Genomic DNA, 54,248 nt, shown 5'->3' with positions numbered 1-54,248 from the left:
TTTTTTTAAATTAGTCTGGCAGCTTTCGGTAGGGTGGATTCATTTGGAGAGAGAGTGCAGTCAGGGAAACCAACATCAGGCCATCATGACAGAGTTTGCAAGTGAAGGAGCCCTGAACTAAAGTAGTTTCCACAGAAATTAAGGAAAAAGAACAAGATCCAAGAGAATTTTTTAGGATGAAATAGTAGTTTTTAGAACTAAATAAAATGAGGTGAATAAGAATACTTTAATAATTCTAGGCATTTTGAGGTCTTATGTACCCTGAGGCTTGTACAATTTTAAGGACTCTCTAAGAAAAAGAATATGGAATGAGGAGTCAAAATTAGGTACAAAAGTGAGGACCTAAGTTAAAGGGGCCAGTGTAAGTGAGGGTGTCAAGTTAAAGTTTCATTAATTTCATGGTAAATCCGTCTCTGGAATTTAACCTATATGGTGATAACCTGACAAGAGTGGCTGGGAAAAGTAGCCTTTTAATAAAGGATAATAAAAAAACTTCAGCTTTAACATTCAACTATAAAATAAGAAGGAGCCTTTGAAAATTGAAAATTCTTAAATACCTAAACCCACAATTCTTTTCTCATGTGTGAGTCTGGGTCTTCTCAATGAAAGCCTAAAGTCCGAGGTGACTCGTGCTGTTACAAATACACACTGTCATGCTTAGTCAGTGTTCCTGTGATGTATCGTTGGCCAATAATCCACTTTTACCCACTAAATAGACTCTTGCCCTTCACCTTAGTGATTCACTTTGCTGCCAAAAAGACATTGATTTTATTCACGGAGGAACACAAATTCCATAAGCGGTAATGAATGTCCGTAGGTTTATTTCTCTGGCTCCAGGCCTGCACGGGCGCTCAGTCTCAAACTGACCTCCACGTGTTTGCGAAGGGGACAAAATGCACGTTGCACGTCCAGATCGCTGCACCAGCACCCCGGAAGTGTTCACTCTCCGCTCACTGTCCCGTCCCAGGGCGGGGGGAGCTGTTCTCCGCAGGTCTGGTTAGGCTTCTCGTTCACTTCAATGTGATTCTCAGCTTTCTGCGGTCCGTTCTCAGTGTCCTCTCTTGAACCCGTGCAAATAATGCATTCCACGGGTTCTGGACTCAGAGGCCACGCGGGCATTACTCAGGAAGCTAGAGGACTCTGTTAACATGAGACAGAGGAAATGTCAGGACAAGCGCCTTTCCGGGGATAAAGAGGACATTTTGTCATAATAAAGGGCCAATTCAACATAAAGACATAACCACCTTAAATGTATTTGGACTGGTTTAGAGCTTCAAAATACGTGAAATGAAAACTGACCCAAAAGGAAAAAGAAGTCCCTGATTATAGTTCGATACAAGTGGACAGAGAATCAGCAAGGACATAAAAGACCAGAAAAACATAATCAGCAAAATAAGATCGGAGACCTAAATGTGAAAACATGAAACCATACAAGCCCCACAAGGAACAGATAAATTCCTTTAGAAATGGGAGAAAGGAAATCTTAACTATTATTACCCGGATTCAGAAGGAAGGATAGTAAAGGCTGATAAGTTTAAGTACTTAGGGATTAAAGAAACATTTGCAGAATGTTATGGTGTGTTTTACTATGCACCGTAAGCGTAGTAAAAGACAGATGGAAGACAAAATAATTGCAGCTTGTGCCACAGACAAAAGGCCGAAATGCATTTAAAAAAAAAAAAAACCTGAAAGCATGACAGGACGGGACAAAACTCACCGACAGCCTGGTTCACAGAGAAAGTCCCTGAATGAAAAGATGGTCTGAGTCCCTCAGAAAGTCAGTTTAAAACAACAGAGATACCATTTCTTGACCGTCATTTCATCTTAACTATCAAATTGTCAGAAATCCAAAAATTTGACCACACACTCAGCATGGCTGTGAACTATCAGACACTCTGCAACATTCCGGATAATAATGCAAAATTGGACAGCTCATGCAGAGGCATCTGGCCTTATCTAACAGGGCTGTATATGCAAATCCACTTTCAGGAAACCACCTGGAAGAGCCTGAAGGAGAAGTTGTGATCCTGCTCAATTCTCACCCAGAGGCGCGTCTTGGGGCTGGTGGCCCTCTCGCAGGTTCCCGTGGCCACTTCTTCCCATGGGGGAGCCAACACGCTATTTTTTTCTCCCCCGGGGTTTCTTGCAGTAATTGTGTTGATGGCGTATTTACGGTGGGACTAGAAGAAGCCTTCAGCTCGTTTGCCATTTTGTCCCCAAACGGTCATTTTTACAAGATGTTTCACTTTTTAAACAATTTTTACTTTATTGAGGTATAATTGATAGAGTCATGAGATATTTAAAACGCACGTCGTGGTGATGCGATCCGTGTCCGCACTGTGAGTGGTCCTCGCACTCAGTTAACAGCTCCACCGCCGCACGTTTGTGTGTGCGTGTGCATGTGTGTGTGTGCACGTGTGCGTGTGGCGAGAACATGTGCCTCCCCCGCACGGTTCAGCGACGTGGCGTTACGGCGTTCTCAGCGGCCGTCACCCGTTTTGCATTAGGCCCCCAGACCGTGTTCACTTTACCGTTGAACTGTGTGCGCCCCACTAGCCCCTCCTGTCCCCCCTCCCCCGCCCCCCGCCAAATGTCCAGTTCTTCTGCCCGTGGTTGAATCAGCTGGTTCGGCTGTTTGCTCGCGTTATATGTCTTCTGGAGATGTTTGGATGTTAACCCCTATCGAATGTGTGATTCGCGAATATTTTCTCCCATTCTATAGGGTCATTTTGTTGTTGGTTTTCTTTCCTGCGCAGATGTGTTTAGTTCGATGGATTTATTTTCACTTTTGTTGCTTTTGCTTTGGTTGACGACAAGTCCAAAAACTCATCATCAGCACTGCTTTGAAAGAGAGCTTGCCCCGTGTGATTTCTTCTGGGGATTTGATGGCTTCAGGTCTTATGCTCAAGTCTTCAGCCCGTTTTGCCTTGATTTTCGTGTATGGTGTAAGGTAGGGGTCCAGTCTCGCTGTTCCGGTCATCCCATGTCCCTAACATCGTTTATCGAGTAGGATATTCTTTCTCCACTGTATATTCTTTGCTCCTTTGTTGAAAAATGCCATTGGAATTTTGATAGGGGTTGCACTGAATTTTAGATTTCTTTGGATAGTGTGCACATTTGAACAAGCCCGATGTCTGAGCTCAGGAGCTGAGCAGGGTCGGGCCTGGTTAGTACTTGGATGGGGTACCACCTAGGAAGACCAGGTCCTGTAGGCATAAATAATAAATAAAATAAGTAAAATAGCCTTTCTTTTTTTTGAAGAAACAAAACTAGATAGTGATGGATCGCCTTTTTTATGTGATGCTGGATTTGGTTTGTTAAAATTGTGTTCAGGATTTTTACATTTTTAGTTCCCGAGAGACCTGTGCCTCTAGTTTTCCGTTCTTGTACTATGTTGTCAGGTTTCGTTGTTAAAGTTACGCTGGTCTCATCAATGATTTTGCAGTTTTTCACCTTTTTTCTTCTCGCTGGTAGAGTTTGTGTAATCTTGATATTAACCTTCCTCTAGCATTTGGTAGAATTCCCTGGCAAAAGGATCCGAGCGTGCGGTTTTATTTGTTGTGTACATCTCATCGGACAGTTTGCAGTTTTGCCGGAGGATTTCCTTCTGCGAGGAGAGTCAGATCTGCTCAGTGCCGGAGACAGAGCCGCCGCGTCCACAGCGGTCAGCCGTGGGCTTCAGGGCTCTGCAGCAGCTCTGCCAGCGCGAGGAGTTGGTTCTGGTTCGGAGCAAACGGCAAAGCAGCCAGAAACTTAACAGGGACATCCTGGAGACTAGAGAGGCAGGACCGACTGGGTTGGGCTCTGCACCTGTCCCCAGCTTCCCGGGACACTGCGCTCCAGTGGAATAAACCCAGGATGCCTGAGAGCCCAGCAGAAAGCAGGAGGCCAGGGACTTGCGAGGAGAGTGGCCGAAACTCCGAGTGTGTCCCCTAGTCCACACAGGTGTCAGTCAGCAGAGGGTGGGGCCCAGGTGGCTCAGCGCCCGAGCACCAGGCCTGGCAAACCCCCTCCGCGGGGCTCTGCAGCCACCGCCGGGCCGACCGCAGCCGACCAGACCGCAGTGGCCGCACAGCGGGGGACAGATTCTGCTGTGTAAATCCAAGCATGTTGTTTAAAAACCCAACAACCATCAAAAATATAAAACAATTTAGAGTTGCTCTACTATATTACCTAAAATGTCCCAAGTTTTTATAAATAGAATTACTGGACATGCAAAAACACAGGAACGCGTGATCTGTGTCGAGGAAGATGCAGTAGCTGCAGGGGCCCAGACTTCAGCTGTGGCAGCCACGCACTTCGAAGCAGCTATTTTATTCAAGTAATTCAGAAATTCTAACAATAACTACAAAAGGAAATCTAAATAGGGAAATACACCACATGGAAATTCTAGAGTTTAAAAGGACAGTAACTCTAATGGAAAACTTACTAGACAGACTCGGCAGCAGACTTGAGACGACAGAAGGAAAACCCAGGGAATCTGAAGATAGACTAATAGAATTATCCCGTCCACAGAACAGAGAAACGATCGAAGAAAAATCAAAAGAGCCTTGAGGACTTCGGGGGTCCGCCATTCCAACTTAAGTGTGACGAGGGTCCGGAGAGGAGAGTAAAGAGTAGAGATAGTTCAACAGAGAAGGGCTGAAACCTTCCCGAATTTAAGAAAAACCCTAACTTGCAGATCCAAAGGCTCAATGAAACTCGAGTAGGATAAACAAAAAAGAAAAATGATTCATCATATATAGCGGAATAACAATAAAATTAATAGTTAACTTCTCATTAGAAACAATGGAGACCAGAAAGCTAGTAGAAGGATACATTCAAAGGGATATTGAAATAAAGATTTCAGCAGAAAAGCAGGAACTCAGAGAACAGTTACTAGCAAACTTCCTTTATTGCTCACAGATCTATTATAGATTGTCAGAGTGTATGAAAACACAAGATCCAACTATATGATGCCCACAAGAGACACACTTCAGATTCATAGACACAAGCAGGTTAAAGTGAAAAAATCGAAAATTATATGTTGTGAATGAAAACATGGCTAGGGCCTCTGGGGGCTACTTGCTCAGTGTCCGAAGGTGACCTCACAGGGTGGTCTGATCACGAATTCCTGACTGGGCAGGTCATGGTGGGCAGTCCCAGGCCCCGGAGCTTCCTTAGTAAAAGGTTTATCTCACATGAGCCCTGTCTATTGTTCATCAAGAATAACTTACTTCTGAAATACCAGAGTAATCTCCATTCCAGACTCCTCCGAGGCATGCCCACCCAAAGCCAGGCTCACTGTTATCTGGCCCCGCCCCGCCCCCCTGCCTCTCACTGTGCTGTAAATAAATGTTGGGTGTCAAGGCTCCAGTGCAGAAAGGAGGCTGCGCCCTCCATTCGCACCGTTATCCAGCCCCAGAGATTCCCTGCTTCGCTTTCTCCCGCCCCCTTCGCCGACCACCCGTGGCCCTCACGTGACCTTATGATCTCGCCCGTGATTCTAAATGCATGACGAGTCCTGCAGAACTGCCGTCTACTGAGCATTTGCCAACCAGCGGAGGTCTTCTGGACGTGTCCTCAAAAATTTGGCTCAAATAAACTCTCAGAAAACTTTTCTGTTGGTTTCGACGCCGGCTGGCCGCGTGGCCGCGCCTTTCTCAGTCTGCACTGTAGTCTGGGATTCTCCCCGCAACCTTCCCCGTCACCCTCCTTCACTCGGGGACAGGCCTGCCCTGCAGCGTGATGGCTCCGTCCCAGGCTTCCCCAGCTCCCTCTCAATCCTCAGCCATTTCACCCGGTAAAATCAACGTGCAAGGCCACCTCGGCGTCTGCTGCCTGGGGCACCCAGGAACGGTACCGAGAACGTGCCCAGGAAGCCGGTGGTTAACCGGGGCTTGGGACTGGCTCCCCCGCTTGAGAGGCGGGTCGTGGCACAGGTGGTGGCTCACCTGGACGATGTCACTGCTGGTGGCCTGGGGAAATATCCCGGTCGAGGGGAAAGCTGGGGCAGGCGCGGTGTTTCGGCACTTCAAAAAAACATGGGGGACGACGCCCGCCAAGCCAGCGGCGTCGGCCGGTGCTGCCGAGCGGTCAGCGGTGACCGCCATGTGCGGCTCAGTGCGAGTCCCAGGGAACCGCTGCGGCGGCTCACGGGGGGCCCGGCCGCGAGCACATCCGCGCAGGCCGGGACCTGGCCGTCCGAGCCCCGGAGCTCCAGGGGCCCTCCTGACAAAGGCCCGGGGTGCCCGGGGGTGGGCGGGGTCCTCCGGGTGGGTGCCTCGAGGGTACTGCCCTGCAGCCGCTGTGCCCTCGTCCCCCTGAGTTTGCAGAGGTGGCCGAGTGCCCCGCCCAGGCAAGGGCCGAGGCCTCAGCCGTGCTCTGCCCTCTGGCGCTGCCCGACCGGCCGGTCCTGGGCGCTGTGTCTGGCGCTGCCCGCACCCGCCACCTCCCGGCCGCCCGACCGGCCGACCCTGGGCGCTGTGTCAGGTGTGAGAAAACTATACTCAGAATTCTACTCGCGTGTGTACGCGCACACGTGTTTTTGTTAGTGCTTCTGGTCTGACTAAAGATATTTCTGAAACACTAGGTTCCATCACGGAAGCCCGGACTACCCTGGCCCCAGGCGCAGCGGTGACTTCCTCGAGGAGTGGATTCTGTCCTACGACCTGGGAGAGGTGGCTCTCAGAGACCAGCATAACTTCAGGCTCCTTCCATTTGAACGCGGAACAAAGACTAATCTGCTAATCTTCTCTGGCCCGGGGACACCTGTTGGCACCTCGGCACATCACCTGAGGAAGAGTGAAGCTGCCACCCGAGGCCACCAGTCTAAATAAAAGCCGCCAGGCTAAACGCGCCTCTTCCTCCGAGTTGATGCCAGCGGCCGTACCGTCCTCCGCACGTCCTCCCGCCAGCCGCAGTCACGGGGCCGGGACTGGGCGAGGCGCCCGCAGGCCCGTGGGGGACGCTCCTTGGGGCCCACGCCACGGCTGCCGTCCAGACTCAGGCTCCTTGCGCTCGCCCGCTGGGCGTCTCCATGCGTCACCTGGTCCCTGTGCTGCGCGCCACCCCCCCTTCCGCATCCTGTCCTCCAGGCCGAGGGAGAGGGAGACGCGGATTATTTACACAGCTGGTGACCGTGGAGCCAGGCGTGGCAGTGAAGGCGGTCATGCGGCGAAGGGGACAGCGAGGGTGGCGGTCTGGTGACAGGAGGAGAACCAGGGATTAGAGAGGGTCCGAGACGGGAGCTGGGACGGGACGAAGCGACCTGGCTCTGCAGGGGCCCGTGAGCACCGTGGGGGCGCGGGGAGCTCGCTGGGCCAGACATCTGACTGTCACAGAGTCACGTGGGAACATCCCAGTCCGCCAAGGGGAGAGGCCCTGGGAAAATCACAGACCGAACGCTCCGCGTTAGCTTCATCGAAGTCTGGGACATGCGGGACTTCCGACGTCAGGCCCTCGCGTGACTGTCACCTTTGGTGGGGAGGGGGTCGTATGTGCAAAAATCGAGGTGTCGAATTAAACGAAATGAACGAAACGAGCGGCTTGCGCCGGAGTCGCGTTTCGCGGGTGGCGGAGCTCCGGCGTTGCCGCTCTGGTCGCAGCGCCTCCCCCGCGCCCGCGTCCGTCCCCAGCCCCCCGAACTCGGCTCCCGCTCGCAGCCTGATGGTCGGGCCTTTTGCGAAAAGCAGTTTTATTGAGATGTGATTCGCATACCATACGATTCCCCGATTCCGATGGTACGACTCGCTGGTTCTCACTGTTCGAAGCTGTGCAACCATCACGACGATCCACTTTAGAAGCTTTCCTGTACCCTCAAAAGAAATCCGGGCCCCTTAGCAGCCACGCCGCACCCCTCCCCAGCTCCCCAGCCGCACGTGACCACTGATCTATTTTCTGTGAATGCGCTCTTCTGGACAGTATCTTTTAACTTTTTCTTTAAAGCGCCTTTGGGGGTTAGGGATTCTTGGTTTTGGAACTCATAACCCCAGAAAGGCGGAGGGGTCTCAGATAGTCTGAGAGCTGGGGAGGAAATAGAAGGGGGAGGGGGAGGGAAACGCTACTTATCCCGTTGCTACTATGTATCAGTTTGTATTTCCTTCACAGCCATCCTACCAGCCGGGGATCTAACTGTTGAAGAAACAGACCTATAGAAATTAACTTGCCAAAGGTTACAAAGTTAGGAACAAGGCAAAGATGTAAACTTTGCTTTCTGCCTGGAGCTGGTGTCCCCCCTCCAGCAGGCCAGTAGTTCTCTAACTCCGGCCCAGGCCCAGAGTCACCCGGAGGGCTCGTCAAACACAGGTGGCCGGGGTCCCCCACTAGTTTTGATTCCCTAGCACTGAGGCGGGGCCGGAGGACCGCAATCCCAGACGCTGCCACCGCTGCCGCCGCTGCCGCTGGTCTCCCGTGGCGCTGTCCTGCCCGTCTGAGAGCACAGGTGATTGCCGTCACAGCGCTAGATGCTGAAATGGCTGTCGTGTCATCTGGTCATCTTCTCAGAGCAGTGCTTAAGATCTGTCAGAGCAAGTGCTGATTGACAAAAGGCAGAAAGCGGGAAGGCCCTACGGAGAACCACGATGCTTCGGAGACAAAGTGTGATAACATTTTTCTTCTGCTGGGAAACACGGTAAGAAGGAATTAGGGGACCAGCCATGGTGCACGAAGCACCTGGGGGCAGGCCTTTTCGGTTGGGGGCAAATGTCGCACTCTTGCCTCGCGGGAACCGCGGCTCCTCACAGAGAGCTGGCAGGCAGGCAGGGGAGTGCCAGCAGCGCCGTCTCCTTTGGCGACAGCTGCAGCTGCACACTCATGCTGACTTCATCTTTAAAAGTGAACTAGGCCAGAACCGAGCAGGCTGAAAGCCGCACGTATAAAAAAGAATCATCGCAGATATCAAGAAAACGGATTTCCCCGGATCTGTTCTAACTCTGGGTCTTATTGAAAAACGCTTCTCGATTTTTTTTTTTTCTTAGTGGGAGGGGAAGGAAGATGGCTTAAAAAATCACTTGATTCAGAATCCGCAGTGTAATTGCTACAGTTGGCTCAGACGCGATTTGAGCATCCTGAGCTATGGGGTTTGGTGACCGGGCTCCCAAGAGAGGATGACACAGCACAGGGAATAGCACAGCCATGCTTTACGGGGAGCAGGGGACAGAGTCCTCGTCGCAGTCGCTCCGGCTGGGATGTCCTCAGTGACTTAAATGGACACAGCACCTTAGGAGCAGGCGAGCCAGCCCTAGGGGCACGAAAGAGCGAAAATGCCGCAAAGTGGAAACAGTTCAGGGTACGGCCGGGAGTCCTCTGCCTCCCCGTTACGGACAGCTTTTGCTTTTCCAAAGCATTTTTTCACTCTCGCAGAGGTCAGACATTATTACTAATTGGGGTGCAGAGAAGTGTAATGAGTTAGCTAAGTTGACAGGTCGGTTCAACTAGTTAACAGACACGCACACACAAGAACTAGATGTAGACAGTTACTTCGAATGCCAGAAAAAAGGAAGCATTCCGACGAAATAAGCGTGCTGACCACGTAAGTACAATCTGGGGAACACCACGTTTCCTTCCAAGATGGTGGAAGTGAAGTTTACTCGTTGGCACTGTCTCATCTCGTCCATGTTTGTTCATTCGTTTGTTTGAGCGATCCGTCCTTGATGCCGCCGTCTCGCGGCGGGCCGTTGCGCCCGGCGGCCTTGGGAAGGCAGGAATGAGACCGGGCATCTCTTCATTCACGTAATAAATATTTACTAAGGCCCTATTATGTGCCAGAAACTGTCCTCGGTGCCGGGGATATAGTAATTAAAAACAAGCAAACAACAAAAGCAAACAACGTTCCGGCCCGTTGAGAGTAAGCCACTTAAAACTAACAAAGCCAAGGGGAGCGGAGAGCGCGCGCCGTGAAGACGTGTGCGGGCCCGGCAGGCGATAGCGTGAAAACGCAAGCGTGGCCGTTACTGTGACATCTTCCCACGTCATACGTGAAATTTTAAAATATTGTGGGGAGGGGGTAGGAAGAAGGAAAGGGGGAAAGGGGGGAGTTCACGGGGGCGGCGTTCATTCAGGCTCCTCTTCTTCTCTTCTGCTTATATCCCACTAGCTACGGGTCCCTCGAGTTTCAAAATCCGGCAGGCCCCGTCTCGGGCTGTGAGGAGCGCTGCAGAAGCTCTCCAGGTCGTCAGGTGTCTTCGGCGGAGGAAGCAGCTGAGGGCAGAGGCCCGCTCAGGGGTCGGCTGGGACCCGGCCGCCCCACTGCCCTTCCGAGGGCCCTCCCGGACGCCTGCCGATCCCGCCCTAGTTTCCTGCCCGAGCTTACGTGGAGTTGGTTTTGGATGGTGGCCTGAAATATTTCAAAAGTGAAAAGAACATTTGTGTTTTCTAATACTCTTAATTTTTTTTAGTAATTTTTTTTTTCAAAATGATTCTGAATTTACGGTACTTTACTGAGTTTTCAAACAGAATGCCACTGACTCAAGCCGCCTTGCAGACAGCGGGGCCAGGTTCACAGGCGCCCGCTGGCCTTGCTGGCCTGGTGTCCCCTGTGCCCCGGAGACTTTTAGGGGCCTTTTCTCTGCGAACACTTCTGCAAGGCGCAGCCGGTGCCAGGCACTCGTGTAAGACCTTGGGAAATAGTAATTCATTTATCACAGCCCCAAGGGGACGTCGTCGCTGTGATTCTCCCTTTAACAGGCCGGGGCCCCGCGGCGCGGTGAGGAGGCGCACTTGGCTCGGGGCTGCCGGAGAGCAGACATCTGGCCCCAGGGCTGGACCGCTCCGAGCCACCAGCCACCGACGCTGCCTGCCCAGCCGCCCCGGCGGGCCACCTCTGCAAAGCGCTCAGCCAAGCCGCGAAAGGGTCCACGCGGCACTAAGTGTGACGCTGATGTCTCCGCGAAGCCTCACTCTGCGGGGACCTCGGCGTTTGCGGTTTCCAGCTGACGCTGGGCGGGAGGGCGCCCCTCACACCGGCCGGCCCTTCGCTAGCGGGTCGCCTGTTGAGGGTGGCGTTTGGGGGTTTCCGAGAGAGGAAACGTTCAAAGCCAGCGGCTGACATGTTATTTTGGCCACCAGCAAAGGAAAATTATCCTCATTTTCAGAAAATGCAGTCTTTAGCCCGGATAACGGGCAAATGACATTAACTCTTTGTTTGGTCGTAATCCCCCGAGCCGGTTCCGATCGTGCTGCTCAGACCCGCGGCACCCCCTCCGCGACCCGGTGCTCCCGCCGCGTGTGGGACGGGCGGCGGCGCGCGGGGTGAGCACGCGGCGCTCCCGCCGCCCCTCCCGGGGCGCGCCCGGGGCCGCGGGCGGGGCGGGCCGGGCTCGCACCTCTCCGGGCGCGGGCGGGCGGCGGGCGGGGCGCGGGCCGGCGCGGCGGCGAATAGCAGCGCGCCGCCGGCCGGATTGGAGCCGCCGCGTCACGCCGCCGGCGCGGGATGTGAGCGGGCCGCGCGGCGCGCAGAGGCAGCGCTGGCTCCTGGGACGCGGCCCGACGCGGGCTGCGGAGGGCCGTCGCCTCGGCTGCCTCCCGGGCTGCGTTCTTCGCGGCGGCGCGGCGCGGGGCGCCGGGGCGGGCGGCGAGCGGGGAGCGCGCGTCCGCGCGCACGGGCCGCGGAGGCGGGGCGGCGCGAGCCATGGCCGGGGACAGCGAGCAGACCCTGCAGGACCAGCAGCAGCCCGGCGGCGGCGAGCCCTTCCTGATCGGCGTCAGCGGGGGCACGGCCAGCGGCAAGGTACGCGGGGCGCGCGGGGCCGGCGGGGCGCGCGGGGCCGTGTCGGCCGCAGCGGCCACCGCGTGGCCCGCGCGCTCGCTGCTGGCTGCGCTCCAGCGCCGAGCGTCCGGCGCGGACTCGGGGCGCCGGGGGTCTGCCGTGCCGGCCACCGACCGCAGGGCCTTCTCCCCGCCCCCGCCCCCCACGCCGGTAACTCGTGGCCGGGATGTGGGGGAGGGGCGGAGGGCGCGGATGCTTATTGTTTCGCAAGTCCGCTGTTGGGGAGAGGGCTGTGAGCGGGGTCCCCAACGAGTCCCCGGCGCTCCCTGTCCCCGCGGCCGCGTGGATGCCGAGAGCGCGGCGAGCCGGGACCCGGGGGGCGCCTGCGAGAGCGCGCGGGGCGCGTCCGGGGCAGGGGAGCCCCGCTCGGGCTGGACGCGCGCGGGCTGGGATCGCAGGGCTTTCCGGGTGAAAGCCCGAGGTGCGGGGGGCCCCGTGAGATGAGTGAGCACAGTCGCGCTTTCCTTGTCGCCGCGGAAACGTGGCAGGCGTCCCTGAGAAAGTTCCCTGGCCCCGTGCTCCAGGGCGCCCGGGCGGAGCGCGCCGGCACGCCGGGAAGGGTCCCCCCGCGGGCGACCGGCGCCCCCGCAGCCCGCTCTCTTTGTTCATCCGCGAGGAGAGACCGGGAGTGCGCCCCGCTCACCCCTGCCTTCCCTGCAGGTGGAGCAGGGCGGAGCCCTCCCAGAGGCTGCTTCCTCCGCTCCCCTAACTCCCCCCGAGGCGCGGCCGCCCTCGCCCCGGCCGTGCAGTCGCCTGCGGCGTGGCCCGGGGCGCCCGCGGGGTGGGCGCTGCGCGCCGGGCGGCGGCCGGGACGGTGCCCGCAGGCAGGACAGGGGCGCGCGGAGGCGGCCGGCGCCATGCGGAGCCGCCACGAGGTCTGCGCCCGGAGCGGGCGCGCGGTGGCCCCTCCTCCACGTCGCCTCCACGGGTTCCCCTCCAGGTGGGGACGGCCGGCGCTGGGGGACTTCCGTTTCGATTAAATTATCCGGTCCCCAGCTCCCAGGGCGAGCAGTCTGCCTACTTTTAGGTCCCAAAAGCTGATGCCGCATTTACCCTGGTCGAATGCATTTTTTTTTCTTTAACATCTTTACGTGTTCTTTACTAGTAGTTCTAAGCAAAACCAGGCGCCCGCTCACCCGGTTAGCTTTACGGGTCTTTTAGAATTATTCTCACCCTCTTCTTCCCGTAGCATATTCATGTCGCATGGGACTTTGGGGGTGGGGGGCGGGGGGGGGGGTGTTCCCACCGCTCCTGGCACCATTGTGTCTGCTGTAAAGTTGGGGCCAGATGTTAAGCCGAGGGCCAGTTCCCCTCTGGAGAAGCAGACTTAAGCCGAAAGGTGTGTGTAGCCTTTAGAAACAAAATGACCTTGGTGATCATCTAAATAATTTAGTCACTATGGAGGCGGAAGCCGACGCCAGGAGGTGAAGGGAGTCCCTTCTCCTGGCCTGTGCTCCTCAGTGGTCAGGGTTCTCAGTCTGTGCTCTGCCTGTGACTTCAGTGACTGACCGAAGCCCGCCAGCCAGAATGGGGCAGGGGACTAACTCTGGTCTGGTCCCCGATTCTCATCAGGGGAGATGGACACTCCCAAGGAACTGCTCCGGGCCGTTGTTAAAGCCCGTTTTACATTTTCAGCATTGAACAGTACTTTGTCATTGTTTGTTTCTTTTATAATTTTTTAATTTAAACAAGTGCAAAGGAGCCTCAGACTTCTGAAATTCCATATTGTCAGTTAGCTGCAATTACATCGCGATTCCGTCGTCAGAGTCCTCAGTACTTTTCCGCTAAGGAATTCAGAGTTTCTCTCTTTTGCTTCTTCCTTTCCCTTTCTGAGGATCCGCAGTGTCACCAAACTGGACCTCAGGCCTGACTAGTGCCGCGCAGGTGTGTCCGGCAGCCGGGCCAGCCAGCCCCGCCCCTGGTGTTTGTTACAGGTGGGCCTGTTAAAGGCATCTCAGAGCAGGCAGGGGACCCAAGAGCATCATCAAAAGTGACAACTTTAGAGGCAGCAGGACCCGCACAGCTTCCGGACTCAAATGCGTAGTCTTACCGCTTGTCCATGAGAAGGAAAATGTGTCCAGAGCCTGTATCTGGTGGCAGAGCCAGTGCCAGACTGGTGCCCCTCACTCCCGGCCCCCGCCGCCTCGCCCCAGGACCGACTCGGGCTTGCGGGGACGAGCTTCAGCTTGGGAAGGGGCTACTTGGAAAGGCCGCAGGCTGGTTTCCGAGGTGTTTGACGGGAGATGGGGGTGTAGGTTGCGTGGTTCCCCCTAGGCCAACGGCACAGACCCTGGCTGTCCCCCCAGCCCCCAGCCCTGCACGCCCCCGCCGCACACACCAGGGGAAAACGGCTCCCTGTTCAGCTTCTCTCGAGAGCTCTAATTTGTCTCAATGTTGTGGCTGCCCTGAGCGCAAGTGTTTTATCTCAGACTAAATTATTTTGGTTGGAGAAGGCAAAAATATTGAGTGCTGCTCCGCAGATCACATTTTTAAGGTTTGTTTTATAAACGAAGATAAATTAGACCTTTTGAGTAAGCTCTGCTAGGCTGACATGGCAAATTGTTGTTAAAAACCTTTTTCAACTTGTGCTGGGTTGAGAATTATTCTGATCTACGTGAAAACACAGATTCTCATCTCTCCTAAGGGCGGGGTGAGAGACAGCGAGAGGCCCCGGGGTGGGGGGACAGCTGGGGTGGGGGGTCAGCGCAGCTCGGGGGCGGCTCGGCCTGCCTGTGTTTCCCTGGCCTCGGCTGCCATTCCTCCCCCGTCTTTGCCGTCGTGGCCTCCATGAATTCCTCGACCAGCGTGGAACAGCTTCCCGCCCGCTCCTCTCTCCACGGCCACCAGAGTGGGCTTCCTTGGCTGTAGCTTGACCGTGCCACTGTCCTGTCTGGAAACCTGGGATGACTCCCCATGGCGCAGACTACAGGTCAAACATTTCCGCCCGAGCAGGTCCCCTGGATTTCCACCCGGGCAGGTCCCCTGGCCCCCCCCCACCCCCGTGTGGCCGCAGAGTTATTTTCCCACACTCGTCCCCGCCCCCAGAGCCACCCGCACGCAGCCTCGCTGTGTGGCTGCTTTCGCTGGCGCCGTCCCCTGCGGCCCTGTCGCTGGAGTGGCCTCCTAACCTGGCAAGCCTCGGCCTGCTCCGGCTTCCTCCGGGGATCGTGGCGCCCCTTTGCGTCTCGAGTGCCGCCTTTCGCCGCGTGCTGGGGGTGGTTTGTCGACGGCCTTCCGTGCTGCGGTAGCAGTCCCAAGCGCCCCGTTTATCCGTGCCTTTGCGCCCACGCGGGGCTTGCCGTCGAGCCGGCGTTTGTCGAGCTGCTTAGGCAGACTGTCGTTTATAGTCACCCTTTTCCTTTTTGATGCATGAGGCTCTTTGAATCAGGATTGGAAGCCGCAGACGAAACCATGTGTAACTGTGACTCGCGTGACAGTGACCCGAAACGCAGAGGCCCTGAACCCTGATACATCGGGGCCTCGTGTCTACTTAGCATGTGCTCAACGGGCGTCTGCTGAATGAGCGTCGCTGGGCGGAGCGCTGTGCCGCGCGCCCAGGCGGAGGGGAGGCGGGACACGGGGAGGTGTGAGGGACGTCACCGGCAGCGTTTCAGAGCGGAAGCCGCGGAAGGCTGTGGCCGCCAAGCCCGTGTAGCATTCCGGCATTCCGCGGTCTGTCCCCTGCGGATGGACGGCACTGGGAGCAAGGCTTGGGAGGGAGGACTTTCGCCTTGAGGTCACATGGCTAGGAAGCGGCAGAACCTGGACTGGAATTCACATTTTCTCTTGATTGAACTTTCTCTACGAGCAGTGACTCGTGTTCAGAGGTATTTTTAGGGAGGTTGGTGTGACCGTGTCTGAGGGGACATTGCAGTCCCCCCTGAGGTGTGGGCTGCCGGCTCAGCTCCATCGTGAGTCAGCATCTGCTTTGGGAACTCCCCGCGCTGTGCCTGGAACCACCCCCATCTGGCAGGCCGCGCGCCCCGCACCCCCCTCCCGTGGGGCCTCCCAGAACCACGGGACCGGCTCGGGCCGTCTGCTCTGCCCTTAGAGCTGGCGTCCTGCGCTCTCTGCCACCCCGAACCGCCGCCGTGGCCACCAAGGCCTGGTTGATCTGGCCCTGCCGACCTGCCACGCCCACCGCTGGCCGCTCTGCATGGTGCCCCCTGCCCGGTGCCCCCTGCCGGGGCGGCTTCCTGCCGTGCGCCCCGCCGGACGGGCTCCTGTCCGCTTGTCGTGCCAGCGGCCGGCACGGTGGACGGCACAGTGGACGGAGGACTCGAGCCTCCGCTAGCTCCTCTCCTGCCGCCGCCCCCGCCTGCGGCCGGCTGCTGCCCCCTTCATTCCCGGTGTGGGCGTCTGATCCTGCTGCCCAGTCTGGGGTCCCCTGCCTCCCTCCCGCTCACGCCCCGCAGTGCTGCCGTCTGCCTGAGGTGGTCGTTTCTTCGTTGAGTCTGGCTTTTAGGAGGGTCTGTGACGCAGACAGATCGGATTTGGGACGTTCGCTGCTGGAGACCTTGACCTGTCTTGCTGGTGGGCCCTGAGATGGTGATACTTACCTGCTCGGGACCTCACACGTGGGTCTCAGCTTCTTAAATCCGTAAAAGAGGTCGGAGGGCGTGCTTTTAGGGTGCATGCGTGTGAGCGCTTTCTTGTCTACAAAGCCATGTTTTGTATGGTTTTAAATCATTCAAGCATTTGATCATCTTTTTACTGTAATGTGTCATATATGTATATACAATTATGTAACCATAATCCACATATCTAATTTTAAAGCACAAAAATAGGAATTATGAAAGAATGAGAAAATGAAATAAACACCTAAAAATTGTGGTTTCTTTAACGGTATAAAGCCTTTTGAGTCTTACAAACTTTTTTTTTTTTGGTGACGAAAGGATGTTTTGTTTTTTTAAATCTTGTTTTATACATAGGAATTTAGGGACCTTCGATGATGTGGGTGATATTAGTCTTGGGGATCATATGAGGCTGAAGCTTTGATTCTAAGTTTAGTCTTTTGAATCTTAATTTCATGACCATCATATTTGAAAAAAATTACCCCCTAAAAGGATCCAGGGTCGAGAAACTCATCATTTGTAGGGTATGCGAAAGCACGACAGTCCCCTCCCTTAATAAAGCTGTTGTCAGAAACCAGCTAGAAAATGTGCACCTTCCCCGTTGCCCGTCGGGGGTTATTGCCAGCCAAGGCGCTGCGGGTCAAGCTTTTCACCCCGAAGACTGGAAACCCAGAGTGACCTGCCGGGAACGTTGGCGGGTTTGTACCCGCTCTGTGCGCGGGGCCTGGGGCCACCAGTAGTTTGTGGCTACAGTTGCTTGGCAGTGGAAACGTTGTTGAACATCTTTCTAGCAGATAATTTGATCGTTAATTTTAATGCACCCGTTTTCTTTCAACGCCATGTAAAATAGCAAGTAGAACTTTATTTTTGAAAGCGAAATGTTCCCAAGCCAACAAGTAACTGCAAAGTCTACGTGAAGATAAAGAGAAAAATGTAAGATTTTCTGAAAGACGAAGGTGTAACGGTTTTTAGGTATTGACAGGAAACACTAACCAGTATTGAGTTCACATGCACGCAGAAAAGCTGAAGTCTAATGTAAAAGCTAGTCACACAGAGATGGCCAAAGGAGTCACAGCCCTAAGCTGCCAACACACCGTTCAACACAATTGTCCGAATCTAAAAAATCACGGGAAGCTTGGGATTTTAGGCCCCTTGTCAGCAGTAAGTCATTTCATTCTGCATCTGGTTGTGAAATGAGTTGCACAAGCTTTGAGAATTCGAAATGATTGGCAGAGGGTGATAATTCTTTAAAAAAAAAAAAAGTCTGCTTTGCCACATGGCTATTAAAAATGATCTTTCCATAACATAGGTTTTTTTTTCTTTAAAAAAGCAGTTACTTCCACGTGGTTACCCCCTGGGAAACTGCAGGGGAAGTGTCAGGAGGAGCCTCTCGTACCTGGAGTGCCTTTTCTTGCTGTCCTGTGGGTCCCCACCCTCCCCTTTGGAAGCGCAGTGTTAGTGACAGAAGGTTCTGCCACGCGCCCTCTGTGTGACTTCCGGCACATCTCCGTAGGGCTCTGTAAGTTTTGCCTGGTCCGTGGTGGAACCGTTAGAATTTGGGGTGTGTAGTTGAGGTAGGGTTGTGCCTCTTGATTGCTTTTATCAGTCTGTAAGTATGCCGTCTGGTCTGACATTTGGCCATTTTTTTTCTCAGCCGAGGGCTGTTTTCATGTCTCAGCAAATAGCCTCTTTGCTCTTGCCCGTCTTCTAGGAAGTCCAAAGCACTGGAGACCTGTCGCATCTAGATTGCTTCTGACTAGCCCCGCAGTGCAGGGCAAGTGCTCTCTCTGCCGTGTGCAGGTCGGGAGTCTCTCTCAGGCTAGTGAGAGAGAGCCCCCCAGGAGAACGAGGTGCTGAGAATGTTGGCTTGTGATTCTCGACTATGGTCTTCAAACGTTTGCATCTACAACTGCTAAGAGCGTTTTAGAAAATGCTTTACCCATGGCATGTTTATGACATCAATTTCGTCCATCATGAGTAAAGACTTGCAAAGGATGTAATTTCTGACTTATAAATACTGACGTTTTAAAGTAACTTTCATCCTTATAAATGTATCAGATAGGGTCTGCTTACTGATGATTTCACCTACTGCCATCCATGTACGAATAGATGAATAAGCCCTTATTTGAGTCAGAAATGTTCATTTTTCATTTTTCTCCTTGAAATCACATTTCGATGTGACTCCTCCCCCCAAAAAAAATGTTAATTTCATTTATTTTTATGCTCGAAAATTTTTTCTCCATCATTCTGTCATTCTTCTGCTACAAAAATTTGCACATGGGGATGATTTTCATAAGTCTCTTGAGTTTTCATTTCTTTTGGATTGCATTACCGTCATAGCGTAAATACTCAAAACGAGAGAATACATTTTGGTGAGTCATTAAACATAAAAGGTAGAATTTTGTTGGAAAGCAACTCGACGAGCTAGATGGAGTTCTCCTACCTAAGACATCATGTACCGGAGGATCATCGTTAATGCTAGAGTAGGTTTTTTGTGCATGTGGGTGTACACTTTGCAAAACCGTGCCGGCCATAAGTAGGTGGCTGTGGAAGGCCTTTTGCTGTTTCAAGATCTCTCAGTTTTTACCTTTCAAGGGATACATCAGAACCAGATGTATTTTTATGGGCCAATCAGCTTGCCTCTAGCCTTCTTTTAATTTTGTTGTAGGTAGAAAACTGGAAACCTCCAGACTCGTAAAAAGAGGATGTGCCACCCAGTCGCTGAGTCAGCGCTGGCGTTTCGGGTCACCGTGCTGCTTGGCGTGGGTGGGGGCACCCCGGGGTGCCAGCCCGGCCTCACCGGTCGCGTCCTGGGTGTCTGCGTGGCCGTCCATGGAAAGACGGCCCTCGGCCCTGAGCGGTCCCTGGTTCTGTCGCTGGCCTGGTGCGCCCCGAGCTGGCTGTGCTCACTCGCGCACCGAGCACCCCCGGAACCCACTTCCCATCCTGCACAGGGTGCTTTGGTGGCATTTGCAATCTTTCAGTGGCGTTCTGAAAGGCTGGCACCCTCTGCCGTCTGCCGGCGTGCGCCGCCCCTGGACCTCGGGAGTCCTGGGTCGCCGCAGGCTCGCGCTCACGCCGCCGCTGCCGGAGGCTAACGCAGGGTCTGAAACCGCGCCGGTTCCCGGTAAATGTTTGTCGAGCAGCCGGATGTCAACGACCCTTCCCTCACACCCCTGACGCCTGCCCCTGGCTCCGTAACAGGGATCTGGACGTGCCCAGCGTTTAAGGTCTGGTCCCCTCCGACCTGCTCAGCCGGCAGCCTGCCCCGGCTCGCGGGGCGGCAGCTTCGGGCCTCAGCCTGGGGGCGGCTCTTGACTGCTCCCCGTCGCTGTGTCCAGCGCGTTGAGAAATGTGGTCAGCTCCGCCTCTCGCCCCGCCGTCCGCTGCGGACACTTTTCACCTCCCGCCCTGCCCAGGCCGCCGTCACCTCTCCGCCGGGTCGTTGCTGTCACCTCCAGCTCATTTCTCTTCCGCCCTGTGCTTACGGAGCCTGTTCTCATCACGGCGGCCAGCGAGCCGGTCAGAGCGAGGCTGGCGGGTCCCGTCCCTGCTCTGCTCCACGCCCTGGGCAGCTTCCTGCTCGCCCCCGAGGCCCGCAGACGGGCCTCCGGCTCTTCATTCCGGGGACTCCCCCCGCCCCCCGCCCCAGAGGTCAGCGTGCTCAGCCCTCGCCGGCGCCCTAGTCAGAACCGCACACAGTACGCGCTCGGATACGCGTCCAGCAGGTGGTGCAGGCGTGTGCCGCTTGGCGAGGCGGCCTCTTCCATGCTGCTCCTCAGCCTCCCCGCCTGCTCGCCGGGGCTCCCACTGGGAGACGTGGGGAGCTGTGCCTCTGCCGTTCACACCTGTACCTCCTCTTGGGGTCCCGTCGTGTGGGCGGGCTTGCTGGCACCTCGCCGGCCACCCAGCTTGGTGTGGGCACACATGCTAGACAGCTTAGGTGCCCACTGAATGGTGCTTTCAAATAACAGCTGCAGAGTGACCTTAACGTCTCGCTGTCCTGTTCTTCCTGGGGAAGTCGATGATCTTTTTAAAAAAACAAAAACAAAAAAAAAACAAAAACAAAAAACTAAGTGCTATTGGTAGGAACTGGATCTTTACCTCAAGACATGCACGGGGAGTAGGTCTCTCAAATAGTTATCTTGCCGGTTTGAGGCGGGCGGGGTCATCGCCTTGAGAGGGGAGCGGCCCAGGCCCTGGGCGGCCCCACTGAGCGCGGGCTTCGCAGTGTGGGTGCCTGGCTCGGCCTGGCGTGGGATGCGGGGCCGAGTTTGGTGTGACTCGTAGGGGATGGGCTGTGTCCTCATTGAATTAGGCTCAACAAGGGTGCTCTCCAAAGCCTTGCTATACGTGTCACCCCAAAACACTGTTCTCCTTCTGACAGTGCAGACGACCTGTAATTACACGTATGGCAAGCGTTAGTTTCTGCTGTAAAACAGAGATCTGAGGTGCTGCCGTTGCAAACGTTTTCTCTTGCTGACAGAGGAAATGAGGAGACCCTGTGGCGGACACAGTGACGGTCTTTCCCGTTCTGGTCAGCTGACAGAGGGGTTGGCGATGAGCCGACGTTCTGAGCAGGACCAGCCCTCGGAACGCGGGGCTGAACCGGGGGCCGGGTGGCCTCTCCCCTCTGGCGGCTCCCGGCTTGGCATTCCTGCCAACAGGTGTGTCGGCATGGGCGTGACATTCACGGAAGCAGCTGCGGCAGGAATGGCCTTGCGTCAGGAATGGCCTCGCGTCAGCCAAGGGTTTCTCAGGGCGTGTGTCTGCTCCGGGGCCTGTTGGTTGTCTGAGGGAGCTTCATCCAGAATTTCTTCAGAAGTCAGGCTTGGTGAGGAGATTGGCTAAGAGACCTGACATTTTGGGGCATCTCCTGGGGACCTGTTAATTTTTTTTTTTTTTTGCGGTAATGACACGCTCTTGCGATTAGTCCGTTTTTCTCCGCCTTTGCAGAGAAAGTGAGCATGGGGAAGTGGAGGGAGCAGAATGTCGGGCGCCAGGCAGCATTTGAACGAGAGCCAGTGAGCCGCTTCCTGGGAGGACGTGCCGGCCGCGCCCCGCCGGGCGGACCGCAGGAGCCAGCCGAGCGCGTCCCCTGCCCGCTGGTCCCTGCGGGGCCTGGGCGGGAGTCTCGCCGGGGCCTGAGCCTTTCGGGGGTGACCGAGCCGAGCGCCTCGCCCCCTCCCTCAGGCCACGGCCGCCCCGAGGTGCCCGGCAAAGGCTTTCCTGCTTGCGCCCTGCGGCCTCCTTGCCGCCCGCTTCTCACCAGGCTCGGGAGCCAACGGCGTCCGGGCGCGGTGACGCCGGTGGCCACGTGGTGCCCGCTCCTCTGTCCGGATCACTCATCGCCTCCCCGTCTGTCCCCGGAAGGAAGGTCGCGTCTTCCACCTGCTGTTCTTCAGCAAATATTTACCGATTTCCTACGGAGTGGCAGGCCCTCCGTGCGCGGGGACACCGCGCAGCCCCCGCCGGGCCGCCTGGCCACCTTCCTCATCGCGCTCTTCCTCTCGGGGTGGGGACAGACCCTTGCGCGCGGATATGGCCCTTTCTGCATGAATGTCGCCCGTCTTGAGAAACACTTTTTTTCCCCTCCGTGACACCTTGGGGACCATGTCCCTTGGGATGTGGCATTGTCTTAGCTGTGCAACACTAAACAGGATCTGAGGTGGTTCTGCTCGAGCGAAAGGTCCGTCGCCCCGAGGCCTGGGCCCGGTCGCGGCCTCGGCAGCGCCCTGGGGAGGGAGGCGCCCCCATGGCCCCCACATTCTGTTTCTCGCCGGAACGTGCCATCTCTGCCAAGGGAGGCGAGGTCACTGAATTCCAAGGAAGCGCCTTAGTTGCAGTTTGGAGCCTTTTTGTTTTCGACTGTGATCTTTTCCTGGTTCCTGTAATTGTGTCGATGAGGACAAAGCGAGCTCGGACATTTCTGCGTAATTGACATTGTGTCACGACGTTTGGGACGTGGTCAAGTCGTGTCTCTCCTCTCCCCTGACCCCCAGCGAGGGATTCCCAGCAGGGCAGGGCTCGGGGCAGGGGGGTCAGAGGGGCTGTCGCCTCTCGAAACTGTGTCGGATTTACTGAGGGGACATTGTGCTGGGGGCGCGTCCCATCCAGGGGCCACCACGGGGACAGTGGGGAGCCCTTTTTGATGTGGTGTAACACGCTCTCCGTCTCAGGCTGCCAGCGTCCTGGAAGCTCGCTGGTTTAGAGGCAGAAATGTGTTTTTCTGGTCCTAGAAAGTGAGGCGGGTGTGCCCGGCGCTGCAGAGGGGGAGGTTTGGGCCTGTCTCGTCGGAGCCCAGGGCTGCTCGCTAATTGGGTGGCCGTGCGGGCTCAGCCTGTAATACGTGGGCACCTGTTCGGATTAAATAAACATGCCGAAATACCAAATATTTATATTTTTAAAAGCAGGCCAAGTCTTATGTCTGCCCGCCACATCCAGCGAGTTCTCCTCGCGCGCCGCCCCCTCCCGCCGGGAGCATGCGGAGGGTCCTTCTCCGGGAGGCGCCTGAGTCAGCACGAGCGCATCGTCTGCCTCGGCTTCACGCCTCCCTCCCCCAATGCCATCGCTCACCAGACGCGTTTTTACAGACGATTTTCCCCCCTTTCTTTCCCTGCTCTGCTCGGCGCTGACGCTCTGTGAAAATGACGGGCGGCGCTTTGTCGGGGGCCTGAGCTGGCCAGGTGCGTGGCCAGGTGCGTGGCCAGGTGCGTGGCCAGGTGTGTGGCCAGGTGCGTGGCCAGGTGCGTGGCCAGGTGTGGGCACCCTGCAGTTCCACCTTTGCCCTCGCTACGCCCTAGCCGTGGCCCCCTGCTTGAGAATTTTGCAGCTGGGGACGCACGAGGGCATTAGCTTCCTGGGTGCCCTTGACTTCCCCGAGCACGAGGCTCTGGGTGCAGGCCCGGGGCTGTCGGGGCGTCCGTTCGCGGGAGCAGGCATCCTTCGTTACTTGAACGTAAAGATATCATCTTTGAAAGTTTCTCCCTTCACGGGTTTGGCTTCCTGGCTGCCGACTCTCTCGGCCTGTCATGCTCTGGGAGGTGTGGAGGTTCGGGTCCCATTCCTGCCTCCCTTCATTTTGGGGTTCCAGCTGTGGGAGGCAGAGTGGGTTCTGGTCCGGCTTCCCCAGGCCTGAGAAAGCCTACACCAGTCCACGCAGGAACAATGGGCTTGGCCTTTAAAGCCACCACTGCCCCAGGGAGGGGCAGGGAGCAAGCGGGGTCTGGTCCTGGGATGCGAGTGAGCTGGTTCAGGTGGCTCCCACGCAGCCCGTGGGAGAGGAAGCTTTGGTTGACCTGATGTCTGAGACGGCGGGGGCGGGGGGCAGGCAGTTGGGCACCCCCCGCGCAGCTGTGCGGCTGCGGGCGGGCAGCCTCAGCCGTGACTCGAGGCCCCGCCCAGCCCCGACCACAGCTCCATTCTTCACGTCAGACTGCACGTTGCCAACTCGGCCTCCTAAAAGTCTGCATTTCCCTGGGCTCACGTCCGGTTTGTCTGACCCGCTCCGCTCCCCGCCTTGCCCCCCCCCCCCGGCCGTCTCTAGGCCGTAAACAACGCTGCGCCTCCCTCCCCAGGCCTCACACGCTCTGCTGCCACCGTTTTCCCTACAGAGCTCGACCACTTACTGTAGGAGAACATAATGGGGAAGGTTTCAAGTGGGTTTGAGAAGCTACGTTGTCCCCCTTCTGAAGGTGGCGTTAATAGCTCGCGGGGCACCCCGTACACGGGGACCCCGAAAAGAGAAGGGACAGGTCTCTAGAGGGGAATGTGATGGCGGCCACGTTTTTCCCAGCCTGGGCCAGTCGGTCAGTGGTGCAGAGAGAGTGTCTGCCGGGCGGCGTTTTTTTTTTCCCCCTTTTGGACCGTCCGGTCCTGCCTTAGAGGGATGGACAGCTGTGAAATGCGCGAGAGGACGTCCGTTCTCTCCGGAGTGGCCCGCGACTGGCGGGGCGCGGCCAGCCCTCTTGGGGGGGCCGCAGCCTCCGTTCGGGAGGCCAGTGCCGCGAGGAGTCGGGCGTTCTGACTTCATTCCACAAACGCCTGCTCCTCATCCCCGTCTGAACCTCCGCTCGTTTTGCAGCGGAGACGTCCCGAAGTCGGGTGCCTCGACGTCGCAGACTCCGTTTTCCTTGCTCAGAACAGCTAACGGTGAACACGCTGCAGCAGACGCGGAGGGCGCCGTGGCGGGAAGCAAAACTGGTTTCATGTACCTGCCGCCACCTCCCAGTTTTTGCATTTTCGTGAGCGCCGACGGAAGCTTAGTCAGCCGAATCGCACGGCCCAGGATTTCTGTTGCCGTCTAGACGTGTACGGGCCAGTAGCACACATGCTTTGGGAGCCTGCGTCGGCGGCGTGCCGGGAAGCAGGGCCGGCTGTGACGGGGAGCGGCAGGTGCCTGCACGGCCGGCCGTTGGGAGGGGACGGAGCTGTGCAGTAGCACCGCCGGCCTGGGCGGGGAGACCGCACACTCACCTCCCTGTCCTGGCCGGCTCGGAGCCCTGGGCCGGAGGCGCAGAGCGGAGACGGGAGACCGCGTCTGCTTTCTGCCCGTCCTCTGGGCAAGGCGACGGGCCTCGCCACGTCATCTCTGTCAAGCGGAGGGTGTCTGTGGCACCCAGGGCTGGAGAGGATGAAGTATGAGCATACTGTAGGTATGACAGTGTTTTCACACTGTAAGGAGCCGTCCGGGGCAAAGCGATATGCGCCTTCCCGGGCAGAGGGATTCTATGTTAGATGTTACAAACGTGTTGCGTGTTGTATAACGTGTGTAACCATCCCCACTCACAATAGATGATGAGACTGAGGCCCAGACGTCGGCCCCTTCTCCGAGCTCACACGGCTCTTCAAAGGCGTGGCCAGTACCTGAAGCTGCTCTTTGAAACTCGATTTCTTTCTATTGAGCCGACAGGGCCATCAAAGCTGGCCAGGCCGGCACCCCGCTCGCTCCCGGCCGCGGCGTTGCTGCGGGGCTGGGGGCTGTGTTAAGGCCGCCGCTCTGAGGCCTCGGGGGCTGTCTTGTTCGCCAGCGTGCTTGGCTGGGCAGCGGGAAGCATGAGTCGTGTCCTCGCTTGGCCTCTGTGCGTCCCCTGCTGGGCTGCTTTCTGTCGCTCGTGGCAGGTCTAATAACTGTGTTTTGAAGAATGAAAGAGATAACGACAGCTCACTGAGTTGTGACACTTAGGGCACAGGCACTGGTGGACTGTGACTAGATCTGACAGAGGCCGCGTGCGCCACGTGCGCCTCGGACTTCCTGGGACAGGTGTTCCACGGGGGCGCCGTCCTCCCTCCGTCCCCCGCTGACGGGGTTGGGGGCACCGGGCGGAGGCCGGCACCCGTGGCAGCCCCGGGCTTCCCGGAGGCGGAGGCCCCTCCGGCCCAGAGCCGGCACCGTCCTCCTGCGCTGCCTGAGCTGGTTCGCCAGCTGGTCACTCATGCCCCCTGGTCACTCGCCGCCTGCCCGCTGGGCCCAGATCTCTGAGTCTGCCGCTGCGTTTCCGCCCTACACCCCATCCTATGAGAGGACCGACCGGACTGAACGGCGAGGACGTCTCGCCGCGACTGGAGCGCGGGACACGGGTGACGAGCCGGCCCGCGGGCCCGCGAGGAGGGGCGTGCCGCGTCCAGGGTGGCCGTCTAGGGTGGCCGTTCGGGCGCGGCCCTCGCCTGCCCCTGGCCCCCGCGTGTCCCGGAGAACACGCTGCACGGGCCGTTTTCCGGGGCTGGAGTGAGGGGCGCGGGCTCCGGAGACAGGGCTTCCGTGGCCCCGAGGACCGGCTCCCCTTCCTGCTCCAGGTTCGTAATTGCCGCAGGTCGCCCGCATTTCGCCAGCAGCGTGTGGGGGTCAGTCAGCGCGACGCCGGCAGCTATACCGGGGGCCCACACGTGGGACAGTGGGTTCCCAAGCACCTCCGCAGTCGTGCGCTGCTGGGCGACGGTGCGTCTGTGACTCGGGGGGGCCGCTCGTACAGAAGGAAGCGCTCGTTTCAAGCCGGCGCCTTCCGCGGGTTACAGGGGTGTTGTCGCCGGCCCCGGGCGCGGACAGAGCGCGCTCGCCGTCGGTCGGTGTGCCGGGGTGCCGGCTGTTCGTAGTGGGCCCCAGGGGCCATCGGGTGCTTCCGAATTCTGGTTTGCAGACAGTTCGGTCCGTGCCAAGGACAATGTTCTCCGACATGTGCACAGAAAGCGCAGTGCCGTGCGTCGGTTCCGCGGCGGATTTGCATGCAGCACAGAAATGTCGAGTCACTTATTTTCAGTGCTTCCTGCCTCGTCTTTCTAACAACCAGGTGAGGGGCCCCGCCCGCCGGCTCCTGGATGCGCCGCCTGCATCTCTGCGTCTTTTGGCTTGTGTCGTGGTCAGGGGCCCATGAGAGAACAGGAAACCACGGGGTCTGCCGCGCCCCGCCCCAGTGACGATGCCGTGGCCTCCCCGGGGCACACGGCCTTTCCTTTTCGCTGTTGTTCTGAAGGAAGGTAAATAGGCTGGTTTTTTTTTTTTTTTTTAAATAGCATTTCAGAAACAAATGTCGTTTTGTCACCTTTACAAGTGTCAGTAACGTGGACGTGGGGCTTTAGGTTGGCACTCTGTCCGCGCAAGCCTTCTCATTTAGTGTATTAGAAAATTCACACCACATAAAGAAGAAAAATGTGGGTTTTCCTTTCTTCACGCAGATGTAACCACTGCTCAGACTGCTGTTTCCTCTGAGCTCCGATGCGCGTACGGCCGTGGAGCCGCCTTTGTTTTGGGGCAGAATTGAGAAAATAGTTTTGTGTCTCAGTTTTTTTACGTTTAACGAACCTGAGCGTCTTCCCACATCACCAGATGTGCCTCGCCGACGGGACTCGGTGGCCGTGGTGCATTCTGTGGGCGGCGAGCCAGGGTCGACTTACCGAGCCCGGCCCCTCCTTCTCGATGGTGTGGGTCGTCATCGACTTTTTTGCACTGATGGACATCTTCCTGCATTTTTCTGCTCCTTCTTAATTATTTCCTTAGAACAAATCCCTGGAAGTTGAGTTATTGATTAAAAGGATGAACGTTGCTCGTGCCCTCGCCAGGCCGGCGGGCAGAGCCTGGGTGCTTGCCGTCGGCACCTCCGTGAGCAGGTTCCCGGCACGGCTGGGTCCCAGACGCAGGGAGCCGTGGGCCGGCATCGCGCCGGGCCCCACCCCCACGCCCGGCAGCGCGGGGCCCGCGCAGCAAAACTGGGCGAACCCTCCTTCCTGACGTTTTTCCTCTCGCTTTCCCAGGGAGGGGCGGGAGGACCAGTGGTCTCCCTCCCAGGCCCTTTGCAGGTTCCGGTGTTTCTCGTGCCAAGGGGTAGACCTGTGCCGCGTTGTCGTTTTTGGGGCCTCTCTCACACGAGGGGAGCCACCGGCCATTCCTTGCGCTTCCGTGGGAAGCGGCTCACGGCGCCCGCCACGGAGGTCGCATGCACACAGCTCCGTCACAGCCAGCGACCCCGTGAGGGAGCTCGGGCCCTGGCGGGGACGGCGAGCCAGGAAACGGGGCCGCGGTGGCCCCAGCGCACAGACCGGACTCTCGTTCTGTGACGATGTGAGGCCGAGCCCGATGCGCCCGCCCACCCAGCACGGGGACCGGAGTCTCGACCCTGACCATTACTTGGTGTGGGGCTTGGCCGGTGTGGGCCTGGGGAGAGGATTGGGCGGGGCGGGGAGCAAGGGCCATGAGTGCAGGGAGCAGTCTCTGAAGTCTTCCCGGAGGAGGAAGCCCGCTCCGGGGACGAGGTGGCGTGCTGTGCCCTCGGCGTGCACCGGGGCGGAAGGCCGACGTTGGTCACCAGCGACGGCAGCTGCTGGTGTGTCCTCGTCTGTCGGGGAGGGAATCGGTGTCCATACCTGAGAAGAGGGTTATAGGGCAGGGTCTCCCCCTTCCCTCCCGCCACGGGTCGCGGTTTCGGGTGCTCCTTTTGGGTACTCTGAGGCTGGACCAGGACGTCTCTGCCTGAGAAATGTGACATCGGCGGAGTCTGCTTTCGTGGCGGGCTTGGCGCCGGGGAGAGGTGTGCAGGATGGACGAGATAAGACCCTTGCCCTCCACGCGTGTGGCTCAGTGGCAGACAGGAGAGCGGTCACGTAAACGCGTGCTTTCGCTTTTTTTATTTTGGTAAAAATATGCATAACGTAGAGGCCACTCGTTCTGAAAGTGGGTGGCGGTCATGTGCTGGGCAGCACCCTCACTTTGTGCGGCCGTCACCGCCGACCCCGTCCAGAGCCTGCCTCATCTCCAGCTTAAACGCTCAGGCATTTCCCCTCCCCCAGCCCCTGGCCGCCACCGTGCACTTCCTGTCTGCGATGAACCGCCTGCCCTGGGGACCTCATGTGAGTGGAATCGTACGGGATCCGTCCTTTGTGACTGGCTTATTTCACTTGGCTTAGTTCTTGAAAAACCACGTCAAGGTCCACCGATGTCGCAGCAGGTGTCAGAACGTCCTTCCTTTCTAGGGGTGAAGAGACCCCGGTGGGGGGCGGACCACACTTGGTTTATCCGTTCGGCTGTCGGTACCCGCCCCGTTTGGCCTTCGTTTCCTCAGGATGCGTGCCGAGCATCTGTTCATGTGCTCGTCGGCCATGTACGCACATTCTCGGGAGAGACGCCTGTGCCAGGGCTTTGCTCGTGTTCACATCCGGTTTCTTTTGGTGGCGCCGTCAGAGTTCGTGTGTATTCTGGGCATCGCTCCCTTGTCGGATGCGCGATTTGGCGGAACTTTCTCCCATTCTTTCCTCGTCTTCCCCTTTTCCCCCTTCCCCCCCACTGTTCAGGTTGCCTTCTCCCTGGCGCCGATAGCGCCACCGATGCCCCGACGTTCCTAATCCCGATGCCGTCCGCCTCCTGCACTCCCGTTGCTGCCTGCGCTTTCGGCGCCCGGTCCGAGCCCCTGCCGGGTGTGTGCTGAGCATCTTTCCTCAGTGGTTTGGTTTCAGTTCTGACGTCGCGACCTGCGTGTCACTTCAGCTGATTTCCGCGTGCTGTGTCACGTGGGGATCCGGCCTCTTTTTTTTTTTTTTTTTTTTTTTTTTTTTGCACGTGTAGACGGCTGGGTCTCCCACCCAGTGCGCATTGTTGAAAGACAGTTGGAGTTTACGAAAGAAGGTGCTTAGCCGCTGCTCACAGGAGTTACCGCGCCTCGGTCTCTGGCAAGAGGCCTCTTTCCGAATGACTGGGGAGGAGGTTGGAGCCTCTCACTCCGTTGTGGACAGGCGGCCCCTACCGGAAGGCGGCTCAAGGGAACGTTCTGTGTGCCGTTTGCTAGAAATGTGCGGGAGCCGTTTCAGCCGATGCTGGGAGTGAGGGGTTAGGAAGGTAGGATGAGAAACAGGGGTGTTTAATGCGCTCCCCGATTCTTTCTTCAGTCACATACGCATTTGCAGAAGGCTCGTTTGGACTGAGATTCCCCTTTGGCCTTCGGTTTGTGGTCTTTTTTGTTGTTGGTGGTAGGAAGAACCAGGATTTCACACCCCTCACGGAATACCCCCCGGGGGGTGTTTTAAGGAACGACTACTTTGCCAATGGCCGTGGCCTTGGACATGCTCCTGGGTTGCTACAGATTTGGGCTCTTAGCGGGGTGCCGCGGGCCCTGGTCTGCAGTGTGCGTGCAGCTGTGGGCCGGGGGGCGGCAGACCGGGCCAGCGTCTCCTTCCGGGGAATTCCAGAGGGACCAGCCGCAGGCCCTTCTGCGACCCTGTGCGTGTGCACAGGAAGCTCCTCACGGCCCGCGGCGCCGAAGCTCATTTCCGTTCCGTTGGTGCCTCCGCGCTCCTCGGCGTCTGGGCCCCTGCAGGGTTCGGGGTGCAGCCAGCTGCTGGATTGGTGCCCTCTTGTGGCCCACCTTTGACCTGGTGGGGATCTTGGGAGTGGAAGGCAAAGAAAAGCGAGAGGGACCCTCGGGAGAAGACAGACGCAGGCGATTTGTTCTCAGTTGCTGCACGTCACAGTCTTCTAAGGATCCGTTGATTTAAAAAGTCACAAGCATCATCAATTTAGCGACACAGATAGACGTTTTCTGCAGGAAACATCGCCTTAAAGTAAAAAGACAGTTAAGTGCAAAGAATGTTTATGATACAAAGGAGAAACGACCATTTTCTTGATATAGAAAGAGCTTTTATAAAGCAATTTGAAAAAACTAATGCCTCAGCAGAAACGTGAGGACGGGGTATCAGTGGACCGGTTGCGGAAAAAGCAGCAGAAAGCCTTGAGGCGTGTGGAAGGCGTTTCCCCTCGTCTCAGGTAGACAGCACCAAGTCCGAGGGCGCTCGGGCGAGAGGGGCAGGTGCGTGGGGGCCGTCGGCGGCGTCTGGGCTGGCATACGGGAATTCCCCAAAATGCAGACTCCCGGCCCTCGCAGACCCAGGACTAGAAATTCACCCTACACGTATAGACACAGACCCACGCGTAACGTTTATTTTAGAAAAAGTTGGGCGCCGTTTAAACGCCCATCGGTGAAGGAGCAGCCTGGTTCTTTCAGACAAGGCGTACGAGGGAGCAGAGGTGGCCTCAGTGAGCCGCGGGACCGCCTCCCTCACACCGCACGAGCCGGCGGCGGTCCAGACGGCATTGTGTTGGAGCTGGCGTGCGGGGCGTTTACGCGCACTCAGGGGTTCTTTGCGGTGACCACCTCTGGGAGGACGTGCGGGACAGTGAACACAGAAGTTCAGCTTGGGTTTTAGTCCACCAAGACCCGACGGACCAGGACAAAGGACAGAACTCTTCCGCTAGAGAGGATGGGCGCGACTGAGTTAGAGTTAAAAGCTTCCTGATACACTGTTTCGGGGAAATGCCTGCACGGATGGAACCGTGAGCGGCCTTAGGGAAGAGAGTCATTCTAATGAACCTGTGTCTTGTGGCAACTCCGTGTCTTAGTGCATATTAGCCCATGCGTGGCCATCATTCCTCAGAGCCGATAAGGACAGGGACAGTTGAGAGCTCAGGTGGCCTGAGAGATAACGGGTAGGGTGTGGTGGGGTCGGAGCGAAGCCAGCCTGATTGTGAAGGGCCCGTATTTCGCCCTTTGGAACTTCGTGGCAATTGGGTGATTTCGTCCACCTTGCTTGTTTTCTTTTTGTCTGTCGTTTTGTTTTGTTTTGTTTTGTTTGTTTAATCTGGCTTGCTCAGAAGTTTATTGGGCATTGCGATCAAAAGGCAGAAGCTGCCATGAAGGGCCCTTCTGTGCATCCACAGCCTCGTCCTAGCTACTCATCTCGAAGACCCCCGAGCACGTCGCCGGATCTGAGCATCTTGGTCACCACGGAATCGGTAGATCAAGTGCAGTGTAGTGTTTTCGAGTAGAGTCGAAGTCTTTAAAAATCGGTAAAGCGCGTTCAGCGTGTGTGATAATTATTAACCAGGATGTTTGACAAAGTAGACACTCCCGTGTTCCAATGAACAATAGTTTACTCTCAGAGTAACCTGGTCTGCGTCCCCTCGGGGGTTCCTCTATTTATTTTTAGATTCCACAGGAGTTCGGGCGCGTAGGGGGAGGCGGCGAGCGAGGCACACACCGCGCTCTAGGCACGCGTACCGACTGGGCGTGAACGCTTCCAAACACCTTTCGATAGTCGGGGTTGGGTGGGGGTCGCGGAAGGGCAGGGCGGAGCCACACGGGCCGTGTGCTGTTGAGTCCATGTGTGTTCCCACGGCGGCTTGCGGTTCGGACTGATGGGCCGAGAGTCCGGCAGGCACGTGGTGTCCTCCTTTATCTATTCATTTTTTTTAAGACGGGGATGTCAGCTTCCCTTTTGTGAGCCAGAGGGACGCCAGGTCCTGGGCCATGCTTTCTGTCACAGGCACGGGTCTCTGCTCGGGCGGCGAGTGGGCGGCTTTCGGTCCACCTCGGCCGAAGGCGCCCTCGTCTTGCGGGACAAGCGGCTCAGCTCCCCGGGTCTCGCCATCTCAGCAGGGAGGAAACGGACCTGGGCCTCACGTGGGCGCACGAGGCAGTAAGAACGGACCGTCCAGGCCTCCCCTTTGCTTCTGCCGTACGGAGAGGGCTCCAGAGCCAGCGGTCGGCCCGATGCAGGCGGTGTGTGTGTGTGTGTGTGTGTGTGTGTGTTGCCTTTTGCGTGTGTCCTGGGGGAGGGCAAAGACGTGACCACACAGTTCATGTCGAGGCTCGGAACCAGCATGAGGAGGCTGAAATCCATCGGCGTTCTGTCCCGAGTCACTAGAATCCGGCGGCAAAGCTGGTGCCACCACCAGAGCAGAGCAGGTCCCGTCCTGCCTTCATTTGGTGGCAGCTGCTCGCCCGGCTGCAGATGGACTGGAACTTGGCTTCCTGGGAACAGTGTGGGAGCATGTGCACGCACACCCACGCACACACACACATGCACGCACGCACGCACAAACGCACGCACACACGCACACATGCACGCACGCACACACGCACACATGCACACACGCACACACGCACACATGCACACACACACGCACACACACACCCGCGCACGCACACACCCACACATGCACGCACACACGCACACACACGCACACATGCACACACACCCACACCCACACATACACGCACGCACGCACACACATGTGTGCACGCACACCCACGCATGCATGCACACACGCACACATGCACGCACCCACGCACGCACACACCCACGCATGACGCACACACGCACGCACACACACACCCACGCACGCACGCACGCACACACGCACGCGCACGCACACCCCCGCACGCACACACCCACACATGCACGCACACACATCCACCCACGCACACGCACACACACGCACGCACGCACACATGCACGCACACACATCCACCCACGCACACACACACGCACCCACATGCACGCGCACACGCACACCCGCGCACGCACACACCCACACATGCACGCACACGCACACACGCACACACGCACACCCACACATGACGCACACACGCACACACACACGCACACACACACACCCACGCATGCACACACACGTGCGCACGCACGCCCCTTTCCGTTTGGTTAGGTGGTGTGGAAGGGCCCCGGCGGTTTCGTTTCCGACCGGTTCGCCGCCTTCCAGTGCCCCCGTCACGCTCACCCACGTTGCTCACGCGGTCACAGCCACGGCGTGCACGTGGTCACGTTCTTTCTTCCGCTTCCTCGTCCGCCCGTGGACTGTGGCTGTTCAGACCAGACCGGTGGCTTCCTCCCTCTGGTCCCGCAGCCTCAGGGCCCGCGGGAGGCCCCTTGGTGGGGCTCCGAAGTGTCGTGGGTGGCGCGGCCCTTTGCCTGTCCTTCTGCGCGGTGCACGTTGGTCTGGGGACACGCGCCAGCAGCCCTCCCAGGGGCCTGGCTTCGCCGCTCCGAGCTGTCCAGCAGCGAGGAGCGGGGGCGGAGGGCCCTGCACGTAGCACTCGATCAGAGATGCCGGGCTGGACGGAGGGTCTTCAGGGACGGATCCGGGAGGGCACCCGCCCTGGAGTAGCACAGCGAGCAGATGTCAGGGCCACTGCCCGCGTGACGGTCACTTTAGAGCAACGTACTTTGCGTTGCGACATGGGAACCGTTGGACACGGCCAGCCGGAGGGCCTGCTGGCCAGCTGCCCACGGCTCTGGGGCTTCCTGGACAGGAAGTGGCTCTGAGGACGGGCCCGGCACGCCGCTCAGCACATGCAGGGGGCGGGCCCGCTCGCGAAGCCTGACGTCGGGTGTCCCCGAATCGCTAGGCATTCTTCAGCCCCCCAAGCTCCTGGCTTCTGACAGCTGGGTTCTCCTGATCATAATCCAGATTCAGGCTCCAGATGCCTTGAACAAGGGTGTGTGTGTGTGTGTGTGTGTGCGCGCGTGTGTGTGTGCGTGCGTGCTTTTAGTTTTTTGATATACAGATCGCTTGCCTACCTGTAGTTATGTGAGAAATTCTATGAAAGTTCACATAAATGTTGACTTAGCTGTGCGACAGGACGAGGCGGGGCTTTGTTTCCGAGCACCCCGGCTCCATGGGGGGAGCGTTTCTGTGAACGGGCCGCCTGCTGTGCCCTGAGGGTGGCGGGCCCGTGGCGGGGGCCTGGCACCAGGGCCACCCCAGAAGCGGGCGAAGCCGGCCTCGGCCTTGCTGCCGGCAGCAGGGCTCTGAGCCGTGGTGTCGGATCTGCCTGGACGAGGAGACGTGGCTGAGTGGCGCCCGCGGGTGCCCGGCGCCGCCCCCGGCCCGCCTTCCGTGTGTCCGAGCTGGGTCACGAGCAGGCAGGGGAGGTTCACGGCGCCTTTTAGTAGCGGCTTCGGGAGAGGCTGGGTGGAAGAGGAAGTGGACGGGACTCCCCCGTCCCCACGCCCACGCCAGAGGAAGGGGACCCCGGCTTCCCTCCGGGCAGGCGCGTCCTCCCCTCGGCCTCCCAGCCATCGTCCGAGCTGGCGCCTTCGGGCTCCGCCTGCCGGGGTCTCGTCCGCGGGGCAGCGTGGCGGCTCGCGCCCCTGGCCGCCCCCGTCACCCCTCGCCACCCCCTCTCTCCCGCAGTCTTCCGTGTGTGCCAAGATCGTGCAGCTGCTGGGGCAGCACGAGGTGGACCACCACCAGAAGAAGGTGGTCATCCTGAGCCAGGACAGCTTCTACCGCGTGCTCACCGCAGAGCAGAAGGCCAAAGCTCTGAAGGGCCAGTTCAACTTCGACCACCCGGGTGAGTTGGGCTTTGGGGGGGAACAAAGGGGGGGTCCCAGCTGACTGCCCCGTCTGAGGCGCGGAGGGCCGACAGGTGCCAGCATGCAGAGCGGGCTCCGTGAGCACCGACAGGCTCTGCGTCCTGCCCGAGGGTGACCTGTGCGAGCCTGTCACTGGTGGGGGCCAGACGCAGGAGAGAACTCACCCAGCGGCTTCTCCGGCCGCGATCGGGAGCGGCCGGGCGGCTCAGGCGAGGGTGTGGCTCGTGCTCCCCTCGCTGGCGGGCCCGGGTGGCCCCTGGCCTGCACCCCGGCCCGTGCTGGCGGAGGGAGGGGTGGACCCAGAGCTGTGGGAACCGGAGCCCGTGGGTGCGGCACCATGCCCTGGTCCCAGGGCTCCCTCCCAGTCCCCATGTGACCGTCCCAGCACAGCAGCTGAGCTGGAGGGCGGAGAGCGGGTCGGAGGCCGGGGAAGCACCGTCGGGGGAGGAAAAGGAAATCCACCCCACAGCTACTCGCCCGCCCCGAGACGCGGAATTGGCTTTCTGCTTTGGGTGGAAACCTGGCTTTTTTGGCAGGCGGAGACCTGCCTCCCTAGGGTGTGACGTGCCTGCAGAAGACGCAGACTTGTAGGGATCCCCTGTGCATGGCGGCAGCAGAAATCATCTTAAAATCAAGAAACCCTTTAACACTCTGATTTCTCCAGATGCCTTTGACAATGAACTCATCTTCAAAACACTCAAAGAGATCATCGCGGGGAAAACAGTCCAGATCCCCGTGTATGACTTCGTCTCCCATTCCCGGTGAGTGAGCCGCTCGGGCCGGGCGCGGCCACCTTGCTCCAGGCCTGGCCCCGTCCCCGTCCCCGTCCCCTGCCTGCTGCAGCCTGTCTGGGGAGGGGCGCTGGCCACAGAGAGCCCCGGGGTGTGCGCGGGCCGGGGCGTCTGTCTGGGCGCTCCCTGGAGCAGGCCGGGCATCGTCACCGGCTGTGGAGGGGGCGGGCTCAGCGGCCCCTGGGCCTGGGCCGCGTCTGCCGAGGAGGACCCCAGAGCCCGGGGTCGCGCGTCTTCTCTGCCAGCCGGACGCCGTCTCCTGTCCGTCTCTGCCGGGGCGTTCTTCCGTTGCTCCTTCTCTCTGCCCCTTCCTTTCTCCTCCCGCTGCCCCAGGACCGGGGGAGGGGCAAGGTTGTCGGCAGGAAACCGCGCTGTGTCTGGAAGTTTGGAGCGTTGGGCCCGCGGACGCCAGGCCCGACACTGGCTCGCGAAGGCCGTGGGCGGAGGCGCCGCGCCCGGTTGCAGGCGTCGGTGCCACGGGGAAGGGCGCGAGGCCCGTCCCTGCCTCTCCCTGCCTCACGCCCGCCCGTGCTCCGCAGGAAGGAGGAGACGGTGACGGTGTACCCCGCCGACGTGGTGCTCTTCGAGGGCATCCTGGCCTTCTACTCGCAGGAGGTGCGGGACCTGTTCCACATGAAGCTCTTCGTGGACACGGACGCCGACACCCGGCTCTCCCGCAGAGGTGCGTCACCCGCCACGCCGCGCCCCGCCCGGCACCCCTGCCCGTCCGGAGCCTGAGGCCCGGGCCTTTCCTGAGGGGTCGCCCGGCCCGGCCCGGCCCGGCGGGCTCAGCGCAGCCCGAGCAGGTCCTGCCGCCCAGACGACAGGTCGCGTCAAGCCGGGCTCGGTCCCTCCCTGTCGGCGGTCACGAAAGGCTTACGAGGTCCCAGAGGCGAAGTCGGACGTTTGGTCCTGGTTTCTGTCCATGCCGTCAGGCCTTACGTCCCCCGGGGCCGCGGTCAAGAGGGGGCACTGACTGTCGGGCACCCGGGCCCAGGAGCGCCCAGCGCCCGCCCGCCCGCCCGGGCCTCGCCCTGCCGGCCGGGCTCTGTGGCCCTCATGTTCCAGAAACTCTCGAGGGGTTTCGTCAGGCGGGGCAGAGCGGCTGCTCCCGCTGGGGGCCGTGCCGTGCGAGGCCCGGGGCGCTGAGCAGAGAGCACAGGAGACGGCGTGGCGGGCGGGGCCCAGGGTGCGGTGTGGTGGTGGCCGGGGAGGTGGACGGCGCACGCGCGTGTGCACACACAGCCACTCGCACACACGGCTCGTCCCAGGGGCCGGTGGCTGCAGTTCCCGGAGGCTGCACGGGAGACAAGGGGAAGCAGCTGGGCAGGTCGTAGGGACCAAGGCTCCCTATTCGGTTTCTAGTGGACAAGGGGGGGCTCCCCAGGGATTGGGGCACAGCAGGCCAGGTGGCCGGAGCCCTTGCCGGAAGGTGGTTCTGGCTGGAAATGCAGGTGAACGTGGCAGCCGGAGACTGTCTGGGGACTGTTTCCCGGATCGGGTGACGGGCAGGGCTGCCTCCTTCTGGGAGGGACGGGGGGGGGGGAGGGGGGAAGGGGGAGGGGTGTGTGTGTGTGTGGCAGAGCAGCGGGTCGGGCGACCGAGGCCAGGAAGGAAAGGTGCCCAAGGTGCTGCGTGGACACCCAGGAAAGGACGAGCTAGCCCCGTCACAGCAGATCCTCGGCAGGAGGGGTCAGGGGTGAGGGGTCGTGAGCTCCTCCAGAGGCTGACCTCAGAGCGAGGCGTCCTCGGCTCGTGCAGCCGGTTGGCGGCGTGCCCGGCTGTGCGCCTCATGCCGGGCCTGCAGCCGGGGCCAGCAGGACGGACAGGCGCGGTGCGGGCCCGGGCTGTGCTGTGCGCGGAGCGCCGCCTCTGCCGCAGGCTGGGCCGGGGTCGGGGCTGCGATGAGGAGAAGCGGGGGCAGGAGGGGCCCGTGCCCAGGCCCGGCAGACCCCCGGCTGGCTCTGCGACCTCCCGGCCTTGGGGAACAGGCAGACCTGGTGTTCAAGGTCGTGACCTTGGCCAGGCAGCAGCCACAGGGTCTTTTTTGACTGGGAATTGAGGCCTGAGCTTGGCCGTGCCTCGTGCCTCTGCCTCGGGGCCTGGCTAGTCACCTGAACCTACAGAGCCGGGTGCTGCCTGCTGCCTGCGGCCCTGTGAGCAGCGTCGGGCGTGGGAGGAAGAACGCTGGAGTCCGTTTTCCTGCTGCGCGTGTGACGGTCGGGCCCCCCGGGGCGGTGGTGACGACCGCGGTCGTGCTGGTCCCTGAACGTCCAGGTCGGGTCTGCCCTGCCCGAGGGGCGGACGTTGTTTCCGTCAGGACCGGTGAGAACCTGTGCGTGGTCACGTCCTCGGGAGCCGGGGACGCCGGGTGCGGGGGGGCGGGGGGGTGAGCGGCCCGTTCACGCCCACGGCCACGGCCACGGCCAGCAGTGAACAGGACCCTCCCTCCTGCTCGCGCTGGTGCTTCCGTGAGGCGGGGGCGGGGGGGGCAGGGCGGGGCGCTGTGGCCCCTCCGGGGTTCTGCAGGTCGGTCCTGCAGCCCGCGCCCTCCTGGGTGCTCCCCGGCAGACGCCGTTTTGCCCTCTCTCCTCCGCCTGCACGTGTCCGGCCCTGGCGGGTCACGTTCCTGGTGACCCGGGGGACGTTCGCACGCGCCGTTTCTGCCAGGCCACCGCCCCCATGCAGGACAAAGAGCCACACAGCCGTCCAGGGGGTGGGGAGGGGGCGGGGAGCCAGGGCCGGCCGTTGGGCAGCAGGACACTCCTCGAGGCTTGAGTTAGCCCACGCTTTTGCCCATCTGTGTGTCACATCCTGGGCATGTGACCCTCACATTCCGGGGTGACCGTTGGGGGCGGCCGTGTGGCCCTGGGGGCAGAGGAGGACGGAGACGGGGACCCAGCACTGCTGCAGGCCCCTAGCCCGTGCCCTGCCGTAGGCCCCCCTGCCCGGGTCACACAGACTTACCAGCCTCAGTGTCCTGATCCGTCTGAGCTTTACTGGGGGGACGCGCGTCCCCTGCGACCTCTCACACCGATGGGTTTAACCACCGATGCGTTGTGCGCACCCCAGTCTTGCTGAACTGTCCACGGCTTGGGCCGAGCGGAGGGCACTCTGTGGATTTGGAGGGGCACGCGGAGGCCGCGTGGGGACGGTGGCCCCGTGTGTGGCGTCTGCCCTCGGCCCGCCTCCCACAGGCCCGCAGCTTGGCCCGGTCACCGTGATCAGGGGCCGAGGCGAAGACGTGCCCTCCCTGTCCCCTGCCCCTGCCCGCCCTCGCGTGGCTGTGGACACGGTTGTCCAGGGGCGTACGTCCACGCCCCAGAAACCTGTTCCCCAGCATTCCCCACTGCAATACCTGAATCTGTGAGCGATGGTCGAGGGGTGCCAAGCGGCCGTCACGGACCCGGGAATGGGTGCGGTGCCCTGGGAAGGGTGGCGCATGTCATACCTCTGACCTGACCTGATGCCTGCAGGGGCAGCCCTTCAGAGAGACTCGCCTTCGCAACGCACTGCCGATCGGGGAGACTGAGGCCTGGGGGGGTTTGTGTGCAGTGGCTGGATCGGGATTCCAGAATGCCCCTGAACGGGCGGGGGGGCCTTTCTCGTTTTTGGCCAAGGATTCTATTTAAAAAGGTGCTGGAAGGTCCCTGACTGGACTGCCCAGGAGGAGGGGCAGAAGGAGGTGAGTCGGGGTCCATCCAGCTGCTCCCCGGCTCCTGCCCACCATTTCTCCTTGGTTTCCCTCTTTCTCTGAGTGGTTTTGTTTGCAAACCTCAGCGCATGAGCTGAGCAGGAGCATCTGACCACAGCTGGACCTCTGCCCACCCTCCACCTCCCGCAGGGCCCGGAGTGGGGGCGGGAGCCAGAGCGGCAGGGCGGGCACAGCAGCAGAGGGTCCCCGGACGGCACACGGGCAAGCAGGTGCAGGGGACGGGGTCGAGGCGGCACCGGAGGTCTCCTGGCAGCCCGCCCTGGCCGGGAAGCCCGCCAACTCCCTGGGCCCAGGCGACTTCCTGTTGTGAGCTCTCCAGGACCAGTGTACTTTTTTATTGTGTGCACTAAATTTATTTGGGTCAAATGCTGCTGAAGCAAGAGGCCTCTTGGCCTCGGCTGGACAGCCTTTGGCCGCAGAGAGCGCGGCGTTGCCGCCCCCGCCGCCTGCGGCAGGAGGTCAGGACGCGGCCGTGGGCCCCCCGAGGCCCGGCTGCCCTGCGCGCAGGGCCCCCGCCTGGACGGCCACGGGGCGGGCGGGCCGGGGGCGGCCCGTGCGGCGCGCACCACCGTCCTGCTCTCCTTCTCTCTCCCGCAGTGTTGAGAGACATCAGCGAGAGGGGGCGGGACCTGGAGCAGATACTGTCGCAGTACATCACCTTCGTGAAGCCCGCCTTCGAGGAGTTCTGCTTGCCAGTGAGTTGCGCTCTGGGTCTGTTACCGAGTCTGGAAATTAAATCCATCAGACGCACGCGGCTCCGAGTGGCCGCCGTCCTCTGTGCTGAGGGCCCCGGGCGCGGCATGTCCCGCCCGCTGCCCTCCAGCTCTGTCCTGCCCCTCGTTTTCCCGCTGGCCCGTAGGTTCCCGTCGTGGAACCCCAGCGGGCTCTGCACTCCCTGCTGGGCGGGTTCGGGGTGTTGGGGGGCCCTTTATTGGAGGACAGACTCGGCCCTCTGGCTCGGAGCCTCGCTGCCGGGTTCCCCTCCAACGCCCCCCTGCGCTCCGCCGGCCGCCGTCCGTGCGTCTGCCCCCGCGTGCCTTCCCGTCCGTCTGTGGGGGGGGTGCAGGGGGCGCTGTGCCCGGAGAAGCTTCCTTCCGCCCTGGCAGCTGGGGACTCTAGGGAGGTGGCCTTTGCAGAAGGAAGGTTGGGGGTGGGGGAGCTCTCAGCTTTTAGCGAAGCAGTCCTCACTCGGCCCAGGAAATACCCTCGGCTTCCTGGGGAAAAACAAAAAATAAAAAACGTTGACGGGGACTGCCAGGGACCGGAGGACGGGGAGGCAGTAATCTCAGGGGACTCCTGGCCTGTGTCAGGTGTCGTCCGCAGGTTGGCCAGGATGTGCTCTGACTCCCCCGGGACTAACTAAGGTCTGAGAAGGGGAGAAGGTGGCGCTGGGCCCGGTCTGGGTGATATTTTGGGGGAGACTGGGAAGAGGTTCAGAGCGAGGCCGAGTGCGGGCATTTCTCTGCTCGTAATGATCCTTTCTCCATTCCTGGAGAAATTCGATGCCAAGCCGTCTCGGTAAGCCCATGGGTATGTTCCGCGTCAGCCTCGGACTTCCCGTCAGGCTGAGGCGGACTCTGAGTCAGCCTGCGAGGCTGGGTCACAGGGTTAGGGTTCCGGGAAGGTGGCGGAGGCAGCCGAGCAGCCGTGGGATTCTGTCCATCCGTCTGTCCAAGGCCTCTCCTGCTCTTTCTAACTTAATAAGAACGCGAAGCACATTTGTTATTGGACATACATTTTCTGCCATTGAACTTATTTGAAGTGGAGCTCAGAACTCCGCACGGGTGTTTTCTGGGGGTTTTTCCTTGTTCCCGCAGTCCAGCCACGCCGAGCGCAGGTAACACCAGGTCGCAGCCGGGTGGGCCAGGAGCTCGGACCTGGTGACTCCGCCCAGGCCGGGCCGGGCCTGGCCCTGACGTGGCTGCGTTTCGGCTGTCCAGGTCTGGAAGCCACACCAGGGGACGATGCCACCCTCAGGGCGTTGCTTGTGTGTCCTGACCTGCACCTCGGTCATGCACACCCGGACACAGTTCCGGGCCCACAAAATCTCAGCAAAGTAAAACAATAGAAAAATAAAACATAAAAAAGAATTTTGTTAATTGTGGCCTTTAAAGAAAAACAGTGTGACTGACGACAGAGCCGGTGAGAGTCGCCTTCGGCGGGGACGGCGCTCGGCCTTGGGCTGGACGGAGCACGCTGGGGCGAGGGCCGAGGCGAGCGCCGCCCCGGGGGGTCTGCGCGGCTCGGCTTCCCGCGTCCTCTCGTGCGGGGCAGGCGGCTACGCGCTTGGTCTCAGAGACCGTTCTCTGTGCTGGGTCAGCCACGCTGAACGTCCTTGATGGGAAGCCGAGAAAAAGCTGGCTGGGTACAATCTGGATAAAGTGGATAAAAATGACTGTGTTCAAAGCCTCGAGCAGCCGGCCCTGGGACACCCGGGTGGCGAGAAGCCGCCCCCACGTCCCCTGGGGGCACACGGCCGCCTCTCTCGAAACCCCCGTAACGCGCTGTGCATCTCTTTCTGCAGACAAAGAAGTACGCGGACGTGATCATCCCTAGAGGCGCAGACAATCTCGGTGAGTCCTCCCGGGGGCCACCCGTGGGGCGGGGCAGGGTGCCATCGTGACACGGAGCATGTCCGCCCACCCTGGGAACACGCCTGTGCAGGCGTGCGTGTTGGCGTGGGCAGGGACACTCCGGGCCTTGTCCCCATGCCTGGCTTTGGTCTGGACACCGCCCCAGTAGGGGGCACTCAGTTTGTCTCTCATGCTGAGAGAGGCAGCTCTGTCCGCGATGGCCTCTGGTGGGCTGGCCCGCCGTGGGGTCGCTCCGCGTGGGCCGGGGGGCGGCGTGTGCTCAGAAGCCCGTCCCCCAAGGGCACCCTGGTCCCAGGCGTCACCCGTCTCCCTCTCAGACTCTCCGGGAGGCCTGGGAGGTCGGGTGACGGGCAGGCGGCCCCGCGCGCCTGCCCAGCCCTCCGGCCCTGACCCCGCTGCCCTCTCCCCACAGTGGCCATCAACCTCATCGTGCAGCACATCCAGGACATTCTGAACGGGGGGCTGTCCAAGCGGCAGACCAACGGCTATCTCAACGGCTGCACGCCAGCACGCAAGCGGCAGGCCTCGGAGTCGGGCAGCCGGCCGCACTGACCGCGGCCGCTCTCCGCAGGGGACGGAGGCAGCAGCGAGGGTCTGTCCACCTGTCCATATGGTTTCCTGTGACATTGCTTATTTAAGAAAACACCATGGAGATGAAATGCCTTTGATTTTTTTTTTTTTTTTTTTTTTGGTACTCTGGAGCAGCAAAATGAAACAGAACTTGACCCTGAGCTTACACGACAAACCGTGCCAACTACTGGGGATGCCTAATCACGAAGCCAACATGTAACCAGTTATAAATACATACGTATATATATGTATATATATACATATATATATATAAAGGATCTATTTTTGTGTAAATGTACAAACACTGTAAAGCTGTTTGCTGTAAGTACCTTACGGGGGGCCGTGCTGTCTGGGGACTGGAGCTGGCATGTCACCGAGGGGGGGGCCATCGTGTCCGGGGCGGGGTGCAGGCTGGGGCGTTGGTGGGGCGGGGGTGAGGCCGGGGCTCCGGAGGCCTGAGTGCCTCTTCTTGGGGCTGGAGCGTATCGGCATGTCAGTGAGAGACGCTCTTGTCTTGGTTTCGAGTTAAAATCAGGCAGCACCCCAGAGAAAATCCGACCCGGGAAGAGGCCTCGGCCTTGCCCCGTGCCCGCCTGGCCTCCTGGGTGGGCATCAGTCAGCAGCCCCTTCCTGGCTCACTGCCAGGCTCTGCGGAAGCCGGGGCTGCCCTTCCCCCGGCAGGGACTGGAGGTCGCTTCTGAGGAGACGCTGGCCCCCGCCCCCCGGCTGCGGGGCACGCGGGGGCAGGAGAGCTCTGCCCGCACGGGCAGCGGCAGCTTTCGATCCCCGAGACATGGGGGTTTGCAGTGAGGTGGGCATGGCCCGCGCCAGGCAGCGGGGTTGTTGCTGGCTGCATCACGGACGGGCTGGGTCACTCGTGAACAGCCCGGCCACGTGCAGCGCACGTGGCCAAGCCGGGGCGGCAGGATGGGGAGGGGGCGTTCGCGTCCAGGGCGGCATCTCAGTTGAAAGCACCGGGGTGATGAGCCCAGGTGTCCCCAGGGCGCTCTCTTGGGGGAAACTTCCTTTTTGGGAAGAAGTGCAGATTCCTGCGTTCTTGGGGGGTGGGGGAGGAAGTGGGGGAGCCAAGCGAAGCGGAGGGTTCTGACCAGAGCCCCGAGGCCGCAGCTCCGAGTTGCCCTGAGCCTCGTCCAGCTGTGCCGGCCGCCTGGGCGCCTGGCCCTCCCGCCCGCCTCCCCCGGGGCTGCCGGCTCCGGGCGCCGTCTGCGCCCGTCCGACGTGTGGCTGTCACCACTGTGCCCTCGAACGCGGCCCCGTCCGCTTCAATTCGCCTTTTCTGGACTGTTTGACTCTATCTCTGCTGTTTCAAAGTCAGGCCTAACGCCAGCAGAGCTTTGCCGGCCGTGGCGTCGGGGGGACGGGGCCAGCTCGGGGGCCGGCACTCCGGGGTCAGGTCCTGGAGCGCACGTGGCAGAGTGGACACCCGATGCCGTTCAGCCGCGCCTCACGCGGTTCTGAGATGGGGGCGGCAGGCCCGGGTCCAGACCCCCTGTCCCGAGGGGCCCATGCCACCGGCCAGTGGGCAGTGCGCTCAACTTTACTTGAAGCTCCCAGGTGCCAAACCGCTTAGTGCCTTGGCTCTGTCCCACCACCCCGGGGGACGGGTTCTTCTCGCTTCTGAGCCGTGGCTGGCCCAGCTGCCACCGCCTCCGCCCGTGGTGTTGGGACCAAGCCTCAGTGTCCCTGAGTGGCCCGGTCCTAGCTGGGAGCAGCACCAGGCCGTGAGTCTCCTGGCACAGCTGCCACCACCTGTTGGTGGCCTGGCCGGGGGCACCGGGCCACACTCGCCGGGCAGTGATCAGGACGCCCGGCCTGTGCCGCCCTGTGTCTGGGGCAGGGAAGGGGCGGGGGACACCTGGCCCTCTGCTGGGCTCAGCATCAGCTGAGTGTCAGAGCTGGGCCTTTCCAGGTGCAAACCCGTGGCCTGGTGCCCTACGAGCCCCCGGAGGAGACGCCGCGACCCGCGTTGCTGGGTTCTCTGCCGCCCGGGGAGGAGGCGCAGACGGGCAGTGGGCGACGTTGCTCGAGCGTCGCGGGGTGCTCACTTCCCGCGCCCTCCCGCGTGAGGTCCTCCGCCAGGCACCGCGGGAAGGCTGTCCTGCTCTGCTCCGCGCCGGCGGGCGGGGCGCCTGTTCCCCGGGCAGCCCGAGCCCCTGGCAGGGAGACAGCAGTCAGTCTGAGGAGGGCGCGGGCGTGACCTCAGGCGTCTGTCCTCCAGCTGGAAGACGTGGCTGGACAGCGGGTCTCTGAAGGACAGGCCGCGGGCAGAGGTCGGCATCCATGCAGCGCCCTGCTGTGGGCCTGGCTGCCCGGTGGCCATGGGACGCGGGCTTCCTGCCTGTCCCATCAGGTCGCCAGGTCAGGCCGAAGGCTTGTGCGTGCATCAGAGCTGGTGGGGAGCAGGGCGGGGGCCCAGGCGGGGACAGGTCCTGGGGACACAGACTGGGCTCTGCCACTGCCGCCAGCACCCCAGTCCTCAGGGTGCAGTGGAAGGGTCGCTCTTGCTGTCAGACCAGCAAGGCGGGGTCGGGCGGGCTGTGGGGCCGCGTCTGGAGCCCGGCACCTCCTGTCGCCCTGTCTCTGGGCCTCTGTCCCGCTGGGCAGAGGGCGGGCGCGAGAGCAGAGCCGTCCTGCCTCAGGAGCGGGTGGGCAGCTACGTACGGACTTCGGCCTTTTCCCCTTTCGGATGCTTGCTCCCCCCCTTCCTTTCTGCCGCCCTGCCTTTATTGTCCGTAGTTGCAAAAATGACTACATCCTATGTACTTGGCTGTAAATAAAGACTGAACCAAAAAGAGCCACCGCGTGCCTTCCCTGTGTCGGGCGGGAGCCGCAGCGGAGGCTGCGGGCGGGGCTGGCAGACCCGTGCGGAACCCTGGCGAGGCACAGCCACGAAAGCCGGGCCGTGTTTTCTGGAGGCTTCTGTTCCCCGGACGTCTGGCTTCGCGCTCCTGCTGACGTCACCCAGGTTAGGCAGTGTTCCCCCTCACTGCCTTCGCTGGGCCAGTCACCACCCCCACCTCGACTTCTGCAGTAAACCATTGCAGGGAGGAGAGCCCAGTTAAAACGTGTGAACAAGTGCAAGTTGAATAGACACACATGTAACTAATTGAGAGAATGTATTTGTTTGTTGGATACTGATTCATCAATCCATGCAAAGGCTCACCTAGCTCCCTGTGTTTACAAGACCTAGGTCGCCCACCACCGAGGATTTTAAAATAATTGGCTTCTGTGCTCTGAGTAGCACCCGCCTGTCTCAGCTGCCCCTCACCCACTGCCGCCCAGGCACCAAACGAGCCTCGTTAACGTCGAGGACGCTCTGCGCCTTCCTGCCACCGGCTCCCCTGACACACGCTACCCCATCAAGGAACTGAGCAGACTGAAAGGCACTTTCAGGTGGCAGGGCCCACCTCGGGAGGCTGCCAAGGTGCCTCTACAAGAGACTGTCGTCCGGCTTGCGTGGTTCACGGGTGGTGGCCGTGCTGGCCGGCTTCGCTGTGTGATCCAGCTCACGTCTCCCCGTCCACACCTGCCCTCCATAGGCCACTTCCGTCCTCGGAGCTGGGGGCTTTGCTTGGGGCTCAGCTCATATCCCAGAGCCTCACCCCTGCTCCCTTGTACCTGGGACAAGGTGCGGGCCAGGGGGCCCTTGAGCGAAGCTGCTTTGTCCTCCCGTCCTCTGAGCCAGCCTTCTCCGCAATGAGCAGGCCCATTGGCTGGTGCAGCTTTAATTGAACCATCATCTCATTTAGAAAGGGACCCGTTAGGACCCGCCTAAAGGTTTCGCAGAGGAGGAGGCCTGGGGAGTGGGGCCAGAGACGGGTTGCTGTCACCCTCTGGGGCCGGCGGCGTTTAGATAACGATATTAAAGCAGTTTCAGCAGACCATCCTGTCAAACCCGGGACGCTCCCCCACGTGCTAATTCTTGGGCTGGGCCCGCAGAGCCGCACAGACGTTTTTTAAGTAAATGATGCACTAAACCCAGAGCGGCCACGTGCATCAGCTTGGGACGAAATGCAGGAGCTGGGGCGGGAGGACGAAGTCGTGCGCTACGCGAGGTCACTTGTCACACGGCCCCCCCCCTCCCCCGAGGGTCTGTTAGAACCGGATGGCGGTCCCCGGACTCCCCCGGACGTGTGGCCCAGAGCCGAAGCCGCCCGAGCTCGGGGTCGGTGTTTGCTGAATGCCGGCTGTGGGGGCCACCGAGGCCCGGCACGGCCTCGCCCGCGTGCGCGGTGGCGTGGTCCCCCGAAAAGCCCAGACTCGGACAAGGTAATTCCAGTGACAGAAGCTTCAGGACGCCCCGTGGGTACCTTGCACTTTCTTTTCAGTTGCTGAAATGTCCCCGTCTCGTGGTAACTTTCACAGCTGACTGTTCCAGCTGCCAGGACGTTCTGGTCGCGTCGCTGGGTCCTGAAAGCAGCGCTGCCTGGTACGCGAGGGACGCAGCCGCTCCAGCCGCCCGGGGCGGGACAGCCCGGAGCCGCGCAGCTGCTGCGGCGCGAGCCGATGCGCGGTGCGGCCACGGCGCGCGCGCGCCATCTAGCGGCGCCTTCCGAGCTCAGCAGCGGGCTTGCCGGAGGAGGGAGCAGCTGGAGCCCCGGGCCCTGGGTATTTAGTCATTCAGATTTGCGGGGTTCCCCGCCCTGGGACCCCTTCTCTCCCAGAAACGCGGGCTGTGCTGTTTAAGCCTCTTCCCTGCCTTGAATGTGTTCCTATGTGGTTCCTATTTTTTGGTACCACTATAAACAGTATTTATAAAAGTTCCCGTATCCAAGTGTTTGTTGGTAGTGTGTAGAAATGCAATTGGTTTCCGTACACTGGTCTTACCTTGCAGACTTGCTAAGCTCACTCATCAGCGTTAATACTGTTTTTCGAGCAGGGATAAAACTGCCTCGGCCTCCCATGTCTAACCATGAGATTTCGAGATTTCTACACCTGCTTTTATTGTCTCTACAGGTGATACTTTTCTTACTTTAGTGCTTATCTTTAAAAATTAACATGCGTACCTGACAAAAATCTCTCCCCTCCCAAACGGTACCTGAGCTCTAGAAAGCTTTAACTGATCACATTTTTTATATGAAGACTTCTCATTGTTCTCGGTGTTCTGCCGATTGCCTCGAGGTATTGAGATGTGTGTTTATTTTCAATCATTCTACTTGCGTTTCCTGATTGGCCTGGGCTGCGTGTTTCCTGCATTCCGGAAAATTCAAAGCTCTTCTTTCTGATGGCAGCACCTCGTCTTTCTGTTCTCCCCCTAGCTCTGCGGGTCCTGGGTATGAGACCTTTCTCGCTATGTCTCTTCCTCACGTTTTATTTTTCATCTTTTCGACTTTTCAAGGCTACCTTTTTGCAAAGTTTCACTTCTTGTCTCTTCAGCCATGTTTAGTCTGCCTGTCCAAAACAAAGCCATCAAGTTTTTAATTCCATTACCATAGTTTTAGCTTGAAAGGAAAAAAAAAACTATTTTGGAAGCAGGCGCCACGTTAGTGTGAGATGCACGGAGACGTCCGAAGAGTGTCGCAGAATCTGCACCCGGGTCGCTCCTGACCAGAGAGTGGACGCAGCCCTGGCCAAGCTGTGCCCAGTCCTTGGCCGGTGGGCTGTTTATCCTAGAACTGGCCACTAGGTGGCGGGAGGGAGCCACCATCGGTCCAGCGTTTCCCGTTACCTTCAGAGCAGCTGGAGGACAGGGTCAAGGCAGGGAGCACTCACTGGGGGGAGCCCTCCCTGCCCTCAGGGGCCTCGGTGGTGGCCAGAGGACCCCAGTGCTCAGACAGGGAGCGTGAAAGGCGCATGAGGATAATGACTGCGGGTCCTGGACCGAGGGGGTCTCAGGAAGGGGGGCTGTGGACGTCCTCCCCCGGGGACCCGGCGGGAGCCCGCGGGGCCTGTGCCGCCCACCTGGCCGCATGGTCGGGTCGGCGCCCACGTCTTCCTCCCCAGGTCCTGCTCCAGGCCTCCCGGCCCAGCTCTGCCCGCGACCAGCCGCATGAACCTGGAGGAACCGCCCTCGGCTTCGGTTTCTCCACGGCGGACCGTAACACCTGTCTGCCACTTCCCGGGGCTGTGCCACATGTAAGCGAGATAATAAAGGTGAACGTGTGTGAAAATTCATACGTGCTGTGTACTTACGAGGCTTTAAAATCATTGTTTTTATAAATTTCCCTAAGATCCCTCCCCGGCCTGGGCAGGTCGGGTCTGCCGGGGGCGTCGAAGGAATTGATTGGAGCGCAGTCTCTTCCAGAAGCATCACACACGTCGCTGTACACCGGGCTGGCTCCCATGAAGCCGGGGGCCGGGGGGACAGCTGTGTCACTGAGGTGCTGGGCGTGGCCCTGACACTGGCCAGCGTGCCGCAGCCTGGCTCCAGGGGGCGCCTCCCGGAGCGGGAGCACCTGTCTCAGGCCCTGGGCAGGGGTCCGCCTCCGCCAGGGTGCGGCCCCGAGGAAGGGGAGATGGAGTGCGGAGTGGGCTGCGTGGTGGAGCCTGACCCTGTCCTAAGCCGCCAACAAACCCCCGAGAAGAAAAGCCACTGTCACTTATCCAGAGCAGTGTGATCAAGGAAGCAGGTGGCTAGTGGGGGCCCCCACCCCACTCACTCCAGACGGAGTCCTTCCAGAACCCAGCCATGCCCACGGGAGGAGGGGAGAAGAGGGTGGCCTGGAGACGTGTCACCGTGCCTGTGGCCCCCTGCCCCACAGAACTCCCCAAGAGATTCTTAGGTCCCTCTGACACCAGAGCCTAATTTTAATGCAATCTGTTTATCAGTGTGATCACGATCTGTGTTTTAAAAACGTTAGCTGGAGTGAGATTTCCAGGCGGAAATTTTGCGGGGGTACGTGCGCGCGCATGTGGGTGCACGTGTGGGTGTGCGCGCGCATGTGGGTGCGCGTGTGTGTGTGTGCGCATGCGTGCGCGCGCGCGCGGCATCCTGCAGTTTCCTCCTTTTGCTTTCCTCAGTTTCGGTTACTCGAAGTCAACCGCAGTCTGAGAATATTAAATGGAAAACTGCAGAAATAAAAAAGGTCCCCGCTTTCCGTTGCTGTGCGCCCAGCGGCGCGCTGACGTGTCGCGGGGCCCCGGGCGCCAGGGCAGCGATGCCCGCGGCACGGAGGTGCCGGGCGGGGCCGCGAGGTGCTCCTGGGCTGTGGCCGGGTCAGCTGCCGCCTCGTCACGCCGGCCCGTGTCACCCGCCGCGCGGCGTCACGGGGAGAAGGGCGCGTGGGCGCAGGAAGGTGCTGCGCGAGGGGCCACACCCGCGGGGCCTGGTCACAGCCCGCCGTCACAGTAGTTCTGTGTCCCTCCTCACGTCGTCGGTCCCCTACGGGCCGACCGTGACCTGCGCGGTCCCCCGCGCGTGTGAGTGTGTCTGTGTGTGCGCGTGTGCGTGTGCAGGAGAGAGTGTGGCGTGCGCAGGGCTCCGTGTCTCCCGCAGTCTCGGGCACACGCGGCATGCATGGGTTGGGGGCTACCACCCGCACATGCTTCCTGGCACCTAAACCGTCTCCTCTCAGGGTGCTGGGCTTCGACCCCCCACCAGGGGGCGCGACGAGCTCTCCCACAGTCCCGCCCCCGCCTTTCCTAGGCCGCCTCTGCCGTGGGCCTGTCACCCACCCGGGACGCTTCACTCCTAGGAGGTGGGCTGTGTCCCCTGCTCTCCTATTGAAAATAAATACACGTGCACGTGCGGAATCAGGTCATCGGTCAAAAGCACTCATTTGGGTTAGGGCTCAATTCCCCCATCTGGAAGGTGAGGACCAAAATGGCCCCCGCTTCACAGAGCTGTTGATCCGTTTAAATTCGGCAGCCTACGGCTTCCGCGTGGCATTGGAAACCGCCAGCCCCGCAGATACAGAGAGTAGAGTGGAAGCTGCCCGAGGCTGGGGGTGAGGAGCAAGGGGCGGTGCTGGCCAAGGGGCAGAAACCCCGGTTATTTGTTAAGTGAGTTCTGGGGGGTCCAATGCACGGCGCGGCGATACAGTGTCATGTACTTCGGAGCTGCCAAGAAAGTAGATCTAAAATGTTTTCACCGCAGAAAAGGCAATGATGTGACGTGGGGGTAGCCTTAGTTATTGATTTTGGTGGTAACAATCTGCAACATATAAGTGCGTCGAAACACACGCTGTGCTCCTTAAACTTACACAACGTTGTATCAATTACATGTCGAGAAAGTTAGAAAAAAACTAGATTCGATAAAAGGGATGAAAATTTGGGAACCCAAAAAGGGCGGCGTGAAAGTGGAGCAAGACTTGGTGAGCGAACAGGGGAAACGGACGGACGGGAAACCGAGGACGGGGAGGTGGGAAGGGGCGGGGGAGCGCACGCGGGAAGGGAACTTCCGGAGGGGCAGCGAGCAAAGGCCGGGCCGGGAAGCGGAGAGAATGCGGGAAGAAGAGAGGAGAAAGAACGGCCGGAAAAAGCAAGAAGAGGGAAGCAAAATGGGAAGGAGGAGCAAGACGGGACAGCAGCGGACTGTGGCCGGCGACGCCCGTCACCGTGGAGAGCAGCGGACTGTGGCCGGCGACGCCCTTGCTGACAGTGCAGAGAAGGGGAGAAGGCGCGGCCGGGGCCGGCTCGGCAGGCAGAACGCCCAGGCCAGCAACTTCCAGGCTAATTAAGTGAAAGATGATGCGATTGATCTGTTTGCTCCCAGACGATGGGACTTGGTCAGCATGAAAACCGATGAGTTTAAATTTCTCCTCCTCGAGCCTGTGAGACGGCTTCAGCACCTCCCCTCAGCCCTGCATCCCGACGTGGGGGGGGGGGGGCCCAACCCCCCACGGGGGAGGGTGGTCACTTCAGGGGGTGGAGGGGGACGTGGGGATGGCCTGGCTGGGTCTGTTCGTGTAGGTCATTTTGGCAGCGCTTCGGGGGACGAATGGGACCCGGCGAGAGGAAGCGAGACCTCGCGTTCGCCCAGCCCCCTCCCCACTTCCTCTACCCAGTGGGTCCCGTCCGGAGGGCGGCCTGGACGCCCGAATCTCCTGAAACTCCCAGTGCCCTGGTCCTCCAGCCAGTGGCTGTCTGCCTCCTTTCGGGTCATGCACAATGACGGGGCGTTCGCCCCCTCTCAAGCAGGGTCCCCTACGGTGGGGCATCTCCAATGGTGAGAAAACTTCCAGCAGATGTCGGCTTGAAATCTGCCTCCTCATAATTTGTACCCACGGAGCCTGATTCTGCCTCCGGTGCTCTGCGGCCAGAGTCACCCCTCTCCTTCCGGACGGCCCGCTCAGTCCCCGCCGAGAAACGACACTGCCTCCGAGCCTTGAGAGGCGGGGCCGTCCCCAGAGCAGAGGCCTCGCCCAGGACCAGGTTCTCTCCACAGCTGGGTTTTTGTCTCTCCATCCGCAAACTCCGCCGTCCGTCTGTCCCGCGTCCTGTTTCTTCAGAAGGCTCCCTCTTCCCAGCCCAGTGCCCTGGGACCCCAGTGGAAGCTCTGAGTCCCCCCACTTCTCTTGCGAGAGTCTCGCCCGCACCTCACACGTGGCCCAGGCACACGGCCGGCCTGCTCGCCGGGGAGGGGCGCCCTCCTCCAGTCCCCCCTGGAGCGCAGACTCCCGGGGGCGATATGGGGTGGGGTCTGAAAACCCTCCTGCCCCTGGAGACGCAGCGTGCAGGGCGGAGCCCCTCCCGGGGGTTCTGGTGCAGGCGGGAGAGGTCTGAACGAGCATGGGGGGGGGCGGGGGACGCGGGGTGGGGGGGTCCGGAATCCAGTGGCAGATGGTCGGGTCACCGTCCCGCAGGAGGTGAGCGCTGCCGGGTTCTGCTTGGCTTGGCTCAGGGCCGCCTGCACCCTGCACCGTGAGCAGCAGGAAGGCGGGTCTGGGTCTGGCGGGTGCTGGGCCCGCCCCCCACCGGGGGGGGGGGTTGGGAACAGCACGATGGCTTTGGGACAGGACTCCGAAAGGTGGAGGCTCTGAAACCGTAATGGGACCGACTGTCTTCCCCCCAAGTAGCCCAGAGAGGTACTGGGGGAGGCCGCCTTTAAACACCCGTGTAATTTGCACTTAAAAATAGGAAGAAGCTCATGAATAATTTGTGAGTCATGAGCAAGCCCCTTCAAAACACAGTCATGAATAAAACATCCCACCGCCTCCTCTAATGGCCTTTGGTGTTTTATTGATGGCTCGCCCGCCCCGAGTGCTGCTGGCCCTGCGCCTGGGTGACCGTCCCCGGCTGGGGGCCCTGGCTGCCAGCCTGATTTGCTTACACGTAAATACACCCCGTTTTGGCCCATTCGGAAGGGCTGCCTCAGCCCCCTCTGGTAGGAGAAACATAATTATGGGCATGGGAAGCGCTGCCCGGCCCACGGAGGGAGGGACCTGAGCCAGCGGCAGGTCTCATCGGAGGGGTGGGCGAGTGGCCGGAGCAGGTGTGAGTGCGTCTCCCGCTGTATCGCCCCGCAGAAGCCGGCAGTGGAGAGTGGGCATGAAGGGGCTGGAACCCGAGTGGAGTGACAGCCAGGCTCTGCCTGCCCCAGGCTGTGCACCCCAAAAGGCAGGGGACCCAGAGGAGCCTGGCTTTGCATCTCCCCGGGAGTCTATGGGTGCAGGCACCGGCCGGAGGCCCTGTTTTCAGGCAGAGCCCCCAGCCCTGAGCGATCGCTGTCTACACAGGCTCAGGAATGGGCGAGTGGGGAGGAGGGGCACGGCAGGGCCATGGCTTTTAAAATTAAATGAAAGAAGGAGAGAGAAAGAAAGCTCACAAGAAAACATGTGACGTTGAGAGCGAGGGGCTCCGAGGCTGGGACGGGCAGGGCCTGCCTGGGAAGTGGCCGTGGCTTCCCAGACGACAAGCCCACCTGGGCCCCCTGGGAGCCCGGGCGCTGAGGCGGGTCCTGGGACTCCGAGCGGTCGCTGGAGGGTGGGACGTGTAGAGACGCTTCCAAGGTCATTGACCAGGTCTTGGGGCGTGTCCGAAGTTTGTGGAGGACAGAGGAGTGGCAAGGACAGCAGGGACGGGCCAGCAGCCGAGGGCATGCGGCCCAGCCGCGGGCTCCTGGGCAGCTGGAGACTGCTGGTTGAGGCGCCCCCCCGGGTGCTGACCGCTCTCCCCCACCCCCCTTCCCTGCTCTGTGCCCCACCTTGGAGCCCTGGGCTCGAGCCACCCGGCAGAGTCTCCTGCCTTGATGCAGAAGGGGTCACGGGCGGGGGCCGAGCGAAGCCGGCAGGGAGCGCACACCTGGCTGGGACAGGGATGGGCCGACCCCCCTCCACGGCGCCAGCACCCCTCCAGGGAGTCGGGGCGCAAGGCGCTCGGGGGAGAGTGGCTCCTGTCCTGTGGGACCTCCGGCTGTCACGTGGCGGGAAATCATCACGAGCGTCTGCGGCCCGCATCGGCCCCCACGGTCGTGGACGGCGCCCCCGGAGTCCTGGGGTGTGGGGTGGCAGGCAGCACAGCACACACAGCCGGAGGGGACGTGGGTGCCGTCTGACCCGTCCCCGCCTCCGCCCTGCCGGACGCAGGCGCAGTTAACAGAGTCCAGCCTCATGCACGGGGAACACGGTGCCGCCCGCTGCAGTGGGAATCAGGCCACATGAGGCATCTCGGCCCTCAGGCTGCGAGGAGCCACTGCTGGAGACC

At 60.2% G+C, this 54,248-nt stretch overlaps 1 protein-coding gene across 2 annotated transcripts; it reads left to right on the top strand.

Moving 5' to 3' along the window:
• The first annotated feature begins 11,538 nt into the window (after positions 1 to 11,538).
• On the top strand, positions 11,539 to 45,459 carry UCK2 (uridine-cytidine kinase 2). Of its 2 annotated transcripts, XM_036234707.1 has the most exons (8): positions 11,539 to 11,707; positions 34,793 to 34,952; positions 35,639 to 35,735; positions 36,305 to 36,447; positions 40,078 to 40,175; positions 42,005 to 42,053; positions 42,487 to 42,666; positions 42,780 to 45,459. In XM_036234707.1, exons 1-7 carry the CDS (start codon positions 11,609 to 11,611, stop codon positions 42,624 to 42,626), a joined length of 786 nt encoding a protein of 261 aa, XP_036090600.1. In that variant the 5' UTR covers positions 11,539 to 11,608; the 3' UTR covers positions 42,627 to 42,666; positions 42,780 to 45,459. The 2 variants fall into 2 exon arrangements, with proteins under 2 accessions (XP_036090600.1, XP_016004054.2); XM_016148568.2 differs by having other exon boundaries at positions 42,487 to 45,459.
• Positions 45,460 to 54,248: the final 8,789 nt, after the last annotated feature.

This window comes from Rousettus aegyptiacus, unplaced genomic scaffold, assembly GCF_014176215.1.
Source record: "Rousettus aegyptiacus isolate mRouAeg1 unplaced genomic scaffold, mRouAeg1.p scaffold_m13_p_17, whole genome shotgun sequence".
In the NCBI taxonomy this organism is placed as follows: domain Eukaryota; kingdom Metazoa; phylum Chordata; class Mammalia; order Chiroptera; family Pteropodidae; genus Rousettus; species Rousettus aegyptiacus.
This window is presented reverse-complemented; position numbering and strand designations above follow the sequence as displayed.

Coding starts and splice junctions, on each gene's coding strand:
- UCK2 (XM_036234707.1), top strand. CDS start 11,609: ATGGCCGGGGACAGCGAGCAGACCCTGCAGGACCAGCAGCAGCCCGGC. Junction 35,736..36,304: donor GACTTCGTCTCCCATTCCCG/GTGAGTGAGCCG, acceptor CGTGCTCCGCAG/GAAGGAGGAGACGGTGACGG. Junction 40,176..42,004: donor TCGAGGAGTTCTGCTTGCCA/GTGAGTTGCGCT, acceptor CTCTTTCTGCAG/ACAAAGAAGTACGCGGACGT.